This window comes from Pituophis catenifer, unplaced genomic scaffold (assembly GCF_029215685.1).
Source record: "Pituophis catenifer annectens isolate HBS135680 unplaced genomic scaffold, rPitCat1.0.hap2 SCAF_2, whole genome shotgun sequence".
Classification (NCBI taxonomy): domain Eukaryota; kingdom Metazoa; phylum Chordata; class Lepidosauria; order Squamata; family Colubridae; genus Pituophis; species Pituophis catenifer.
This window is the reverse complement of record NW_027256882.1, coordinates 20,713,961-20,786,049: the sequence shown is the minus strand read 5'-3', so window position 1 is coordinate 20,786,049 and position 72,089 is coordinate 20,713,961. Positions and strand designations below refer to the sequence as shown.

The 72,089-nt window shown below is 40.2% G+C and overlaps 3 protein-coding genes across 3 annotated transcripts in view; all 3 read right to left on the bottom strand.

Annotated features, from left to right (window-relative positions):
- Window positions 1-9,809, bottom strand: part of LOC139309986 (vomeronasal type-2 receptor 26-like) — a 39,562-nt gene extending 29,753 nt beyond the window's left edge. Inside the window, exon 1 of the mRNA XM_070934169.1 lies at window positions 9,576-9,809. Within this exon, the coding sequence (XP_070790270.1) occupies window positions 9,576-9,809 (234 nt within the window). The remainder of the gene's footprint in view (window positions 1-9,575) is intronic.
- A 24,805-nt stretch (window positions 9,810-34,614) lies between these two features.
- LOC139309985 (vomeronasal type-2 receptor 26-like) lies at window positions 34,615-47,362 on the bottom strand. The gene is made up of 5 exons (XM_070934168.1): window positions 47,123-47,362; window positions 45,585-46,373; window positions 42,256-42,468; window positions 38,103-38,229; window positions 34,615-35,525 (listed from the first exon to the last, which is right to left on the bottom strand). Exons 1-5 carry the CDS (start codon window positions 47,360-47,362, stop codon window positions 34,615-34,617), a joined length of 2,280 nt encoding a protein of 759 aa, XP_070790269.1.
- A 7,837-nt stretch (window positions 47,363-55,199) lies between these two features.
- Window positions 55,200-65,620, bottom strand: LOC139309984 (vomeronasal type-2 receptor 26-like). The gene is made up of 5 exons (XM_070934166.1): window positions 65,585-65,620; window positions 60,598-61,392; window positions 58,451-58,663; window positions 57,758-57,884; window positions 55,200-56,104 (listed from the first exon to the last, which is right to left on the bottom strand). Exons 1-5 carry the CDS (start codon window positions 65,618-65,620, stop codon window positions 55,200-55,202), a joined length of 2,076 nt encoding a protein of 691 aa, XP_070790267.1.
- Window positions 65,621-72,089: the final 6,469 nt, after the last annotated feature.

Sequence of the window (72,089 nt, the reverse complement as noted above, 5' to 3'; positions counted from 1 at the left end):
AAAACAAATGTAGGTACTGTGATGATAAAAGGGGGTCTACCCTATCTGATAACCAAAGAAAGATGGTTACATAACATTGATTCAAATATGGAAGATTGTATTGAAGCAGATGATGAAAATGTCAATAACAGTGACAATGATGAATGTAAAATAACTCATGATAACAAAAATACACACAATGAGAAGAAACCAAAAATAGGTAAACCAATTCATGATGAGTGTGCTCACATCTTACATAGGAAGTTAGGACATGCAAGCTTTCCCGTAGTACAAAAAATGACTGAACACGCAGAAGGTGTCAAAATAAAAAATTGTGAAAATTATTTGGAATGCTCAGTATGTAAATCCACCAAACTAAAAACCAGTCCCAGACCAAAAAAATCTAACAGATCAACTAACAATATTTTTGATTTGGTACATATGGACTTAGTTGGTCCATTAACTCCATCAATTACCTATAGAAAACGTTACTTCCTAACAATAGTGGATGATTACAGTCGCTATGGTTTTGTTTACACATTAAAGCACAAGGATGAAACCTTTCAGAAATTTAAGGAATTCTACAAACGCATAGAAACACAGCATAATATCAGAATAAAACAAATTATGACAGATAGGGGATGTGAATTCATGTCTAAAGAATTCTCCCAATGGTTAAAGGATAGAGGGATGCTACATTTCACGTCCAATCCATTTTCTGCATTTCAAAATGGGATTGTAGAGAGAAAGAATTCCACACTACAAACCATGATTAGATGCACATTAGAGGATGCTGGTTTAGGCAAACAATTTTGGTCAGAAGCCTTACATTATTCAAATTACACTCAAAATAGAACATGGTCCAGTATTGTGAATAAGACACCATATGAGGTGATGTACAATAGAAAACCCAAATTAGCACACATGCACATATTTGGAGTTACTGCAGACGTACACATACCTAAACAATTGAGGAGAAAGGGAGAAAACGTATCCAGGAGATTAAGATTCATGGGATACGAAACTGGAACCAAAGGGTACAGATTCATTGATAGTAATAACAAATTTATAGTATCCAGAACAGCTGTGTTCCATGAGCAGGCCAATTGGTCTAAATTGCACCTTAATGAAATATTTCCTAATAAAAGCAAAGATAATATATCTTGCGAGGAAGGAACAACAGAAAATCAAAATATTAACAAAAGTAAGAACAAAACCAAAACTTGGACAAATAGTCAGCATAAAATAAAGACAGACACATTAACAAAAAAGGAAGCCAGATATTTGCATGACAACCATAGCAAACCTGAAAGAAATATTAGAAACAATAGAAACCAAATACCAAATAAATACAAAGATTACATAATGCATATGGATGGAGAACAAATAACACCTAATACATATGAGGAAGTATTGAAACTTCCCCGTGAAGAAAGAGAAAAATGGGAACTAGCTATGGAAAAAGAGATGGAAAGTTTACAAGAATTAAATGTATTCACACCTGCGATCGCACCTAAGGATAAAACAATTATAGGTACCAGGTGGATTTATAAAATTAAGAATTTGGAAGGAGGTAATACCTTATACAAGGCCAGACTAGTTGCACAAGGTTATGCACAAAAATATCCAGAAGACTATACTGACACTTATTCACCAACAGTGAGAACAGAGAGTGTCAAAACAGCTCTTGTAGTAGCATCTGCACTCAATCTGGACGTGTTTCAATATGACATACAGACTGCATACTTACACGCAAAATTAGATAAGGAAATATATGTAAGAGCACCACACAGTCAATACACTAATAAGAACGAAATTTGGTTATTAAATAAGAGTCTGTACGGATTGAAGCAATCTGGCAAAAGATGGTACGATTGCTTGGTAAAAGTACTTAAGACCATGGATTTCAACGCCACCACTGCTGATAACTGTTTCTTTGTAAAAAAGAGTAATGATCATATTGAATTTGTATTAATTTATGTGGATGATATTTTATATATTGGAAAGCATAAAGAGAGCAGGGAAATCTTTGTAAATAAGTTAAACGAACATTTCTCATTGAAATCACTAGGTAGAGTGAATAAATACCTTGGTGTACAAATTAACAAAACAAAAAGGGGATTCAAACTTACTCAGAAAGATAAAATTATTGAACTCCTAAACAAATGTAACTTAAATAATGCCAAAACATGTGACACACCTATGCAAACTGATTTTCTTAGAAACACTGATGAATCTTCCCCTGAGTTTAAAGACAACACATTTTACAGATCAGTTATAGGTTCACTCCTTTATATATCTAATTGGACTAGGCCAGATATTGCATTACCTCTCAATTTATTGTCAAGATATGTTAGCAAACCAACCTTGTATCATTGGGAAGCTGTCAAAAGAATTTTAAGATATCTGAAAAGTACATTAGATTTTTGTTTAATATTGGAACCAAATAATGACAAAGAACCAAAAATTACTTGTTATGCTGATGCAGATTGGGCTGGTGATACATCATGCAGAAAGAGTACCTCTGGTTATGTTTTTCTATTGAACGATTGTCCAGTTTACTGGTATACTGGTAAACAAGAACTGGTAGCCACTTCTACCACAGAAGCGGAATATGTTTGCTTGTCTAAAGCTGCAAATAACCTTGTATGGTTCAATGATTTGATCACAGATGTTTGGAAGAAACCTACTTTACCATTTATTATGCATGAAGACAATAAAGCGGCCATTGAAATATCTAGATCCGATGCAATTGGACAAAGGTCCAGGCATATTGATATAAAATTTAAGCACGTGAGACAACTATCTCAAGACGGATTCATCAAAGCAATACATTGTGATACTTCTGAACAATTAGCTGATATATTAACAAAACCCTTACCTTCTAAACAACACAAATATTTAACTTCTAAATTATATGTATTATATTGTCCTGAATCTGAATGTAACTGGTGTTGTATAACGAACCGGCATTTAGAGGGGGATTTGTCAGATGTAAATGCCTTATTCTCTAATGTGTAAATAATGTATATATGGAACATCAGGGGTTAACTTATTCTTTGGACTTTAATGTATTCATAATTTACCACTCCCATTCCTGGCTCCACCCCTTGTATATATAAGGAGCCATCCTCCCCATTTTCCTTGCTTCTATCTTGAATATTCAGCGAATATAGAATGCCTATTATGATTAAAGAGAAATATATTTAAATCTCTAACTTCTATTATCTTTATTGAGTCTGATCCTGAAAATATTGCAACAGTTTCATTCTTACATGAGACGCTTTGCCAAAAAATTCTTTATGTGCTCCTACACCAAAAATTCCTTTTCTGTGAAAATCTGGAGACGCTGCAGAGAAAGACAAGAACTGAAAGCTGTGCCTCCAAAGGCGAAGGATCAGGTCCTCTGCATAGACAATTATTTCATTTACAACACCATCTGGGCTGTGGCATGGGCCTTACATGCAGCCTATGTGTCCAGATCCAAGAGGAGAAAAGTGGGAGGTGATAAGCACTCAGAAACTCCACGGCTGAAAGCTTGGCAGGTATTTCTTCACACACACGCACACACACACACACACACACACACACACACACACAGAGTATATACACACATAGATATACACAGTACATGTGCATGCATGCATACATACCGTATTTCTCAGAGTATAAGACACACCTTAGTTTTTTTGGAGGGAAATAAGAAAAAGGTGGATTGGTGGGTGGATCGGCCTCCTGGAATACCCCCAATCAGCTGTTTCCAGAGGTGAATTTTAGCAACAGGTTCGTTGGTTGTGAGCTTCTGTGCCTTGCTTTTTTTTCTGCCTCTGAAACTTCTGAAACTCTGTTTCAGAAAAAAACTTTTTTTTCTGCCTCTGAAAGCCTCCGAAACAGAGCTTCAGAAAAAAAGGCTTTTTTTCTGAAGCTTCTTTCAGAGGCTTTTTTTCTGAAGGACTATCTGTACTCTGTTCAATCTCCTTTCTTTGGTATTGGTATGTAGATTAACCTCTTCCGATCTGTTGGTTATTGTGTCATTCTCCAGATTTGTTAACATAGTTTGGTTAGAACCTTTACTGATTCTTCTTTTGTTGCTTGCCATATTATTTTAGATAAAAGTCTTTCAGAGGCTTTTTTTCTGAAGCTTTGTTTCTGAGGCTTTTTTTCTGAAGCTTCTTTCAGAGGCTACTTTCAGCCTCTGAAATCTCCGTTTACGAGGCTGGGTGGGGCTACATTCGGAGTATAAGACACACCCAGATTTTTACCCTCTTTTTTGGGGAGAAAAAGGTGTGTCTTATACTCCAAAAAATATGGTACATACATACTTACATACATACATACATACATACATACATACATACATACATACATACTAGGTTACTGTTATGATTCAAATGTTGATAGATTATCTCCTGAATAGTGAAAGTGAAACTTTCATTTCTTTCTTATCAATTAAAGGGATCTTGAAACAGAAGTCTGGATATCCTGTATAAAGATTCCCATTTTCTCTTCCATTCCAGTTTCACCCCTTTCTTGAAAAATCTAAATTTTACAATAAATCCATAGATGGCGTGACACTGGATGAGAAGGGAGACCTCACAGCAGACCTGGACATTGTCAACTGGCTGCAGCACAACAGATCAATTACCAACGTGATGATGGGAAGCCTAGAAAAAAAGGGATCCCTGGTTTTTAAATTTATGGTCAACCCAAAGGGTATGACAGAGATGGACAAAATGAACAAGGTGGGAGAAATCTTCATTTTGGTCTTGGTGAATCTCTTACTAACAGAATTTCTTCCTTCAGACAGAAAATGGTTTTGAAAATCATCTGTAGGAGAGACAGCAAATTCTTTGGTTAGATATCAAGCTGTCTATGAGAAATATATACTCAGCCATTTATGGAAATTATTCACTAGTCTTCTGTGAAGGGAAGTACATTTCAACCAGGATAGGTTTGAGGTCATTTCCCCAAAGGACAAAAATATTAAACTTTACCTTGATTTTAACATATAAATTTAGAACCTAAACTAAAAATGGAAGGGTACAAAATTAATGTAGAAAGAAGAAGAAAAGGGAAGCAGCATGCAAGCAAGCACATTGTTGAGGTCTTTAAAGAGCCCTTGTGGCCCAGTGATTAGAATGCAGTATTGCAGGCTAATTCTGCCTATACCCATGAGTTTGATCCTGACCAGCTCAAGGTTGACTCAGACTTCCATCCTTCTGAGGTTGATAAAATGAGGACCCAGATTGTTGGGAGCAATATGCTGACTCTGTAAACTACTCACAGACTGCTGTAAAGCACAATGGAGCAGTATATAAGTGCTATTGCTTTCTACATGCTTCAAATTTAGCAAAACTAAGCCTTATACTAGGATCTTCAACCCATTTCTCTTTTGTCCTCATTGTGGAAATTTATTTATTTTATTTATTTATTTATTTTATTGAATTTCTATACCGCCCTACTCCCGAAGGACTCAGGGCGGTGCACAGCCATGAGATAAAACACATAGATATACAGAATTTAAAATCGAATAAAATGAATTAAATAAATTTGGCTGAATTAGTACCCATAATTTAAAATACCCATATTTTAAAATACATTAAAAATTTAAAATTTACACTTAAAAGGGAGAAGATTTAGGCGAGGCCTGCTTGATGAAATAAAAGCGTCTTCAGCTCGCGGCAGAAGGTGCGCAGATCCGGAATCCTCCGTATCTCTGGGGGGAGCTCATTCCAGATCGTCGGTGAAATAAAATCACAACTTATTTTCTGGATGCACCTCCTTTTTTTCAGATTCTTCCTTCTTCCAGGTGTGTGGAAAGCTGCCATCCTGGATTCATGAAGGTGGCTCAGGAAGGGAAGCCCATCTGCTGCTACGACTGTCTTCCCTGTACAGAAGGAACCATCTCCACCATGGAAGGTGGGTGGCACCAGAGAAAAAGGAAATATTTCTTATCTGGGAAGACCACATACCACATACCAACATATTCCACAAGGGCATTTTGATAGGATTTTTAGCAATTAATGTCTATCCAATATATATATATTTATTTTTTCCTAGTGAATAATAAGATATGGCCTTAAAGGTTAATTTGGGATCAGAATAGAATAACAGAATTGGAAGGGACCTTGGAGGTCTTCTGGTCCAACTCACTGCTTAGGCAGAAAACCTTACACCACTTCAGAGAAATGGTTATCCAACATCATCTTAAAAACATCCAGTGTTGGAGCATCCACAACTTCTGGAGACAAGTTGTTCCACTGATTAATTGTTCTAACTGTCAGGAAATTTCTCCTAAGTTGCTTCTCTCCTTGATTAGTTTCCACCCATTGCTTCTTGTCCTACCCTCAAGGTGCTTTGGAGAATAGCTTGACTCCCTCTTGTTTGTGGCAGCCCCTGAGATATTGGAACACTGCTATCATGTCTCCCCTAGTCCTTCTTTTCATTAAACTAGACATGCCCAGTTCCTGCAACCGTTCTTCATATGTTTTAGCCTCCAGTCCCCTAATCATCTTTGTTGCTCTTCTCTACACTCTTTCTAGAGTCTCAACATCTTTTTTACATCGTGGCGACCATAACTGAATGCAGTATTCCAAGTGTGGAATACTTGGAAAAAAAAAGATATTGAACAATAATGGGTTATTATTATATGGGAACTCCCTCTCTTATCTTTCATTTTCACCATACCTTTCATGTTCTAAATTTATATTTGCCCCATTTCCCTTAAAAGTGGGATATTCAAGGGCATAATGACATGGATTGTTGCCTGAAAGTTGAGTGAAGAGTTGTGCATAAGGAAACTTTGAGTTAAGGCTGAGCTTTCTTACCCTAGTGGGATGATGCTCTACTAAACGTTAGAAAGAGAAGTGCTTGAGGAAATCCTGAAGTCATCCTGCATTCATCCTGAAGGTGACTTCCATCATACTTTTCAAGGGCTACTGTGCCAAATGAAGTGCTTAGAAGCCTTTTATCAGCATGTCATTCCATTCTAAGCTACAGTATGTTTCCATTTTGACTCACGTATTTCAGTGTGGCAGGGATCACCTTCCCCTCCCCAATCCTTTGCACTTGCCCTTCATGGCTCTGTCCTTAGAGTTCAGATTCATACAGTTGATGGTCAAAATAGTGTGGACTGGACTGGACTGGACTGGACTGGACTGGACTGGACTGGACTAGAATAGAATAGAATAGAATAGAATAGAATAGAATAGAATAGAATAGAATAGAATAGGAAACAGGAAAAGGTTACTGAAAGCTAAGTTGATAAGCAGCAGACAAGGAAAGGAATGTAAATCAAAACAGAGTCACTTGGAAAGAAATCTTCCCCTGGATGTTTCAGCTCCAACAGGAGCAAATTGGTCAAAATTCTGTCTGAAGTTCAAAGAGCCAACGCTCAAATTCCTAAGGTCAAAGTTTCTGGGTCTTTTACCCAAACAGGGTTCACAGGAATCACAGACCAGAGATGGAGATCAGATTGTTTTTTCCAAGGAAAAACATGGCTGCCTCTTAAATCAACCTACAGCCAACAAACTTTAATTAAGATAGTTAATCCTTCTTTTGCAAGAAGCCTCACTGAATGTCTTTGTTCTGTTATCTGCTCTAATCAGTTGAAGGGTTTGGCGTCCATACCTCATTAACTGACTGCTTCAGCTTTTTTTTTAAAGGTGCCTATATTTGATTATACTCAGATGATTCCTGGTTTTGTGCCTGCTAAGGCTGACATGTCACTCATTCAGTGTCAGAATTAGAGTCTGGAGCCATGACATGCTGTTTTTTTCCAGATGCTTGATTGCATGCCAGGTATAGTGGTAGTGTTGTTCTCTCTGGTTCTACAATAAAATGAGAAAGTCTGTCTCTTCTATGTTTCTCTTGGGTACCTTAGTCCAGTGGTCCCCAACCTTTTTATCGCCGCGGCCCGCTGAGCGCGCGCAGGGGTGGGGGCACGGCCCAGGAGCTTTTGCGCACGGCCCATTGCGCACGGCCCAGGAGCCTTTGCGCTGCAGCGTTCATGTCCCCCGGCCACTGCGCGGCCCGGTGCCAGGTACTCCACGGCCCGGCACCGGTCCGCGGACCGGGGGTTGGGGACCACTGCCTTAGTCCATTGATATGCTACTGAAAATCTGAAGTCTTTTTTTTAAACAGATGCACTATTGGCAGCTTCCTAGCTTGCTTGTTGCCTTCTAGATGGAGTTAATAGAAGTGTCAGGGTTCCAAGTAACACACCCAACGGAATCAAAACTCCAAGGCAGGCATATTCCTCAAAGTATAGATTTATTAGGCATGTCAAATTGGCACATCTGGGGAAACCTAACTCTAAATCCCCCTCCCTGGATTTCCCCCTAGTTTAAAAGTTTTCCTTCCCCTGCCCATGCATTTTTTTTTAATTTGATTTATATGCTGCCCTTCTCCGGAGACTCAGGGCGGCTTACAATGCATTAAGCAACAGCCTTCATACTTTTGTATATTTATACAAAGTCAGCTTATTGCCCCCACAAACTGGGTCCTCATTTAACCTACCTTAGAAAGGATGGAAGGCTGAGTCAACCTTGAGCCTGGTAAGATTCGAACCTGTAGTAATTGCAGGCAGCTGTGTTAATAACAGGGTGCTTTAAACCACTGTACTACCAAGGCTACCAATTCATCACACAGTCCAATCAGGTCACAGTCCAAGAGTCAGTTGGTCTCAGATCCCACCTCCTGGTACCTGGTGGGAAAGTCCTTGGTTCTCAGAGGAAAGAATTTTATTTTGGCTGCAATCCCCTAGCTATCTCTACCTCCCCCTTCCTGTTCCCACAGCTTGACTCATCTCCACTGTGGCAGCCCTGAAGGGCCAGGGGAAAATGATTCCAGGGCTGACAGGAGGGAGCATACATTTTTGGAAGGATTTTCTCATCATTCTTCAAAATGAATGCCCAGAGGGAAGCAACTGTTCCTTACTATGGAGGCATGAGTGAGAGGGGCAAAAAAGTAGAGGAAACTACAAAAAGGGATAATCACAGACCAGACAGTACAATTGCAGCTCCAGGATTAAATCTGGAAATGCATTTTTAAAAACAGCCTTCATCAACAAATTGTCTATACATGGTAGACAAAAGGCTGGTTTAATCACAGAAATAGATGTCCTTTCAGACCAACCAGACTTGGAAAGAACCATTGAGGACATGTCCAATCTTTTCTCATTTCAGGAAGCCCAATTAAGCTTCCTCAACAACAGGTAGCCAAGACAACATCTGAAGAGAGGATTTTAGCATTATACAAAAGGACAAGCTTTAAAGTAGATGTTACTCTTGCCTTTTTTCAGACACAGAAGAATGCAGGAAATGTCCAGCAGATCAACATCCAAACAACAACCGAACTCAATGTATCCCTAAAATTAAGACTTTCCTATCCTATCAAGAAAAATTGGGGTTCATCCTGATTTCAATTGCCCTGTTTCTGTCTTTAATCACATGCTTTGTCTTGGGAACCTTCATTAAATTCCAAGAAACTCCCATAGTCAAAGCCAACAATTGGGACCTCTCTTATATCCTTCTTGTTTGTCTCCTGCTTTCCTTCTTCACCCCCTTCTTGTTCATTGGTCAGCCAAGGAGAGTCACCTGCCTTCTTCGACAAATGGCCTTCAGCATCATCTTCTCTGCTGCCATTTCTACTGTCTTGGCCAAAACCATCACAGTGGTGTTGGCCTTCTGGGCCACAAAACCAGGGAGTAAAGTGCAGAATTTCCTGGGAAAGATTTTTGCCAACTCCATTATCCTTTCTTGCTCTGGTCCCCAAATTGTTGTCTGCAGCATCTGGTTGGGCAGTTCTCCCCCATTCCTTGAGTCCGACATGTCCTCACAATCTGCAGAGATCATCCTGCAATGTAATGAAGGCTCTGTTGCCATGTTCTACCTTGCCCTTGGCTACATGGGCTTCCTGGCTCTCATCTGCTTCACGGTGGCTTTCCTGGCCAGGAATCTTCCTGGGGCCTTCAATGAAGCCAAGCTGATCACCTTCAGTATGCTGGTCTTCTGCAGTGTCTGGGTGTCCTTTTTGCCCACCTACCTGAGCACCAAAGGGAAGTACATGGTGGCTGTGCAGGTCTTCTCCATCTTGGCCTCCAATGCAGGACTTCTAGGCTGCATCTTCATCCCCAAGTGTTTCATTATTTTCTTCAGACCAGATCTCAATACAAAAGAATATTTGATGTCAAAATAAAATAGAAATATGACTTTCGGATAGGTATGTTCCAAAATAACAGTTAATAATTATGACAAACAACCTTTGACTCTTTAATGAGGTACTTCCTCCCCCATCCCCCCAAAAAAAAACCACCAGCAAGTCCATGTTTTTCAAGGCAAGGTAGAAAAAGAGCAATGAAGTCTCTAGAAAAGTATGTGAATAAATAATAACGCTTCTCAACACCTCTGAGCCAGGTTGCAAGACACAAATGAATTGAGTCCCAACTTAGTGCTTTGCCTGTCCATTCAGCAGACTATGAATAAAACACTGAATAAATGTGAATAAAACTCTGTCCAGTCATCTCTAATTCCACTTTGGTCAACTTTGATTTAAAGGATACCCCATCTTGAAAGTCCTGCACTCCATTAAAATGGTTCAAATGTAAGTGGAAACAGCCTGGTCCAAGGTGCTTTGTACTTGCAACTTAATCAGAGTGTGATCTCACCATATTCAACATGGATGTGGAAATCCTTTTCAACTCTGGATTACGACACCTGCTTTGGGATAAAAAAGAGGTCTAATGTATGACTGTTTGCATGAGTCTGGCCTGATATTCCCTGAGAGAAGCCCATGATTATGTCTGGGCAGATGGGCAGAGCTTCCTGCCGCCGCCATTACCGGTTCGCTTGAACCGGGGCAAACCGGGAGCAACCCACAACTGATATTGATACACACACCTGGCTCTCAGGAGATGTATTGGTAGCGGTAGCAGTCAGATAAGAGGCAGTGAGCAGAACAAGAGGTTGAGAAGGGACCATCCCTGGATTTTGAGGTTGTAAAAACCATGGGAGGAAAATTATTTTATTAGACTTGAAAGAAACTGTTAATTTAGTTTTATATTACAGTGAAGGTGAGTTAATTTATCTGGTCATGTTTTCCATCTGGTCTCCTTGGTAAGATGAGTCAACAGGTCTTATGATTAAACCCACCCTTATCCAAGATTCTTTCCAGGAATCAGCCTCGAGTCTTCTACCCCAAGTGAACTTGAGGTAGAAAGTACATCAAAATATTAGTTACCATTCCAGGAAAGTATGAAGTCATGTGCGATGGGTCGGACACGACTTCACAACTAACAATATTCCAGGAAAGAGTATTTAATACATTAATGCTAATAAATTAATAAAAAGCACCAGATCCAATTTTTTTTTTTACTATTTGTTCATTAAAATTTGTTTCTATGTGTGAATCTATTTCTAAACGACCCTGAATTTTAAGTCATTGAGTCACAGGTTTCCAAGTTGACACATAATGTTTGTATAATAAATGTCATATTTACATAATAAATATAAGTTTAAAGTTGGTTGGTTCAGTTTTGCAAGCAAAGCAGAGCAGAGCAGAGCAGAGCAAAGAAGAGCCTCCCAGGTGAATTGCACTTGATGCCACTCATATTGACCAAAAAGCATACTCAGGATCTTGTTGGATTTGATGGGAACCACAGTAAAGATTAATACAAATAATAGGAAATTACTTTTTTTACTGCCCAGTTTTCATTGTCTACATACAGGGATTAATGGCTCAACTCTGTTTGGGATTCACAATTTTCTACAGAATTTTCAAAAAATTCCCCTAGGGAAAAAAGTCTAATTAAATCCATATTATGATGATACCTTTCATACCAATGCTAAAAGTTGGTTTATTATGTCTGGATTTTCTAAAACTATTTTTTTTAAAGATTTGGAGCCAAACAAATCAATCTCACAGGCCCATCTTCAAAGTTTGAAGCCACATCTGTGAATTCTCCCTTTGGGCACTTTCCCGTTCAGGGAAGGGTTCACAGAAGTGACGGTTCTTCGTCTTGAAATTATCTAAATCATAGTGATTTATTTGTTTGTCTTTATGCTAAGTACCTAGAGACATTCTACAAACTTTCAGGAAGTTTAACACAAACATGTCAGAAAATGTTTTGGGATTCACACCTATCTCCATACATTTCAGAAAATTCCCCTGAGGAAAAAAAGTCTAACTAAATCCATATTAAGAGGACAACCTTTACGCCTAAAATGCTAAAAGTGTCTACAGATCTTGTTTTTTCCAAAAGTATTTTTTTGAAAAGGTTTGAGGCCAATTGCTCCAGTCTAACAGCCCATCTTCAAAGTTTGAAACCACATCTTTGGGCACTTTCCTGTTCAGGGAAGGGATTCAGGGAAGTGATGGTTCTTTGACTTGAAATTATCTAAATCATAGTGATTTATTTGTTTGCCTTTATGTTAAGTACCTAGAGACATTGTACAAACTTTCAGAAAATGTAACACAAACATGTCAGAAAATGTTTTGATAGCAATATCACACTCAAAAACAAGGTTGGGTGGAGTCTACGGCAGAAATGCTGGGTGCATAAGTGGCTCTGGAGACAGAAAAGGAATATGGGGCTGGGTCTTTATTGATGTCCTTTGTCTGGACTCTGAGTGTATCCAAAGCTTCTGTCTTGGAAGAGATTTTGGTTTCTTCTTCTTCTTCCTCTTCATCTCATTCATTGTTAAAATGCAGGTGCCACAGAGAAGGCTCAGTCAGTAGCACAAGGCATGTTGCTGCTCCTTCTATTTGTATTATTTGTGTGGCCACGAGGAGCCTGTGGGATGCACAAAGTCAATTGCCTCCTGACTCTGCATCAGAGCAAAGTGGACCAAGATAATCATTACAAGCTAGGAGATTTCTTCATTAGTGGCATAATCTCTACAATGAGTGCTGTAATTCATTCATTAAGCTTCAATAGAAGTCCTTTAATAAAATTCTATGGGTAAGTCAACCTTTATTGGGGATTTTACCAGAAAAGTACAATAAAGAAAATGTATATTTGATATTTCAGGTAATACTGCAGCTAGGATTGTATTTGCAAAAAATTGGAAAAATGAAGAGATTCCTATGGATAAGAATGTGATTAGGAAAATATTAGAATGTGCAGAAATGAATAGGTTAACACTCGAAATTAAAAAGAAGGAACAATTTGATTATTATAACATATGGGAATTATTTTATCAATGGTTAGAGAATAAATATGAAAAGCAGAAAAAAGCAGAGGAGTGAAATAGAGAAAATGTTTTAATAAAGTTAATAAGTTAAGAGGAAGACTGTTATAGTATTAGGTATTGTATATATTAATATTAGTATTAAGTTAAGAAGAGATAAAATAATAAAAATGACTGTAAATTGTTATTGTATAAAATATTTGCACAAAATATTTGTACCCAGATGACACACTGTTTAATGGAAGATAATGTTTGAATCAAAATAAAATAAATAATTTGGGTAAAAAAATCTATGGGTAAGTCAACCTTTCTGCACAGCATTAGAGCCACTCCATTTCCAAAGCTTGTCTACAGTTCCAGCCTTCTAAAAACACAAATCGCTCTCCTTGTTCTGCTTTTTTGTTTGTAGAATTTCTGATTCTATTTTGGAGTCCCTATTGTATAAAGAAGCAGATGAAGCTCATTTCAAGATACCCAATATCAGAACCCATCAAGATAATTTCTAACGTGCCTTTTCATCCTATGAACAGAGGTTGTGTGTGGACACAAAAGAACAAGAATGATGTCTTCTTCCACTTGCCCCTAAGCAGAGCTGGAGTCTAGGGCATGCCTGGTCCCAGCACAGAGGAACAATAAGTTTTATATCTGCATCATAGAGCAGATAATTCTACCACTGTTTTTCCACACCAAAATTTACTACTGCTATGAAATAGTCACACTTAAGAACTGTGAATTTCGGAAAAGTCCATGAATATTCAAATGTCTCTGATTGTCACTCAAGAATTCATGCCAGGAAACTAAACATCATTTCTAAAATGAAAATATTATATCTATTTTATTGATTGGTTGGTACATATGTTCATTTATTTATAAATTTCAAGGTCAATATTAAACAGGGTATTTTATAATTAACAAGAACTAAAAAAAAACTTTTTTTTTTCCTGAAGACAGGAAAAGAATCATAAAAAGCCCAAGAAACAAACAAACAAACTTGACCATCCATTCAGTAGAAAAAATATTCATAATATCGAAAATAAACAACTACTAATAATAAATGGTATCTTGTAGAAACGGGTGAATATCACCCATTTCATGAAGACCACTTTTTTTAAAAAAAAATGATTTATATGCCGCCCTTCTCCGGAGACTCAGGGCGGCTTACAATGCGTTAAGCAATAGCCTTCATACTTTTGTATATTTTTATACAAAGTCAGCTTATTGCCCCCAGAAATTGGTTCCTCAATTTACCTACCTTAGAAAGGATGGAAGGCTGAGTCAACCTTGAGCCTGGCAAGATTCGAACTTACTAATTGCAGACAGCTGGAGTTAAATTACAATGCATTAGTCTGCTGAGCTATCCAGGCACTTGATCATATACTGGATAAATTGCTATAAAAGACCAATTAAATTCATCTTAGTGTAATCAACAGTAAATGTGCCTTTTAAAACTTTATAATCCAAAAATTCCTATTGTTCTTATTCTTTTTCTATGACATTATTTCAGAGTATTGCAAACTGTTGAAGAATAATTGTGATTCAGTGGAAAAAAAATTATAATTATGGAAGAAAAGTTCAATGTAATTCTCATTGATATGTTTTTACCTTCAGAAAATCAGCCAAAGATTATTGGAAATTTCTACCCTATGTTTTTACCACTGAGGACATCAACCACAATGACAGTCTCTTCCCTAACCTCACCCTGGGTTATAATACCTATGAAAACTTCTACAAGGCAGAAATGACTTCAGATCCTTTGCTGGACCTGCTTTCAGACGGGGAGGCCAATGTCCCCAACTACAGGTGTGGAAGGCAGAGAAAGACAGTGGCTGTTCTGGCAGAGGCTGAGACTGGCATCTCCATCCAGATTTCAAACATGTTGGGCACCTACAAAATCCCTCAGGTGTGTCTTTCTTGGGGAAACAGTTTTCATTCATTTCAATCAGAGGTCCTCTGCCACAAATGAAAGCAGACTTTTATTATGGAAATGGTAAGAATTACATTGTGTTTGTTAAATTTCAGCTACCACCATCTTCCATTTCTTTCAGATCAGTTACAGTTTTGCTTCCAAAATTCTGGGGGATAAAACTCAGTTTCCTTTCTTCTACTCAATGTTGCCTGCTGAAGGAGTCCAGTACCTAGGAATGGTCAAGCTCCTCCTGTATTTCAGGTGGACTTTGGTTGGTCTCATTGCTCCAGAAACTGAGCAGGGAGAAGGATTCATGAGGACAATGTCTTCGTTGATGTTAAGGAACAGCATTTGTGCAGTTATATATCAAAGCTTTCCACTTCATAGTTATGGTGTAGTTGGAAAATTTGACCAATATTACAAGTGGAGGAAAGTCAATGTCTTTGTTTATGGTTCAGATATGAATTCATTCTTGTTTGGAATTATGATTGTACAAGAAGCACTTAAATGTTTTCAGGAACATGTTGAAGACAAAGTCTGGATCACTACAGCTCACTGGGATCTCGGCCCTGATTTGATGTTTGATCAATTCTCCTTTAAATACCTCAGGGCCATTTTTTCCTTTATGATACAGAAAATGAAATGGACAAACTATGCTGCTTCTCTTCCCATTGTCCAATCCATAGCTAATTTTTTGAAGAAAACATTTGCGTGTTCAACCACTAAGGATGCCTTTTCAGTGAAAGTCTGGAGACGGTGCAGACAGAGAGAAGATCTGGAGCCTCTCAGGAAAGAGGATGTTGATCTGATCCAGGCTCTGAACAGCTACATCATTGACAGCACCATTTGGGCTGTAGGAAAGGCCTTAAATTCAGCTTTGCTCTCCAGATCCAGAAGATCAATGAGAAAGGAGGATATGAAGTTGGACACTCCAATGCTGAAGGCTTGGCAGGTATTTCTCTTCCATTAGTCATGCTCAACTTGCAGATGGGCATCAATTTTGTAAGTGGATGCCTTGGTTATTTGTTCTGAATAACAAATTATTCTGAAACTCAAATCCTGCCTAATTCTATTTTTATTTCCTCTGATCCTTGTATTTGCCATATTTTCCCTTTTTACTTTTTAAAAAAGTGAATGCTTTGTTATCTTGGTTGCTCAGCCATTCTTTTATCTCATTTATTGAACTATCTTCTAATGACAGTATTTATGGCCCAAATATTATACTTTGTCCATGTTTTTTTTTCCTTTGACACTTCATACAAAGAGCACAGTTGTGTCACAGAGAACCTTATTCAGAATCAGAATAGACCTTGGAGATCTTCTTACTCCAGCCCCCTGCTCAAGTAAGTGATCATTTCAGACAACTGATTGTCCAGTCTCTTCTTAAAAACCTCCAGTGATGAAGTACCCACAAGGTCTGAAGGCAAGCTTTTTCACTGGTTAATTGTCCTCACTGTCAGCAAGTTTCCCTTTAATTCCAGGTTCCTTCTCTCCTTGATTAGTTTCCATCCATTGTTTCTTGTCCTGTCCTCTGGTGCATTTGAAAATAAATTGATCCCATCTTTTTGTGGCAACCTCCCAAATACTGGAATACTGCTATCATGTCCCCACTTGCTCAATAGTCGTAACTGTGAGAGGGATCTTGGGAGTCCTAGTGGACAACCATTTAGATATGAGCCAGCAGAGTGCAGCAGCTGCTAAAAAAGCCAAGACAGTTCTGGGCTGCATCAACAGAGGGATAGAATCAAGATCACGTGAAGTGTTAATACCACTTTATAATGCCTTGGTGAGGCCACACTTGGAATACTGCATCCAGTTTTGGATGCCATGATGTAAAAAAGATGTGGAGACTCTAGAAAGAATGCAGAGAAGAGCAACAAAGATGATTAGGGGACTGGAGGCTAAAACATTGGAAGAACGGTTGCAGGAACTGGATATGTCTAGTTTAATGAAAAGAAGAACTAGGGGAGACATGATAGCAGTGTTCCAGTATCTCAGGGGTTGCCACAAAGAAGAGGGAGTCAAACTATTCTTCAAAGCACCTGAGGGTAGAACAAGAAGCAATGGGTGGAAACTAATCAAGGAGAGAAGCAGTCTAGAACTAAGGAGAAATTTCCTGACAGAACAATTAATAAGTGGAACAACTTGCCTGCAGAAATTGTGAATGCTCTAACACTGGAAATTTTTAAGAAGATAACCATTTGTCTGAAGTAGTATAGGGTTTCCTGCCTGGGCAGGGGGTTGGACTAGAAGACCTCCAAGGTCCCTTCCAACTCTGTTATTCTATTCTATTCTATTCTATTCTATTCTATTCTATTCTATTCTATTCTATTCTATTCTATTCTATTCTATTCTATTCTATTCTCAAGATTAGCTAAACCCAAATCCTGCAACTGTTCTGCATATGTTTTAGTCTCCTTGCCTTTAATCATCTTAGTTGCTCTTCTTTGCACTTTTTCCAAAGTTTCAACATCTTTTTTTGTAATGTGGTGACCAAAACTGGAATCCGTACTCCAGGTGTGGTCTTATTAAGGATTTGTGAAGTGTCCCAAAGGTGCTTTTTCAAGAGGCAACTGGACTTTCTGGTTTTTGTTTGAAGACGTTTTGCTTTTCACCCAAGAAGCTTCTTCAGCTCTGGATTTATAAAGTGGTACTTCATGTGATTTTGATTCTATGCCTCTGTTTATATAACCAAGGATTGTATTAGCTTTTTTGGCTACTGCTGCACACTGCTGACTCATGTTTAAGTGATCATTCACTCCAAGATACCTCCCACAATTACTGTTTTTGAGCCAGGTTTTGCCTAATCTATATTTGCACCTTTGATTTTTCCTGCCCTGCTTTGATCCACATTAAATTTCATTTTGTTGAATAGGGGCCATTGTTCAAGTCTGTCAAGTTCTTTTTGGATCCTGAACTTGTCTTCTAGGGTGTTGGTTATTCCTACCACCTTAGTGTCATCTGCAAATTTGATGAGTTCCGCTTGTATTCCCTCATCTAAGTCATTTATGACAATATTGAAGAGTACTGGGCTGTAGACATGAACTTGTGGTACCCCACTGCTTACTTCTCTCCATGTAGATGATAGTCCTTAATGGTAAGGACTACTTATTGAGTACAGTTTATCAGCCACAAACCATCTGGTAGAAATGCTGTCTATTCCACATGATAGACACACATATCCCGCATGTTATACCACATGTCCATCCCTCCTGATGCAATGAGACAGTGTCTAACTGTTCCATCCCATTGACCTCTCTTCCATTCAAGGCCTCCCTTTGCCCAGAATTTTCTCCATTCCTTGGCTACCATCAGCATTATTCTTTTGCCAAAATTCTCATACCTCAGTAGCATGAGAGAGGCCAAACAATGGAGAGACCCAGCAAGGGACGGAATATGGCCAACTTTCTCTGCACTGGGGAGATAAGGAGGCTGAAGCTTTTTTGTTAATAGTATGCTAATTAAAATTGGACATTAATGAGAAAACCAGTAGCCAAATATTAAGCAGCTAGCTGGAGGGAAATGAACCTAAGCAATATTTGTTGATGCTGACCCTCAGGCCACTACCCCATGAGCCCCCAGACCCCATGGTCATAGGGGGCCAGACCCATTATGAGGTGCAGCAAATCCTCAATTTGACGTGGCACTGGAGTCAACTCCAATATTTAATCAAGTAGAAGGGTTACCCCTTATCAGAGGCATCTTGGGTAGAGTCGAAACATCCAGGCTGATCGCCTTATAGCCAAATTTCATGCAGAAAATCCAAACAAGCCAGGTGGGGGGTTACATCTCTAAACTCTGCATCTGTACTCAAATTGTTTTGCTTTGTGCAGGTCGCCCTCGGGAAGTGAGGGGAGCCAAATGTCAACTTGCAAAGCTTTCAAGTTGCCATGAGCAGGAGGGAGGGAGAATTGATAGAGCTGATTGACTAACTGAAGTTACATTCCATACATGCCTCCTGACTGCAATCAGAGGGAGGGTGTTAAATTTCACAGCCAGCCAAAGTGGTTAATTGGAGAATGTGATTTATGACATGGCCAGGGAGGAGGGGAGAGACAGGGTCATAGGGGAACGTGAATCCATGTGGGATTAGTCCTAACTGCATCCAACTAATGCCAAAATGGTGCTCCTAATAAATGACTGTATTTCTTTTGAAGTTTGGCTCATGGCTCATGAATTAATTAGGGCATCTTTCGGAAACTTCACAGCTAGACAATTCAAATAAAAAAAGAAAAACTCTTAACTATCTATGTGAATTTAATCTTTTTCTCAGCTGACGGGGAGAAAGCAATGAGAAATGGGGGCAGCTTGAAGGAATAATTTACTTTGTACATTGGCCCATGGTAGAAAAGAACAGCAATAGAAAAAAAAATAAGACTTGGGCCACAAGAAAAAAGGCAGACAAGAGAATAACAGAATATCAGAGTTGGAAGGAACATAGGAGGCCTTCAAAACCAACCACCCGCTCAAGCGAGAGATCCTGTACCATTCTACCCAAATGGCTGCCCAATCTCTTCTTAAAAAATCTCCAGTAACGGAGCATCCACAACTTCTAGAGGCAAGCCGTTCCACTGATTAATAGTTGCCACTTTCATGAAATTTCTTCTTAGTTCTAAGTTGGATGGATTTCTTCTTGATACGTTTCCATCTGTTAATTCTTTTCCTGCCCTCCGGTACATTGAAAAATTAGTTGACCCCCTTCTTCTCCTTGACAGTCCTTCAAAGATTGGAGAACTGCTATCATGTCACCCTCTATCCTAATTGATACTCTCCTAACCAAGTTAAAAACTGAAATAGAATCTTATTCTTGAACACAGAGAGAAAAATATTCAGATTCCTTCCATTATAAACCAAGAAGTCTTTTCAAAGAATGTTTGAACTTCTTTCTAAACTCTTCTTTTCTTTTCCTTTCCTTTCTAGCTTCACCCTTTTCTTCAAAGTTCTCAGTTTCAGAATAATTCCATAGATGGAGTATATTTGGATGAGAAAGGAGATTTGGCAGCTGATCTGGACGTTGTGAACTGGGTTCTTTTCCTCAACAAATCTTTCAAGAGTCTGAAATCTGGGAGTCTAGAAAAACTGACATCCAAGGATTTGAAAGTTACCATTGACCAGAAGAGTATCATACAGGTGGAAATACTAAACAACATGAAACTAATATTTATTTTATTCCACTGAAGACAGCAAAAACAGGATTACAGTTTTGGTGTGGGTGGCAGTTTTCCTTCAAAGTCTTTAAGATTTTATGTGAGCTGATGAAGTTGTCAAGACTGTAAACCTATTATCAGCTATTCAGGAGGTTTCAAAATGTATACCCTTCAATTTTCATAGAAAATATTAACTGAGTCGATGAAAAGGGAGGTACAATCAGTCAGGCTTGCAAATAATGTGGTTTACTTAGCCAAAACAAGGAATCCACCCAACATTTCCTGGATAAATTTAATATCTAAATTTAAAATTAAAGTCTAAATTTGTAGTAAACATGAAACATTTCAAGGGAAGAGAAAGAGAGAAGGAATATCCTATTTAATATGATGAACCTCGCATTTCCTATTGACATCGTATTAGTAAAACCAAAATCTTGAACTGGAGATGCCCAAACTATTTTTGCTTTGCTGTGTTTCTAAAGCTAAGTTCATTTTCTGGGTATTTTCCCCCCTCTCTCTTCAGACTCTTCCTCCTTCCAGGTGTGTTGAAAGATGTCATCCTGGATCCATGAAGGTGCCTCAGGAAGGGAGGCCCATCTGCTGCTACAACTGTCATCCTTGTGCAGAAGGAACCATCTCCACCTTAGAAGGTTGGTGACATCATAGAAAAGGGAGAGATTTTTGATAACAGTGCAGACTGTTTTCAAAACATGGAGTCTGGATAGACATTTTGAAGTCTGGCTTTTAAAAACTATATATAGAAAGAACTTCATTTAGCCAAGCATAATTAGATACACAAGGATTTTTTTTTCCAGTACAGGTGCACTGAGTGTACTTGTAAAGTGACAGAGAAAATAGTAATAATACCAAGCAAAGGGGAAATAAAGACGACAATAAAAGGGATAATAATGCTACTACAGATATAGTCAAAGGTTTAATGGATATACACATTTGACAGAACTATGAGAATTAGGTGTTCAGCAGAGAAATGGCATGAGGGATAAATACTGCCCCTATGTCTAGTTTTCTTGGCATACAATACCCTATAGAGTTGTTTAGAGGGAAGGAGTCTTCGGGGTCTTCAGATAGGTACTTTCTCAGCTATCCTCCATGCAATAAACACACATACATTTTCAGCCAGCTTACACATGAAGACCAGCAGCAGAGTTTATTAGAGAAATATCTTTCTTCTGAAAAATATTAGAGCTGCAAGGGGCCACTGCAGCCTTGAGTATAACCTGTTATTCCTTCTTGTGCCAGAGCTAGTCTAGTATAGAGAGTCCCAATGTCCATCTGTTCAGAAGTCATTGGGGAAGGGTTCTAGAGCACTTTTGATGTTGACTTTGAAATGTGGCTTTTTTCAATATGGGATGGAAAGGACACAAGGATACAACCTCTAAAAACTGCTCATCCTGGGAAGGCATGGCAGAGATTCCTTTTTACTTCTAGTACTTATTATTTTTGTCACAGTTCTTAAAATTCCTAACCAATGTGCATACTAGCTATCCCCATGCACATTCATCCACATCATCATTTGTCTCACTCCAACTATGCATCTGATGGAAGAGCATGCCTTATGTTTCTTGCTAATGTTAATTTTGCCCTTTTCAGAGGCTGAAAAATGCACCAAATGTCCAGCTGATCAGCATCCAAACCTCAACAAAGACAAATGTATACCTAAGATTGAAACGTTCCTATCCTATCATGAAAATTTGGGGATCATCCTAGCTTCTCTTGCCTTGCTTCTGTCTTTGGTAACAGGATTAGTCTTGGGAATCTTCATTAAATTCCGAGAAACTCCCATAGTCAAAGCCAACAATCGGGATCTCTCCTACATCCTCCTCACCTCCCTCCTGCTCTCTTTCTTGACCTCCTTCCTATTCAATGGTCGGCCAAGGAGAGCCACTTGCCTGTTGCAACAAGCAGCATTCAGCAACATCTTCTCAGTTGCCACTTCTACTGTCTTGGCCAAAACAGTCACAGTGGTGATTGCATTTTTGGCCACAAAACCAGGGAATAAAGTACAGAGGATGCTGGGGAAGAGCCTGGCCAACTCCATCATCCTTTCTTGTTCTGGTGTCCAAGTTGTCCTCTGCAGCATCTGGTTGGGCACTTCTCCCCCATTCCTTGAGTCGGACATGTCTTCACAATCTGCAGAGATCATCCTGCAATGTAATGAAGGCTCTGTTGCCATGTTCTATCTTGCCCTTGGCTACATGGCCTTCCTGGCTCTCATCTGCTTCGTGGTGGCTTTCCTGGCCAGGAATCTACCTGGGGCCTTCAACGAAGCCAGGCTCATCACCTTCAGCATGCTGGTCTTCTGCAGCGTCTGGATATCTTTTGTCCCCACCTATCTCAGCACCAAGGGGAAGTATATGGTGGCCGTGCAGGTCTTCTCCATCTTGGCTTCCAGTGTTGGCTTGCTATGCTGCATCTTCATCCCCAAGTGTTTCATTATTTTTATAAGACCTGATCTGAATACAAAAGAACATTTGATGTCGAAATAAAATAGAAATATTAACTTTTGGTATGTCTTTCCCCAAAAAGCTATGATTATTATTTGCTACACTGATCTTCCTTTAAAAGCACATAATCACACAGAAACCACAGTAATGTAATGATTGCTAGAGTAATCATACATTGAAATAATCTTCCATAGGATTTTTCTAATTGTTTATCCATCAATCCCCAGAGAAAACATTCTGGCTTCAATTGAATATTTATCTTTAAAATCCTCTGTATCAATGTTTGTATTTGAATCCAATTTTGTAAGCTTTTTTCACTTGTCCAGTATGCCTTATTTAATGTCTCTCCATGTTCTTTACATTTCAAACTCTACAAAGTTTCCCCCCAAAAAGCATCTACGTAATCTCTGGGAGTGTTTTATTTGAGCCGGTTTGAGAACTAACATTAGGAGCACCCCAGGCAATTTTTCTTTCCTTGTGTTGCCACTGTTCCACCCCCACCAAGATTCCTGAGAAATCGAAAGATTTAATTGTTGAATTGGAATTCCAAATTCCCCCCTCTCTATCCCTCAGCTCCAGTGTGGCAACATTGAAGGCTCACAATGGCCTCAGTCAGGTCACTTCAGTTAGCATATGTTTGTGTTTAGTTTAGTTTAGTTTAATGCGATTTATATGCCGCCCTATCTCCAATGGACTCAGGGCAGCTCACAACAATAAAATACACAATAACATTGATACAATATAAAATTAAAAAGTCCGAATTAACAATTTATAATCAATTTAAAACTATTTAAAAAAAAAAACCCTCATCAGTCCAGGCTATGAAATAACCAGGTCTTCAAATCATGGCGAAATGAGCAAAGGTCAGGGGCCATCCAGAGCTCCAAAGGAAGTTGTGCTTGTGTTGTGTCCTGTTGGCTGCTGGCCCCTCCAGCAACCAAATCAGAAGAGGAGAAGGAGGTGTGGGAGTCAGTGTCAGTGTCAGGGCAACCTGAGAGCTCTGAGGGGGAAGAGGGAATGGAGCTGTCAGAGAGAGAGAGGTGGAGCCTGGGCCATCCATCAGCCCTCAAATGGAGAGTCAACAGCAGAGGTGGTATTCAGCAGGTTCTGACCAGTTCTGGAGAACCAGTAGTGGAAATTTTGAGTAGTTCAGAGAACTGATAAATACCATGTCAGATGTAAATGCCTTATTCTCTAATGTGTAAATAATGTATATATGGAACATCAGGGGTTAACTTATTCTTTGGACTTTAATGTATTCATAATTTACCACTCCCATTCCTGGCTCCACCCCTTGTATATATAAGGAGCCATCCTCCCCATTTTCCTTGCTTCTATCTTGAATATTCAGCGAATATAGAATGCCTATTATGATTAAAGAGAAATATATTTAAATCTCTAACTTCTATTATCTTTATTGAGTCTGATCCTGAAAATATTGCAACAAGCTGGTAGCAGAGGATGGTTAATTGACTCAATAAGTAATTAAAAATGTCCAAGAAAGATAGGCCCAACACCAGGGCCTACAGCAAAGAAATAGAAACTGATCAAGAGATGATCAACGAATCCACTAATGCGATTTCGAGAGAACCCGAAGAATACACCACTGAAGAAGAAGAACTGATGAGTGAAAATAACGACCAGGAAGAAATTGAGATAGAAAATAACGAACTCAGGTCAGAGATATTAAAGATACTAAAAAACCAAAAGAACGATGAAAGCCTCATCGCGGACCTCCAGGAGATGCTGAGGAACAGCGGAGCAGCGAGAGAGAAAAACGTCATTAAAGAAAAACCCAAAGATCAAAAAACTGTGAGTGAAATGACTACTGAGAAAATAGTTGTAAAAAAGAAAAGATGTGACCTCGCGCGAAATTTTGAATGGCAGCCATCTTGGTTTCAACGAACTTCAAAAGAGAGTGAAGCAGAGCCAATCAAAACGCTCAGTTCAAAATTTCTGGCGCGAAAAACGCTATCAGACGAAGAAAGTGAAAAAGAAGTCTCAAACTCTTCAGATGAACCAAAATCAGAAAGTGAAGACGATTTAACAAAGTCTCAAGTAAAGTCAGCAATGAAAACGCTTTTTGCTGCTTTTGGGCCAAGATTGAAAATTTCCAAGACATCAACGAAGAAGCAAGAAATCAAACCGACAACTCAAGACCTGCACGCTCCCATCCTGACTTCGAAAACGACGACACCCGAGCCCAGAGAGCCATGCCGATTCCGTCCTACACCGCAGACAGAATCGAGTGCCAGCGCACACAAGAGAAAGAGAAGAACCGTCGCCATCACCAAAGCCCCAAAAACCGAGCCAGAGACCGACTCATCTGAAGAGGAGCGGATCGAGAGAGCTGAAATGGAGAGAACCTTCCACAACGGCGCCAAAGAAGAAATGAGCAACGCGCATGTGCAAAACTACGTAGACGGCCCCGAAAGACTTGAACTGGCCAGAGAACCGCGCAGACTCGTTACAAGCATCCCAATGCCGTTCTGTAATTTCCTGCACTTGAGAGACCACGGACTGCCTCAGGTTGTAAGTAATGGACAAAATAATGTGGGGAACTTACCCAGTGACTTCCCAAAACTTAGAGTTGATGGCATTAATTTACAAGAGTGGTACCAACAGCTTCAGGTTATTTACATGAAAGAAAATTTACTATTCTTTATAACTAGTCCTCCAAGAAGACCTTGGACTTTAAAAATAGATTGTTTACATCATAGAGCATTTTTCATAATAATTTCTAGCGTGTCTCCTGCAATGTATCATAGCATCAAACCAAACCTAACTGTATCAGAAATAATTCAATGCATGTTTAATCTATTTCACAGCGATAGCGTAGCCACAACCACAAGAATGTCTAAGGATTTCTTTTCTTCTAGAGTGAAACCAGGGGTTTCTATAAGTGAGCATTTGATAAATCTAAACAAAATAAGAGCTGAGCTGCAATTGAGGGGGGAAGTGATTTCAGATCAAACAATGAAAAGTGTTATTATCAATTCACTTGATCCATCATGGGATAGCTTTATGTCACACTTAGATACCATTAATTTGGGATATTTATCAATAGAAAGTCTATCTAACAAATTGATAGCAGAAGACAATTCAAGAAAAAATCGTTCCAGTAACCAAACAGAACACAAATCTTTTAGGAAAGTAGTCTTTCAAGATAAATATAATGAGGCCTTTAGATGCCACAATTGTGGATCCAGGGAACACAGTAGAAGAGACTGTCCCAAAGTCCCAAGGGAGAGACATAGGCCAGAATATAGGAGCAAATACAATTACAGACAATCTTCCACAGATAGACACAAATATAGAAGTCCACCAAATTACAGAGAAAGTAGAGGGGGTAGAGAAAATTCAAAAGAGAGAAAATCTGGGTCACTAAATGGGCTAAATAAACAAGACAGCACCAGAACACAACAAGATGAGAACAATAATTGGCTTATTGATTCTGGTGCAACAAATCACACCACTAACAACAAAAGTATATTATCTTCATTTACAGAAGATAAGTTTGTGATAAAGGTAGCTAATCAAGAAAAGGTTCAAGTATTAGGCAGAGGAAATGTGACCTTGCCTGGTTTAGGGAAAATAGAGGGGGTATTATTAATCCCAGAAATACCTCACAACATACTGAGTGCTATAAAACTAAGCAGAGAATCTGACATCAATATAGTTTTCTCAAAGGGGAAAGCAACTATAGAAAAGAACAAAACAAATGTAGGTACTGTGATGATAAAAGGGGGTCTACCCTATCTGATAACCAAAGAAAGATGGTTACATAACATTGATTCAAATATGGAAGATTGTATTGAAGCAGATGATGAAAATGTCAGTAACAGTGACAATGATGAATGTAAAATAACTCATGATAACAAAAATACACACAATGAGAAGAAACCAAAAATAGGTAAACCAATTCATGATGAGTGTGCTCACATCTTACATAGGAAGTTAGGACATGCAAGCTTTCCCGTAGTACAAAAAATGACTGAACACGCAGAAGGTGTCAAAATAAAAAATTGTGAAAATTATTTGGAATGCTCAGTATGTAAATCCACCAAACTAAAAACCAGTCCCAGACCAAAAAAATCTAACAGATCAACTAACAATATTTTTGATTTGGTACATATGGACTTAGTTGGTCCATTAACTCCATCAATTACCTATAGAAAACGTTACTTCCTAACAATAGTGGATGATTACAGTCGCTATGGTTTTGTTTACACATTAAAGCACAAGGATGAAACCTTTCAGAAATTTAAGGAATTCTACAAACGCATAGAAACACAGCATAATATCAGAATAAAACAAATTATGACAGATAGGGGATGTGAATTCATGTCTAAAGAATTCTCCCAATGGTTAAAGGATAGAGGGATGCTACATTTCACGTCCAATCCATTTTCTGCATTTCAAAATGGGATTGCAGAGAGAAAGAATTCCACACTACAAACCATGATTAGATGCACATTAGAGGATGCTGGTTTAGGCAAACAATTTTGGTCAGAAGCCTTACATTATTCAAATTACACTCAAAATAGAACATGGTCCAGTATTGTGAATAAGACACCATATGAGGTGATGTACAATAGAAAACCCAAATTAGCACACATGCACATATTTGGAGTTACTGCAGACGTACACATACCTAAACAATTGAGGAGAAAGGGAGAAAACGTATCCAGGAGATTAAGATTCATGGGATACGAAACTGGAACCAAAGGGTACAGATTCATTGATAATAATAACAAATTTATAGTATCCAGAACAGCTGTGTTCCATGAGCAGGCCAATTGGTCTAAATTGCACCTTAATGAAATATTTCCTAATAAAAGCAAAGATAATATATCTTGCGAGGAAGGAACAACAGAAAATCAAAATATTAACAAAAGTAAGAACAAAACCAAAACTTGGACAAATAGTCAGCATAAAATAAAGACAGACACATTAACAAAAAAGGAAGCCAGATATTTGCATGACAACCATAGCAAACCTGAAAGAAATATTAGAAACAATAGAAACCAAATACCAAATAAATACAAAGATTACATAATGCATATGGATGGAGAACAAATAACACCTAATACATATGAGGAAGTATTGAAACTTCCCCGTGAAGAAAGAGAAAAATGGGAACTAGCTATGGAAAAAGAGATGGAAAGTTTACAAGGATTAAATGTATTCACACCTGCGATCGCACCTAAGGATAAAACAATTATAGGTACCAGGTGGATTTATAAAATTAAGAATTTAGAAGGAGGTAATACCTTATACAAGGCCAGACTAGTTGCACAAGGTTATGCACAAAAATATCCAGAAGACTATACTGACACTTATTCACCAACAGTGAGAACAGAGAGTGTCAAAACAGCTCTTGTAGTAGCATCTGCACTCAATCTGGACGTGTTTCAATATGACATACAGACTGCATACTTACACGCAAAATTAGATAAGGAAATATATGTAAGAGCACCACACAGTCAATACACTAATAAGAACGAAATTTGGTTATTAAATAAGAGTCTGTACGGATTGAAGCAATCTGGCAAAAGATGGTACGATTGTTTGGTAAAAGTACTTAAGACCATGGATTTCAACGCCACCACTGCTGATAACTGTTTCTTTGTAAAAAAGAGTAATGATCATATTGAATTTGTATTAATTTATGTGGATGATATTTTATATATTGGAAAGCATAAAGAGAGCAGGGAAATCTTTGTAAATAAGTTAAACGAACATTTCTCATTGAAATCATTAGGTAGAGTGAATAAATACCTTGGTGTACAAATTAACAAAACTAAAAGGGGATTCAAACTTACTCAGAAAGATAAAATCATTGAACTCCTAAACAAATGTAACTTAAATAATGCCAAAACATGTGACACACCTATGCAAACTGATTTTCTTAGAAACACTGATGAATCTTCCCCTGAGTTTAAAGACAACACATTTTACAGATCAGTTATAGGTTCACTCCTTTATATATCTAATTGGACTAGGCCAGATATTGCATTACCTCTCAATTTATTGTCAAGATATGTTAGCAAACCAACCTTGTATCATTGGGAAGCTGTCAAAAGAATTTTAAGATATCTGAAAAGTACATTAGATTTTTGTTTAATATTGGAACCAAATAATGACAAAGAACCAAAAATTACTTGTTATGCTGATGCAGATTGGGCTGGTGATACATCATGCAGAAAGAGTACCTCTGGTTATGTTTTTCTATTGAACGATTGTCCAGTTTACTGGTATACTGGTAAACAAGAACTGGTAGCCACTTCTACCACAGAAGCGGAATATGTTTGCTTGTCTAAAGCTGCAAATAACCTTGTATGGTTCAATGATTTGATCACAGATGTTTGGAAGAAACCTACTTTACCATTTATTATGCATGAAGACAATAAAGCGGCCATTGAAATATCTAGATCCGATGCAATTGGACAAAGGTCCAGGCATATTGATATAAAATTTAAGCACGTGAGACAACTATCTCAAGACGGATTCATCAAAGCAATACATTGTGATACTTCTGAACAATTAGCTGATATATTAACAAAACCCTTACCTTCTAAACAACACAAATATTTAACTTCTAAATTATATGTATTATATTGTCCTGAATCTGAATGTAACTGGTGTTGTATAACGAACCGGCATTTAGAGGGGGATTTGTCAGATGTAAATGCCTTATTCTCTAATGTGTAAATAATGTATATATGGAACATCAGGGGTTAACTTATTCTTTGGACTTTAATGTATTCATAATTTACCACTCCCATTCCTGGCTCCACCCCTTGTATATATAAGGAGCCATCCTCCCCATTTTCCTTGCTTCTATCTTGAATATTCAGCGAATATAGAATGCCTATTATGATTAAAGAGAAATATATTTAAATCTCTAACTTCTATTATCTTTATTGAGTCTGATCCTGAAAATATTGCAACATACCACCTCTAACTGGCCCCACCCCCATCTATTCTCTTCCTCCCGAGTCCCAGCTGATCAGGAGGAAATGGGGATTTTGCAGTATCCTTCTCCTGGAGTGGGGAGGGAATGGAGATTTTACAGTATCCTTCCCCTGCCACACCCACCAGGCCATGCCCACAGAACCGGTAGTAAAATTTTTTGAATCCCACCACAGGTCTGGAGGTGGCTAATGAAGAAGAAGAGGAACATCTGGGTCCAGTGCCTGATGCGTGGCTGCACAGAAGGCAGAGAACGGGATAACAGTGGAAAGCCATGGGCCAATCCTTAGGAAGGAAGAGCCAACGCTGCTAACGAGGCCACACCCTAGCTCTGGGGATAAAAGGCAGGAGGTGGAGATCTATTTATTTATTTATTTATTTATTTATTTATTTATTTATTTATTTATTTATTATATTTCTATACCGCCTTTCTCCCATAGGACTCAAGGCGGTGTACAGTCAAGAAAAATATAGATACACAAACATCATAAAATTGCTAATTAAATTTATTATTATAACATAGTTTGGCCCAATTAAATAGAACCTAAAATTAGATAACATTTTAAAAACATTCACATGTTCATATGTTTAGCCCCGCCTGTTGGAACATCAGGGTCTTGAGGGCACGGCAGAAAGCACGGAGATCAGGGATATTTCGTTATCTCAGGGGGCAGTTCATTCCAAAGGGTTGGAGCCCTCACAGAGAAGGCCCTCCCCCTGGGAGTCGCCAGTCGCCATAATTTGACTGATGGTACCCTGAGTAGTCCCTCCCTGTGAGAACGAACTGGTCGGTGGGAGGCTTTTGGTGGCAAAAGACAGTCTCGTAGGTACCCAGGTCCTAAGCCATGGAGCGCTTTAAAGGTGATAACTAACACCTTGAATCGCACCCAGAAGACCACTGGGAGCCAGTGCAGCTCACGTAGGAGAGGTGTTACATGGGCGCAACGAGCTGCACCCATAATCACCTGCGCGGCTACATTCTGGACCAGTTGGAGCCTTTGGGTGCTTTTCAAGGGGAGCCCCATGTAGAGAGCATTACAGTAGTCCATACGGGAGGTGACTAGGGCATGAGTGACCGTGTGCAAGGCATCCTGATCCAGAAAGGGATGCAACTGGCAGATCAGGCGAACCTGATAAAAGACACCCCTGGCCACGGCCGTCAAATGATCTTCTAAAGATAGCCGTGAATCCAGGGGGACACCCAAGTTCTGGGCCCTCTCTGTGGGGAGCAAGATCTCATCCCCAATTGTCAGTGATGGTACCAGCTGACTATACCGGGACGCTGGAAGCTACAGCCACTCGGTCTTGGAGATGAATAAGTATGGCAGACAACTATTCATCTTCCGGCCGGCCAGACTTGTTAGCCTGCGAGAACATTTTGCTAAGGCTGCCAGCATTCCTAATAAAGGAATCTTTTGAGTTCACGTCAGAGGGTTTGTCTTGTTTGGGAAGCTGGGTCAGAACAGCTTGTGTGTGGGGGAAAAGGGAGGGAAAGCAGGACATTGGTATGGTTGATGAAATTGAGAAACTTGCCTTGAAACATCACCCTTTCCCATTCTTTCACCAGAGAATAAAAATGACCCTCATTTTCCAGCAGCAGAGACACACACACGCTCAGAAGGCACTGCAGATTCCAAGAAAAATTCTGATAAATTTCAGACAGGATTCAGAAGTGCAGGCTATCAGTGGCTGACTGGCAGGGAGATGAATAGTTGTCTGCCACACCTATTCATCTATGCCCCTGACTTTTATCCCCAGAGCTAGGGTGGGGCTTTGCTAGCAGCAGTGGCTGTTCTATCCCTAGGACCGGCCCTTAGATTCCTCCTCTTCTCTGCCTTCTGAGCATCCGTGCATCAGGCACTGGACCCAGCTGTTCCTCCTCTTCTTCATCAGCCACCTCCAAACCTGGAGGCTGTTGACTCTCCATCTGAGGGCTGATGGATGGCCCAGGCTCCACCTCTGTCTCTATCTCTGACAGCTGCCTTCTCTCTTCCCCCTCAGAGCTCTCAGATTGCCTTGATGCTTCCCACAACTCCCCCAATGTCTTCTCATCTGATTTGGCTGCTGGAGGGGACGGCAGCCGACCGGCCACAACAGGACTCCTCAAAAAACAATTATTCCCCTCAATCCTCTCTTTACAAAACTAATGAAGGCTATTGCTGAGCACATTGTAAGCCGCCCTGAGTCTTCGGAGAAGGGCGGCATATAAATCAAATTAAAAAAATAAATAAAAAAAATTAAAAAAAAATTAGTCACTCTTTCAATTATTATCATGCCAATGTCAACAGGCAACCCTAAAGAGAAGGGAGGAAGCCAGAAGGACACCCACCTATGTTACTCAAGCTGAGCTTTTCCAATAAACTAAAGAGACACAGAGATCTTGGTCAGTTGCTGCCTAAGAACATCCACCTGTGCTCTGTTCCTGACATTTCTCCATAAACAGAGTAGGTTGATAATTTACTAAAGGGGGCAGGCAAAGCAGACACATGGTAGAAACTGAAAATGCTCAGATATTTTGGAATCATGTGTGAGTGGATTGGCCTTAATTCCTCGAGAAGAGGGGTGACTTATCCAGCAATTTCAGTAGACGGACACCAGTCGAAATAGTGTGATTGCAAGATAGTCATTGTTGCAAAAAGGATCCAACTACTGAGATGACCTCCTGGCTTGCAAAGGTTCTACTCCATCCCACTCCAGAGTCAAAGGACATTTGATAAATTGGACATAGTAGAAGCACCCCGAAAGTCATCTTGATAAGCAGCTGGGTCTTTTGGAAGCATTCTGGGAGTTTCAGAATGAGTGGCAAAAGAAAGAAATTTTCAATGAAATTATAGCTCAAGCCACAGTGCCAGATCATGATGGATGGCCACTGATTGATGATTGGACAGTATATGTAGAAATAACATCATCTGCTACAAACTAGAAGTCCGTGAAGTTAGCTCCAGAATCAAACATTTTCAAAATAGGTTTCCCTGGTATCTGCAATGGCACTGAAACCTCTCGATGTTTTCATGGAGTGGGAGATGGTCTTTGGGCTTTGTTTGCCAGAACTTGTCCTCAGTTTAGTAGCCAACCTAAACTTAAACCGTTTCCCAAAGTGATTTTTTGGCAGGGTAGTTTGCTGCCATATGTCCCTGACCACCACAATACAACAAAGCCTCCCATCTGCCTTAGTGCCTTCTGAGCATCTGTCAGACTACGTCACGCACCCCCAATCTGCCTGGGTTCCTCAATGGAAGGGTTTTTTTTTTCCCCAGTACTAAACATTGGCTGATATGCTGCAGGCATGACAGCAGGTTTGGTACTATGGACTCTGGCCTTTAGGTGCCAATCTATCTTCAAGCACAACTGAATTAATTCTTGCACTGTTCCCAGACATTCAGTTTCTGCTGACTTGTGAAAAATCTCATCTGTCAACCAACCCTTCCTGAAATTGGTCATTCAGGGCAACTTCATTCTGCAAAATGTGTTTTTTTTTTTAAGGAGGCGCATGGAAAGGAGTCATATGAAGTTAGTGCAAGGCTCAAGAGCAGGGTCAGGGTTGTCAGCCAGTCCAAGGATCTAAGGTTCAAGAGTGAAATTCATGCACAGGGATTACACTTAAGCTGAAGAGAAGGAGGGGGGGAGAGAGGGAGAGAGGATGAGAGAGAGAGATTGCTGCAACCATTGTTACTTACTGGAGTATTGACTCCGTTGCTAGGCAATTAACTTGACAGAACCTCCCTTCTACTCTCCTTTCTCCTGGGCCATGATAAATCAACACATGACAAGTCAAAGGGGAAAAAAACATAGGGGACAAAGGGCAACCTTGTCTTGCTCCTTTCTGAATATTATATAGTTTAGTTAGATCCCCATTAACCATAATTTGAATTTTCTGAGACATACTATACCTTGAATTAAATTCTTGTGAAAGTCACTATCTTCTAGACCTTAAGTGAAAAGGTCAGTATAAATTATCAAAAGCTTTCTCTGCATATAAGAAGATTAACACAGCTTGTTTTTCATTACATTGTGTGTAAATATTCTATTACTTCAAATACAATTCTCATATTGTCTTTTGTCTTTTATGTAACAATAGGCATTGGTCTTCATGAATAAACTCTTAAAAACATATTTATCTCTCAGCCAAAATTAATGTAAACAATTGATAATGACTGAAATCTGTTATATGGTCTAAATGAAGGATGAATGCATGATGCTCCTATAGAGAATTCATCTACTACTGGAAAGATCTCTAATTTCTTTAGGCCAGAGATCAGTCAGGAACTCCAACTTTTCTCAACTTCTTCCTGGGTTGCAATCATAATGACAATCTCAATGATGTTCAGGCACTTTCTGCTTCTATTATATAATTTGTACATAAAGCATTTCTTTTTTTCTTACTTCAAATCAGAGGTGGGTTTCAGCAGGTTCTGACCAGTTCTGGAGAATTGGTAGCAGAAATTTTGAGTTGTTCGGAGAACTGGTAGTAAAAATTGTGACTGGTCCTGCCCCCATCTATTCTCTGCCTCCTAAGTCCCAGCTGATTGGGAGGAAATGGAGATTTTACAGTATCCTTCCCCTGCCACACCCACCAAGCCATGCCATGCCTATCAAGCCATGCCCACAGAACTGGTATTAAAAATTTTTGAAACCCACCACTGCTTCAAATGCCATTTTTTAAAAAGCATATCAACAAAATTCCAATTGCACAAATATCATGTTTCAAAAAGCAGGATGTGGCATCTCAGGCCTCAGTAGACTAAGGGCATTAGACAGATATGCTGCCTTGAGAATTCAGAAAAGCTAAGTGGACATTTTGGAATTTTAAGAGTAAAAGATTGGGGTCATTATCTTCCAAACACCCTTTAATTATTTCAAGCAAAATCATTGGCCCTCTTATGTTTGGAGAGGAGCTTGGATCATCTTCTTGGTGTGGAATGATGCAAACTATTGAGACAAAAAATTCCTCTGTCTCACATTTCTACATTTCTTCTGGTTGTAAGTTGCTCCTTTGTATTCAGGGCTGGTCTCAGGATAATAATGTAGCACTTGGGGATGAAGATACAAGCCAGCAATCCAGCACTGGAGGCCAAGATAGAGAAGACCTGAACAGCCACCATGTATTTCCCTTTGGTGCTCAGGTAAGTGGGTACAAAACTCACCCAGACACTGCAAAAGACCAGCATGCTGAAAGTGATCAACTTGGCTTCATTGAAGGCCCCAGGGAGATTCCTGGCCAGGAAAGCAACTGTGAAGCAAATGGCAGCCAAGATACCCATGTAGCTGAGAGTAATGTAGAACATGACAACAGCTCCTTCATTGCATTGCAGAATGACCTCTCCAGACTGGGAGTGGAGGTCAGAGTCAGGGAATGGGGGAGAAAACCCCAGCCAGATGGAGCAGATGATAATTTGCACAGTAGAACAAGAAAGGATGATGGAATTGGCCAAGCTCTTCCCCAACCATCTCTTCACTTGGTTTCCTGGTTTTGTAGCTAGGAAAGCCAACACCACTGTGATTGTTTTGGCCAAAAGAGAGGAAACGGCAACTGAGAAGACAATGCTGAACACTGCTTGTCGAAGAAGGCAGGTGGCTTTCCTTGGTTGACCAATGAAGAGAAGAGGAGATAAGAAGCAAAGCAGGAGGGAGACCAGGAGGATATAAGAGAGGTCCCGGTTGTTGGCTTTCACAATGGGAGTTTCTCGGTATTTAATGAATATAATTAAAATAAAGTTTGTGGTTAAGAACAAGAATAGGGCAAAAGACACTAGGATGATGCCCAGATATTCTTCATAAGAAAGGAAGATTATAATTTTGGAGATACATTGGACTCGTTCTTTGTTTGGATGTTGATCAGGTGGACACTTGGTGCATTTTTCTGTATCTGAGAATACCAAAAGGTTTAATTTTTTTTAACAATATCTCCATTCACATTTTAAGAATTAACTTCTTCGAACAACAGCTAGTACCAGAAACATTTTCCCAAATGCATGTTTTAACATTCATCAGAATATAGTTAATAAGAATATCATTTTCTATGGATAGATTGTCTATGGAAATGAAGGAGAGGGAAGAAACCGAGTACTATCAAATTTGGAATAGATGGTATTCCTGGCTCGAGAGTAAATGTAAAACTTAAGATATAAGTTGTAAAAAGTATAATATACAGAATGCAAAATTTATAAGAAATATATGATATTGATTTGTGAGTAGATATTGATATTATAATTTAAATAAGGATATAACATACGATAGTGATGCATATAAACAGAATCTTTGTAAATATAATTATTATGAAATATATTGATACCGATATGGAAAAGCTGTTTCCATAAGTGTATAAGTGTAAATATGTGTTTTGTGTTTTAAATGTTGGAAAATTCAATAAATACTATTTTTTTAAAAAAAGAATACCATTTTCTAATATATAAATATATAGCTAAGATCTATGGAATTTGGGCAAATATCAGGAACTGAAAGATTTCACGTTTAATGTGCAGAATCTCCATAGGAATTTACAGGATTAGAGTTTAAGAATGAATCAATTAATCTTTCTAGTTATACTTCCTGAATCCTGCAAGATGGCAACTCTTAATATATTGAAATCAGAAGATAGCAATAGCAATAGCAATAGCACTTAGACTTATAAACTGCTTCACAGTGCTTTACAGCCCTCTCTAAGTGGTTTACAGAGTCAGCATATTTATTGCCCCTAACAATTTGGGTCCTCATTTTACCGACCTTGGAAGGATGGAAGACTAAGTCAACCTTGAGCCTGGTGAGATTTTGATCTGCCAAATTGCAGGCAGCCGGCAGCCAGCAGCCAGCTGAAGTAGCCTGCAGTACTGCACTCTAACCACTGTGCCACTGCGGCTCTTATATAGCTATCTTGGTGCATATATCTGTTTTAGGAGCCTTGGTGGTGCAGCAGACTAAAGTGCTGTTAAGTAGCACTTAGCTGCCAGCTGCCTGCAATTACTGCGAGTTCAAATCTCACCAGGCTCAAGGTTGACTCAGATTTCCATCCTTTTGAGGTAGGTAAAATGAGGAGCCGGATTGTGGGGGCAATAAGATGACTTTGTATAAAAAAGAACACCACTTGGGGGGAGGGGCAAAAGCCCTACTAAGCAGGTATATACAAAAGTATGAAGGCTATTGCTTAATGCATTGTAAGCTGCCCTGAGTCTCCGGAGAAGGGCGGCATATAAATCAAACCAATAAATATCTTGTGAAATCTAACAACCTAGCAGAGAAAGCTACTCCAGCAAATAATCTGGAACGGCTAATGGAAGCATTGGTAATATGGATGGAATGAGAGCTCCCTATAACTTAATTCAACACCAAATTGTGGATCAATGATACCTCCCCCCAGTGAGCCCATAATGAATGTACTGCAATAATCCTTCCAATAATTATCCTAACATAATTTCTCAAGTGATGTTCCCAGAAGTCAAAATATAGAAAGAAACTATAACTGGCTGACAAACCGCACTCAGTGTGTACTACTTAATATTCCGGTATTTGAGGGGCTGCCACAAAGAAGAGGGGTCCACCTAGTTTCCAAAGCGTGCAAAGGCAAGACAAGACTCAAGGAAAGAAATAACCTAGGACTAAGAAGAAATTTCCTAACAGTGAGAACAATTAATCAGTGGATTGGCTTGCCTTCAGAAATTGTAGGTACTCCATCACTGGAGACCTTTAAAAAGAGACTGGACAGCCGTTTGTCTGAAATGGTATAAGGTCTCCTGTTTGAGCAGAGGGTTGGACTAGAAGACTTCCAAGATCCCTTCCAACTCTGTTATTCTGTTCTGTTCTGTTCATCAGATAAACACAAATTTTAAAAATTGGCAGTAGTAAAGCTTGCCCAATCTGCCAAACCCTACTATCTCTAACTAGCTCCTCTTTCAAGTTATTTTTGCTATTCCTCCAGTGGTGGAATTCAAATAATTTAACAACTGGTTCTCTGCCCTAATGACCAGCTGGGTAGGTGTGGCTCGGTAGTCATGTGACCATGTGAGCGTGGCCAACTCAACGTCACTCACTTTGATGGGCGCTTTGCCTTAGCTGTTACAATGTAATAAGGGTTAACCAGAGAGGCAGTTTCTGTAAGCAGGGCAATAAAGATTAGGCTAGAATCAACACCAGAATGTTTTCTTCCTGCCTTCCTTACAGGATTAGCTCTGTAAAGTGGAAAAAAACAAAATAAGATTTCTTCCAACAATCGGTTCTCTGAACTGCTTAGAAAGTTAACAACCGGTTCTCCCGAATAGGTGCGAACTGGCTGAATCCCATCAACGTATTCCTCCCCTTAGATAATAAATTGACCATTAGAAGATGAACAAGAAAACAAACAGTTGAGCTTCAATCAAGCTTTATCTTTTTAACTGCACTTTCATGAAAATGCTGCGGAAGAATCCAGTTCCACAGATCCTGTCCTTTTCTTTTCTTTGATGTTACCCACCTTCCTGAGTGGAGATGGTCCCCTCTGGACAAGGAACGCAGTCATAGCAGCAAACTGGTTCCCCTTCTCGCTTCCGCTTGACAAATCCAGGATGACAATTTTCCACACACTGGGACTGAGGCAGAGACTAAGCAGAAAAGCCAAAGAAAATGCATTAGCACTTACCATCCATGGAAAATAAAGGTTAAAATGAATATTAGCCAAAGACTCTCTGTTATTCAGTTAGTTAAATGAAATGAGTTCTTTAATTTCAACTGGAATAACACAAGGGCTATCAATAGATTCAAACTCAATGTAATTCGCTCTAATTTTGATTGTAGGAAATAGGACTTCTGCAATAGAGTAGTTAATATCTGGAACACTCTACCTGATCCTGTTGTTAGTCTCTCTAATCCCCATACCTTTTACCTTAAACTGTCTACCGGGGACCTTTCATGTTTTTTAAGAGGTCCCTAAGGGGGTATGCATAAGCACACCAGCGTGCCTACCATCCCTGTCCTACTGTTCCCATTTGTATGTACTCATTTTATGTGTTTATGGCTATGTTTTGCTTATTTATTTCCTTTTATTTGTGCCAATTTTTTTTTCATGTGTCCATGTCTATGTCTATGGTGTTACTTGTTTCCTTGTACTTAATGACAAATAAATAAATAATAAATAGATAAATCTGAACTCTCTAATTAGTTCCAAATAGTGGCAGGAGATTCAACTAGTGACAGATTCTTCATTTGGTTCTTCCCTTTTGCTTTTGGAATATCTCATTGAAATAAAGGACTTTTCTACTTAGTAAAATTAGGAGGGATGGGGTTAAGAAGAGATTTAAGCATTAAGTGACAACCAGTGTTTTTTTTTTTCTTCTTCTCATGGCTGTATTAAAAAATTCCTCCATTCTTCATATATCCATGTATTAGTGTTAAATTTGGTAGAATCAAATTTATTCTAAAAGATTTACTAAAGTTTTACTTTATTAGATTTATGAAAATAGAGTCAAACTGGGATGAAGAAAGAAGCTTATTACTGTGCAAAGGTTTCTTTAAGACTACTTAAAACATTGCAACTGGTGCAGAGTGCAGCCGCGCAGGTGGTTATGGGAGCGACATGGTGTTTCCATGTAACACCTCTCCTGCGCGAGCTGCACTGGCTCCCGGTGGTCTTCCGGGTGCACGTCAAGGTTTTGGTTACCACCTTTAGAGCACTCCATGGCTTAGGACCTGGATACTTATAGGACCACCTGCTGCCACCAATAGCCTCTCACCGGCCAGTACGCTCTCATAGAGAGGGGCTCCTCAGGGTGCTGGCGGCCAAACAGTGTCGGCTGGCGGCCCCCAGGAGGAGAGCCTTCTCTGTGGGGGCACCTGTTATTTGGAATGAGTTCCCCCCAGAGATACGGAGGATCCCGGATTTATGCACCTTCCACCGCGCCCTCAAGACCTTTTTATTGCAACAGGCTGGCCTGGCCTAACTTTCCCTTTTAAATGGTATATGAGAAATTTTAAATTTGTTTTAAATATGAGGATGTTTTTTAATTCATCTTGGGCCAAATAGTTTAATACGTTTTTATACTGTTTTAAATTTTATAATCTGTGTGTTTTATCTTTTTGGCTGTTCGCTGCTCTGAGTCCTTCGGGAGTAGGGCGGTATATAAATCTAATAAAATAAATAAATAAAAATAAATAAAATAAAGCTTTAAAAGTGGTTTAAAATAGTATCCCGGTTAAGATACATAGGAAAAGGTTCTTACAATTAGAGGTGTCAACCTTAAAATAGAGGGACTTTGTTTATTTGCATATTTTACTTTCATTTATATGGCTGCCCTCTTAGTTATATGAGACTAAAATCAAGTGCCTAGTATCTAAAGTGTAATTAGAGGTAAGGTCATGAGAACATGTCCCTCAAAATGTCTAGCATCCTTTGCTGCAAGAGATGAACATGAATATTAGCCCTTCATTGGAAAAAGTTATTTCTAAGGCTCAGCTAGGTATCCAAAACAAGGTCCTTTCTGTTGAAGAACTACAATGAGGTGATACCAACTGGCATGGAAAGACAGATTCACATTTATAATTAGGTAAATTTGGAACCTCATTTCTGCTCAGCAAGACTTAATGTAGGAAGCAATCATGATAAACAGTATCATTCAAGGGTTATTAGATGAAACACCCTCTTACAAGCCAAATCTAAGTAACATTTCCTTTCAAATTGTCCATTGGACATTGTCCAATATTAGGAAGGGCTTTTCTTTCAATCAAAGTCATATTTCAGTGCTCCAGTTTTCTGGATCAAGGTATTATCTCACATTAGACCAGTCATTATGATTTCAGTTGAACTGAATGCCTTGAACTTCTTTCCAATGACCAGAAGATCTATTGCTCTCTCCAACTGGAGTGAAAGGAAACCATGGATAATTATGGCCACATCTGACCTGCTTAAAATTTTTACTGACTATGGAACCTTCCCTTTCAAGGGACACTTTGCCCAGCCAAGACAATCTGAATCCCAAGGCATATACCGAAGGAGATATCTTGTTTCCACTTCATTTGATTCAGTCCAATCCCAAATTCAGGAACTCTTTAACAGAATTACCTTCTCCTTTGCTATTTTAGAACAAGGAACAAGCAAAATTGAATATATCAGTACCACAATCATCAGCACTTGAGGGCCTCACTCATCAGTTTCATAGAAATACAGGTAGTCCTCAACTTACGACCACAATTGAGCCCAAAATTTATGTTGCTAAGTGAGAAATTTGTTAATTGAGAAGTTTTGCCCCATTTTACAACTTTTTGTCAGCTTTGAAAGCCATATTATTTTATTTTATTTTATTATTTTTATTTTTATTTATTTTTATATGCCGCCCTTCTCCGGAGACTCAGAGACTCATTTTTAAAAATACAATACTTTACATATATACATACAAGGTTATTGCAACTAACGTACACAAATCTGCACCTATACCACTAATACAATCCATTTCATTTCCCTCTCTTTTCTTTCACCCAATTATACCATAAATTCCAACATTTGTAATAATCAGAATCTTTTTGGTTCCTAAGTAATTTCGTTAACCGGTCTGCCTCTGCGCATTCTGTAATTTTATTTTATTGTATTTTTATTTTATTTTTTTATTTATTTTTATATGCCGCCCTTCTCCGGAGACTCAGGCCCGCTTACAATGCGTTAAGCAATAGCCTTCATACTTTTGTATATTTTATACAAAGTCAGCTTATTGCCCCCATAAACCGGGTCCTCATTTTACCCACCTTAGAAAGGATGGAAGTCTGAGTCGACCTTGAGCCTGGTGAGAATTGAACTCACAGTAATTGCAGGCAGCTGGATGTTAAATGCTGCCTTAGTAGGAGGCATTAGCCTCCTACGCCACTCAGGCTCCTGATATTAACCCCGGAAGCTTCCATGCTGCCACTTTCTTGTGCTTGGGAAAGTGGGGGGGGGATTTAGTAGAGGGGTTTTAGTTAGACATAATAGCATTCTTCTTTTCGGTCAAGGTCAGGGTGTTCCTGCATCTGGAGGAGGAGCGGTTGCAGTGGTGGCTCAAGTTGGGACGGATGGTGATTGGGCCATGTGATGGACTGATGGGTGCAGGGGCTAGATTTGGGGGTTTGATTTATGGAGGGAAGATCCAGAACTCTCAGATTTGGGTTTTCCCAGGTCTGCCAATATACCTATTCCAATAAATGGAAGACTTGAGGTGATGCTTGTCTTGGAGTTTTTAATTGGAGTTGGGTTGTTCTGGAACGCTGACACTTTTTCACCACATTTGTTAGGTTTTTCAGGGCCATCATAACTTTGAATGATCACCAAATGAACTTCTTGTAAGTCAAAGGACTACTTGTACCAGATTGTATAGGACAAAAAAAAAAAAAAAAAAAACAAACCATGATCTGTGTCCCAAAAAATTGTCACCCAACATCCTATGTTGGACAGTGCAGAATCAGCTTTTGTACAATCTCCCATATTTTAGCATGGAAAGGACGCCTGCTTTTCAAGCAGCCTTTATAAAAAAAAAACCTGTGAGATTTCTACTCCCCACATTCAATTCTCAGTGAAGGTCAACTACCTTGTTGATTAGGCTGAGCCAACTTGAAATGTGTGCTCAGGCTTTGGATAAATAGAGAATGGACACCGATATTTCTCCCACCTTGTTGAGAAGCTTTAGGAATGACAGAGTATCTTTATTGACTGTAAATCTCTGCCTTTCAAAACTCCCCAGTTGCTCATCAACAGGATCCAACCAGGGAATAAACACCCAGTTTATGACATTCAGATCTGCTGTTACATCTCCATTTTGGTCAAAGTACAATTTCCGATGGGAAATATTGTAAAATTCATTCTTCTCCAGAAATGGATGGAACTAGAACAGAAACATCCAGGAATTTTAAAGGCAGAACATTTAGGGTTTTTTTAAAAAAGAAATCCCAGGTGGCCTTTTCACTTCTGAAGCTTTCATCTACAGTTGTCAAAGTTACAAATATAGTAAGTTGGGAAAACAAGTGTTACCACTTTCAAAAGTGAAAAAGGTTCAGATAAATTGGTCAACCATATATTGAGATAGATAGATAGATAGATAGATAGATAGATAGATAGATAGATAGATAGATAGATCTACATCTATATATAGACAAAATATTGTCCAAATTTGCCAATTAAAGGGAAGATTTTAGAACACATCAGATGTAAATTGAACAAAGAAACAAACAGTGAGATTATTCATAAATGAATAATCCTACCAACATATTTGTATTTTTTTTGTCATTCTATTTCTTAAAGGTTTACCAAAATGGTCTGAAAAAAAAATATCTAAATCGAATTTAAGAGAGAGACTCATGCAAAGTTCTACACTTGGAAGAAGTAAAATGAGATGCAAGAAAAGTAGGATGAGGGATGCCAAACACGGCAAGAATACTTGTGAGAATAAATTCAAAATAGTAGTTGATTGCAAGCTGAATGTGAATCAGCAGTTGATGTGCATGGAAAGAAGGAAATACACCCATAAAAAAATCTCGGGAAGTGAAGGAAAGAGATCCCTACTCAGATACTAATATCCTAAATACAGGAATTTATTTAAAAATGTATACATTGTTTTACAATGAGCAGTTTTAACATCAATATATTAGTCATAATTCCCACTCTTTTCTTTCTTTCTTTCTTTCTTTCTTTCTTTCTTTCTTTCTTTCTTTCTTTCTTTCTTTCTTTCTTTCTTTCTTTCTTTCTTTCCTTCCTGCCTTTCTTTCTTTCTTTCTCTCTCTCTTCTTTTCTCTCTCCCTCCTTTCTTTTTCTTTCTTTCCTTCCTTCCTTCCTTCCTTCCTTCCTTCCTTCCTTCCTTCCTTCCTTCCTTCCTTCCTTCCTTCCTTTATCAGATTTGTTTGCCACACATCACGCCTTGAGGTAATTCTAACCATTATATATTAAAGCCAATAAAACATATATAATAAATGTTTCTAATCACAATAAAAATTACAATTAAAAGGATGAGGAGGAAGGGAGCAAGATGCACACTATGAGAGATGGAAACATCTCTTAAGCCATCAACCACTTCCAGTATGACACACCCTCACGAGGACTGCAAACCATCTGGCAGAACCAGGTCCTCAGGCCATTATGACATGTCGGAAAGGTAGATGCTGATCTCACCTCAGTGGGATGGATGTGTCAAATCATTGGATTCCTTTTGAAACTTGGCTCGAGACTCATGATTTAATTAGGGCATCTGTTGGAATCTTCACAGCATGTTCCAAAGAGCAGGAGCCATGGGAGAAAATGACCTTTTCCTGGACCCCACCAGCCAAAATTCCAAGACTGATGGGGCCCACAGAATGCCCCTTCTGATGGCATGGGTGAACTGGGTCAGTCCCATTGGCGTGAGATGCTTCTTCAGACATCCTGGACCATGCCATGCAGGGCTTTAAAAGTGATAACTAATACCTTGAATTTCCCCCAGAAGCAAACCAGTAGCTAGTGCAGCTTGCAGAGTGGTGATGTGACTAGGGATATACTAGGGACATCAAGAATTGCCTACCCTGCTGCCTTCTGCACCAGTTGCAGCGTCCGAATGCTCTTTAAGGGTAGCCCCATGTAGAGTGAATTGCAATACCCCAAACAAGAGATGACTAGGGCTTGAGTGACTGAGCACAGGGACTCTTGATCCAGAAAAGTGTGCAACTGGCACACAACACACAAACTTGTGCAAAGTCAATCATAGCTGTGACTGCCACCTGCTCTATGAATAGGAGTTGAAAATTCAGGAGAACCCCAAAGTTGTAGACCAGATCTTTCAGGGATAGTGCAACCCCATCTAGAATTAAAGATGTTAAATTTCCAGATTGAGCCAGGCTAAGATTCGATATTGGGATAAAACTCAAATATTAGAAATCCAAATCTTTGGTCAAGGCAGAAGGGCCTCTTCCGTGCCAAGGTGCTGAATTGACAAACGGTATTTGACGTAGGTACAGCATTGTAAAAGGGCAAACTGACCCTAAACAGATACATCCTGTTGTTTACTGTTTATTACACCTCAAATGTCATGTATATCCTAGAGAAGAAAAACTGCTTCCCTTACTGTCCTCTTTACTGCTCTTGAGGCGCCTTTGAGCCCCTTATCTCCTCTTTTATTATGTCTTGTTTTATTGTTTTTGTTTGTTTTATTTGATTTGTATACCGCCCTACTCCCGAAGGACTCAGGGCGGTGAACAGCCAAACAATAAAATAACATAGATACAAAAAATTTAAAAACCAGATAAAATCGAATTAAATCATTTTGGCCCAGACAAATTAAAACACCCCAATAATTTAAAAACAGATTAAAATTTACATATTTAAAAAGGGAAGAGATTAGGCCAAGCCCGCCTGATGGAATAAAAAGGCCTTCACAGCGCGGCGGAAGGTGCGCAGATCCAGGATCCTCCGTATCTCTGGGGGGAGCCCATTCCAGATGGTAGGTGCCCCCACAGAGAAGGCTCTCCCCCTAGGGGTCGCCAGCCGACATTGTTTGGCCGACGGCACCCGGAGGAGTCCCTCACTATGAGAGCGTACTGGCCTCTCTATGTCTTGAGCTCCGGAGCTGAAAGCCTGAGCCTGTGGGAACCAGGCTGTTATGTCTTTCTTAGAGATAGATTAAAGGGTAACTTCTACGTGTGAAATGTTGCACTCTTCGTAATAACTTTGTCTTTATACTGTATAAATATCTGGTTGAAATCAGCCATCACTGTTCAGACCCTTCGCTGTCTTTGGACTGTTTGAACCTTGCGCAAATAAACTCTTTCCTGCACTGAAGAGCTTGTTCTAGTCCGTCAAGATCTGTGCAGCAGAAGCCATTTGGTTTTGCCAAAGTTCAGCCAAAACATTTTGTCCCCCCATCCCCACAATATTATTCCTTGTGTGATTAAGTTAGCCTTTTGTAGCACAAGGAGATTGAGAAAGTTCCTCTACCTCTCCTTAGGAGTTTCATTGATCTTGGTAGGGACTCCATACCTGCCACGGCTGCAGTCTTGGAGTCCCCAAACTCTCTTCACCCTTCTTGCTTCTCCTCCTGGATCTGGAAGAATATGCAGCTTTCAAAGCATAAGCCAAAGTCTTGATAACACTGTGCAAATGGAGATGAAAAGGGATCCATGTCTTCCTCCATTCCTCTTCAGGCTTCAATGGGGTTTTCTGGGTGCATCTTTTCCGACCTTTGACAGAAAAAGTGTGCTTTGAAAAAGAACAGTGGAAATACTGCTCTTCCAATTGCACATAGAGTTTGGTTTCAAAAGGATCATCTTTCGGCCTTGTTTTCTCCTGAAAAGCAAAGCTCCAAATACTATGGACATATTTGTAAAGGCTTTCCCATCCCAATACCAACTGTTCGATGCTTTCTAATAGCCAGACTTTCCCTTCAACAGGTCCTGGAACACCTTCAAATGTTAACTGCAAAGTATGGATTCTGTCCCAAACATTAACCGTTTCTATGTAGTTTACAAAGACATTGACTTGTCTCCACTTAGAGACGGCATCCATGAGTGGTGTTGTATGTCCAGTTGCCGAGAATTGTTGTGATATAACAACACAAATTCCATTCCTGACAAGCATAGGGGTAAAAGTCCTCATGAAACTCTCTCCCTCCTCTGTATCTGAAGTAAAGAGCCCAATCAAGGTCCATCTGAAATGGAGGAGCAGTTGGACAATTGCTGGATACTGGATCCCTTTTGGGGGAAGAATCCGGTGGAAAAAAGGGAAATCGATTTTATCATTCAGAGCCTCTGAAACAATTCCATCACTGATCTGAAAAAGCAATGAAGAACACTAAGATACAAGATATAAATAAAAATAAAATAAAAAACAACTTATGTTAAAAAGAATAAGAATAAAGAATGCAAATCACATTTCTGTTATGCTCCACCAGTTTACCACAATACGAGCCACATATGCATATCTAAACTGAACTTTATTGTCCAAATAAATTCTCTATTTTTAAAAATTCTGACAGGATATATACACGTGTGTGTGTATATACAGTATATGTACTGTATATATGTATACATACATATCTCTCTATCTCTCTACCTCTACCTCTACCTCTACCTCTACCTCTACCTCCCTCCCTCCCTACCTACCTATCTATCTATTTTTTTTTAAATTTGATTTATATGCCGCCCTTCTCCGGAGACTCAGGGCGGCTTACAATGCGTTAAGTAATAGCCTTCATACTTTTGTATATTTATAAAAAGTCAGCTTGTTGCCCCCACAAACTGGATCCTCAGTTTACCTACCTTAGAAAGGATGGAAGGCTGAGTCAACCTTGAGCCTGGCGAGATTCGATCTTACTTTAATTGCAGACAGCTGGTGTTAAATTACAGAGCTCTGCCTGTTGAGCTATCTATCTATCTATCTATCTATCTATCTATCTATCTATCTATCATCTATCTATCTATCATCTATCTAATCTCTCTCTCTCTGTGTGTGTAGTGGATTTATCCCTCATCTACCATAGTCCAACTCACTTTGTCAGATACAGAAACAGCCAAACCAACCTGTGGGACTTTGTAGGGACCTATTAATGTTGACATCTGAATGGCAGTTTCCCTCTTAGCTCCATCAACCACAGCCAAAAGGTTTTCTTTCCTTCCACAGCTGTAGTTGGGAACATTGGCTTGTCCAGTAGAGAGCATGTCCAGCAAGGCTTCTGAAGTGGCAAGGGTGTTGACATAGTTGTCATGGATGTTGTAGCCAAGTGTGAGATTTCCCAGAAACTGGGGAGTCTTGTTGACCATTTGAATGGCAAAAATCAGGATTAGCTGTTTAAAATAACTTGTCTTACTGTAAAAAAATATCCATGTTATTACCATCATCACCAACAGAAACAACAAAATTATTTTTTTTTCAATTTGCCTCCACAAGTCTACTGGGTCATAAGCCAATACAGATTGAAAGCCCAAGGCAAATGATAGCCACCCATCAGCAGGCAAATTTTTATGAGCATTGAGAAGATGGGATGGAGATAGTCAAATACACCGTTATTTGTAGAAGTCCTAATTTTCATTTGCCCCGTAACTTGTATTCAAAATTCAATCATCAAAGTATAACCTAACAGATGACTCTCACTCTGTCAAAGACCTAGGAGTACTCATCTCAAATGATCCAAGTGCCAGAGCTCACTGTAACAGCATTGCCAAAAAAGCATTAAGAGTTGTTAACCTAATCTTGCATAGCCTCTTATCTGGTAATATTGTACTGCAAACTAGGGCATACAAAAATTTTGCCAGACCACTTCTTGAATACAGCTCATCTGTCCGGAACCTGCACTGCATATCAGACATTAATACAATGAAACGAGTCCAGAGATATTTCACGAGAAGAGTCCTCCACTCCTCTGCTCGCAACAAAATACCTTATGCCACCAGACTTGAAATTTTGGGCTTAGACAACTTAGAACTTCACCGTCTTCGGTCAAAGTGTAGTACATAAAATCATCTGCTACAATGTCCTACCTGTCAATGAATACTTCAGTTTCAACCAAAACAATACAAGAGCACACAATAGATACTAACTCATGGTAAACAGAAAATATGACTTCAGTAACAGAGTGTCAATGCCTGGAATGTACCACCTGACTCTGTGGTTTCATCCCCAAACCCCCAAAACTTTAATCTTAGACTGTCTACTGTTGACCTCACCCCATTCCTAAGAGGTCTGTAAGGGGCGTGCATAAGGGTACCAGCGTGCCTACTGTCCCTGACCTAATGTTCCCTTTTATTCGTATCCATTTCATATATTCATAATTATGTTTACACTTGTATCTGTTATCAAATACATGCTTGATGAAATACATACATACATAATACATAAAATAACCATATAAGCTTAACTATATAAACACCATTGTAAAAAGAAGAGAATGTTCCATTAGTGACTCAGAAAAGCAATTGTGAAAAGAAGTCATTCTTCTAAGGATCAGGCACTGAATATCAATGACTTTAAATATGGAAATGTGTCGGGCAGAGACATCTACAACCCTTTCAATCATAGCTTTAAGCCAAACTCAGTATCCAAGTGATGAACATGGCATTAGACAGGAATGCATAAATAATCTAGACTTGTTTCAGGTTTTATTTGCCACATGGTTGGATCTGAGTCAACAGAGGAAAGCAAATGAACTGCAAATGGTGGGAATGCAATTCCATCACGCTGAATAACTTACGAGCGAGTCTCACTAAAAGGAGCTGTGTTGAAAGGCAACATTCTAGGTGATGATGTTGTTTCGGTGGTGACTATACCAATGAAATGGTCTCCTGGCATGTAATAGTTCCATGGTTTTTCCCCATCCTGGTTCTCAAAATTAAGTGGGCATTTCATTCTAAGCTTCACAGAAACTGCCTGAGACACCAGTAGCATCAGGAGCAGAAGATCCATAATTTATAGGACTGAATCAATCCCCTTCCTATTTCTAAACAAGAACAAGAATTAGATGAATTCAAAGCACTCTCGCTTCCCTGATTCTGCAGAGACAAACCAACCTTCACCTGGAAAAGAGAGAAAGGCACATTCAAGAGCACAATCTCTGCCTGTCCCAAAACACAGACTGTGACCTGTGGCATTTATCCTTTTCTGATGCAAGATCCCTTTCTTGTTGTTTCAGTCTGATGTTAACATCAAAGGCAGTCACTGTGGCAGAAGAGGTCTCAAAGACCAGGATGGTGATCATTACAGTGAGAAACAGCTTCTCCTTTGGGGATCCTGAAGTTCTTCTAAGATTCCAAGTGCAGAGGGTCAACTGGAGAATAGCGTGTAAGTGAAAAATCACAAATACACCTCTGAGGGTATTGTGGTCCTTCCTGTCATAACATGTCCAGAAAGTGATGCTGGAGGAAAACAGTTCAACATTGAGGTAATTTCATTTCATTTCATTTATTGGATTTGCATACCACCCTACTCCCGAAGGACTCAGGGCGGTGAACAGCCACAGAATAAAACACATAAATACAAAATTTAAAAACAAAATAAAACCAAATTAAACAATTTGGCCGAGACAAATTAAAAACACCCAATAATTTTAAAAACAAATTAAAATTTACATTTTAAAGGGGAAAGATTTAGGCCAGGCTGGCTTGATGGAATGAAAAAGTCTTGAGAGCGCGACGGAAGGTGCGCAGATCCGGGATCCTCTGTATCTCCAGGGGGAGCTCATTCCAGATAGTAGGTGCCCCCACAGAGAAGGCTTTCCCCCTGGGGGCCACCAGTTGACATTGTTTGGCCGACGGCACCCGGAGGAGCCCCTCTCTATGAGAGTGTACCGGCCGGTGGGAGGCTATTGGTGGTAGCAGGCGGTCCCGTAAATAACCAGGTCCTAAGCCATGGAGCACTCTAAAGGTGATAACCAAAACCTTGAAGCGCACCCGGAAGACCACCGGGAGCCAGTGCAGCTCGCGCAGGAGAGGTGTTACATGGGAACGCCATGTCGCTCCCATAACCACCCGCATGGCCACACTCTGTACCATTTGGAGCCTCCGAGGGCTGCTCAAGGGGAGCCCCATGTAGAAAGCGTTGCAATAGTTGAGGCTGGAGGTGACGAGGGCATGAGTGACTGTGCATAAGGAGTCCCGATCTAGAAAGTGATGCAACTGACGAATCAAGCGGACCTGATGAAAAATCCTCCCAGTCACGGCCGTCAAATGCTCTTCTAAAGACAGCCGTGAATCCAGGAGGATGCCCAAGTTGTGAGCCCTCTCCATGGGGGCCAGCGATTCGCCCCCAATAGTCAGTGATGGCGCCAACTGACTATATCGGGACGTCGGAAACCACAGCCACTCGGTCTTGGATGGGTTGAACCTGAGCCTGTTTCTCCCCATCCAGATCTGCACGGCCTCCAGGCACCGGGACATCACTTCAAGGGCATCGTTGGGGTGGTCCCAACGATTGACTTCTGGTGTCCTTCATTGTGGTTGTCCCATCCTCAAAGATTGCTGAGGACGGTCACTCAGATGGTCACACTATGGAGTTTGGTTACATTCTGTGTTGATGACACAACTCTAATCCTGCCTGTCTTCTGATGCAAAGGAGGCAAACGGTACAGTATCTTTCAAGGTCTTTTTATGATTTTCTTTTCTATAAGATCTCCATTTTTCAATCATAAATTGGAACTGATTTTAAAATTCTTTGTGCCTGAAATGAAATTTTGTTTCCCATTAGTTTTTATCCAATATTGAATAAGAACCAAGTAAGAGGCAGGTGTTGTGGCTCCGTTGCCTGAGCCTGGGCTATCGACAGATGCAGACTCTGAGAGTGAGGGAGAGGAGTTGGCAAGGCCTCCCTCTCCAGGACCCTCCTCTCTGGCAATGCCTCCGGAGGACACCGAAGGCCAAACGATAGGCTCAGAGCCAAGCACGTCCCCGCAGCCACAGGTGGACAGCAACGAGGAAGATAAGTGCTGGCTGGACCCTTGACAGAGGCGCAGGGAGAAGTGTGCACAGCAGTGGAGAAGGCGTGCCAGAGATTAGCTGAGTCACTGGACCACACCCCACAGGGTATAAATGTGGGTGTGGTGGCTGGTTCAGTTTGTGATGAGCAAAAACTGGAAATACTCCATGATCTCTGCGTTACTGGACTTTGCCTACTTTATCGGACTGCATTTGGATGAATCCTTGTATTGTTGGCACTCTGCCTGTTTTATCGGAATGCTTGCAGTCTAATCTTTGTTTTGTGTGAGTAAAGTCTGAATTGGCAGCTAGCCACTGGGTTGCTGCCAGCTTTATCTTCAAAGAGTTTTGTCGTGTGGCTTATTAACTCCGGGCCGTCTCTGGGTGTGTGTGTGTGTGGTATGGGGACAGAACAGCAGGAAAGTGACAGCCTGTGAACCATATCATTCGGTAGAACGTAGAATAATGGGGTTTGAATGGACTTTGGAGGTCTTCTGGTCCTTACCCATAGCAAGAGATCCTATACCCATGATTGTGAACCTACGACACGCGTGCCACAGGTGGCACGCAGCACCCACTCTGTGGGCATGCGAGCCAACTCCCCAGTTCAGGTCTGCTGTGCATGTGTGCGTGCCTCTCGCCAGCCAGCTGGTCATAGGATCTCTGCTGCACATGTGCAGGGGCAGGATGTGTGCAGGGGTCTGCGTGCGTATGTGCGAGGGATGGGCCTCGTGCGGGGGGCTGCATGTGCATGCGTGGGGCGGAGTGCATGCACGAGGGCTGTGAGCATTGCATTTTGGGGGTTCGGGTGCGTGCATGCGCATTCACACATGCACGTGCTTTGAGCACTCGATCCGGAAAAGATTAGCCATCACTGTCCTATACCATTCCAGACTTTCTTGATGGGATGGATAGATGTAATCAGAGAAAGAACAACAGAACTGGAACTGAATGATAGATTTGGAAGAGATGCCAGAGGTCCTCCAGTCTAACACCCTCCTAAGCAGGAGACCCTATACCAAAGATGGCGAACCTTTTTGTTGTCGCGGGCCGAAAATGCGCCTGTGCGCCCGCACCCATAATGCAATGCACACGTTACATCCCCCTGTGTGCCCTGCCCCTCCGCACATATATATGTGACCCCCCATGCTCCCCCAAATCTTGTGCATGTATGTACAACCCCCCGCACCCTGTTTTGGGCCTAGTAGGCCTCCCTGCAGCCTCCTGGGACCAAAAATGGGCCGTGGGGGCACCCCACCCCCCACCCCATCCCCCACTCCCCTCCTGCCCCTGGGCATGCTCATGTGTCCCTGTGCATGCACACACAAACCCCCATTCCCCCACACATGAGCACATGTCCCCTTATTGCGCCCCACCCTTCACGCATGTGCAGCAGAGACCCGAAAATCAGCTGGCTGATGGGAGGCAGGCATGCATGTGTGGTGGAGCTGAACTGGAGCAATGGCTTGCTTGCCCACAGAGAGGGCTCTGCGTGCCACCTGTGGCACATGGGTCATAGGTTCACCATCACAACTTATACCATTTCAGACAAATGGCTGTCCAATCTATTCTTAAAAACCTCCAGTGAAAACCCTCTATGAAGCACCCACAACTTTGGGAGGCACGCCGTTCCACTGGTTAATTGTTCTCACTGTCAAGAAGTTTCTCCTTAATGAATCATCTGCAAAAATCAAGCAAGTTCTGAGAGCACAAAGGAGCCCTAGTTTCTTCTTATTTCTAGGTAGCTTCTCTCCTTGATTAGTTTCCATCCATTACTTCTTGTCCTGCCTTCAGCTGCTTTAGAGAATAAGTTGAATTTGTTTTTTCTTGCCTAAATGTAGAACATTACTTTTCTCACCATTGAATTTCATTTTATTAGATAGGGCCCAGTTTTCAAGTTTGTCGAGACCCTTCTGCATCTTGAACCAATCTTCTGGAGTGTTGGTTGTTTCTGCCAGCTTGATGTCATCAGCATATTTGATGAATTCCACCCCACATGCCCTCATCTAAATAATTGATGAATATGTTGTGCTGGTCGTAAGACAGAGCCTTGGGGTACCCACTGCATACTTCCTTTCATGTAAATGCACGTCTGTTAAGGACCTTTTGAGTATGGTTGGTCAGCCAGTTATGAATCCATCTGGTGGTGATGCTGTCGAACCCACATATTTCTTTCTTATCAAGTAGTAGATTGTGGTCTACTTTATCAAATGCCTTACTGAAGTCCAAGTAAATTATATCAACAGCATTTCTCTGGTCCACTATTTTTGTCACTTTGTCAAATAATGCAATAAGATTTGTTTGGCATGATCTGTTTTTGACAAATCCACTTCAAGTTATGACTTTGTTTTCCTTTAGGTGGTTGCAGATTCATTGCTTATCTTTTCCAGAATCTTCCCAGGTATTGATATCAGGCTGATAGGTCTATAGTTTTCTGGATCCATTTCCCCCCCCCCTTTTTTTTTTTGAAGATGAGAACTACATCAACCTCTTTCCAGTCATTTGATAGTTCCCCAGTACTCCAGGATCTTTGAAAGATATTTCAGTGGTTCTGAGATCACATCAGTTCTTTCAAAGGTTTATTTAGTTGGAAAATTTATATTGTTGCCTACTTGCTCACAGGAGACTCAAAGAAATAAAAACAATATAAAAGAAATAAAAATAATAATAATAAAAATTAATTCAACTATCAACATAATAATTTTAAATTGGGGTATTTTAAATTTTTGGGGTTTTAAATCGGCCAAATCTATTTAATTATTTTAATTTTTAATCATTGTTGTGTCTTGTGTTTTTAAATTGACTGTACACCACCCTGAGTCCTTCGGGAGAAGAGCAGTATAGAAATAAAATTATTATTATTATTATTATTATTATTATTATTATTATTATTATTATTATTATTATTATTATTATTATTATTATTATTTAAATAATATCCCCCTACCATCCCAGTGGTAATACATGCTCGTACCAGCCATTTAACGAGCCCCATCCCCCTATTGATTAGAAAAAAGATATAAATAAGCTTTAATAGAGATAGATAAAATATGTTATAACTAGAATATTAGATGAGTGGGAAATTTTTGTAATGGACTTGGCGAGAATGAAGATAGAAGAGACAATAGAAAAGAAGTTTTTGGAGTTAACTGTCAGGTTTCAATATCATCTTCAAATAAAATAAATTGTATTTCCAAACAGATAGTCTTTGAAGAAATCTTTCATTTTATTAAGCATGACAATCTGGCCCCGATTGTGGTGTAGTCAGCTCTGGCTTACTGACCCCAAACCCTCCCTTTCCGTTCCCCAAATCTCTGCGTCTCATTGGCTTTCTTCCAAATCACTCTCCTCATATCTACTACCTAAGCTCCCAGGAATGGCCCCCCCTCCCTCTCATCTCCTAGGGGATATTATCTTCAAGGAAAATAAGTAGGTGAAGTGTCAAGCGTCCTCTTGCCAGCTGGCCCCTTCTTATGTCAGCACTAGAGTAAATGCAGGTTGAAGTGCTGACATCAACACCAAGATGTCACATGGAAGAAATGAATGATGTACTAAATGTGTATTGAATACATGGTTACATAAATAAATAAATAAATAAATAAATAAATAAATAAATAAATAAATAAATACAGGATGAAACCCAGCTCTACTTCCACCCCCTACTTTGGAGAAGAATGCATAGGGACAAAGAGACTATGTTCAAACAGACTTAGATTAATGTTTTTATCCCACCTTGGATTCTTTCTTCCCTGGTTGCATGGCAATTTTAATTATGAATTCATTTCTTTTACTGTTTGACCTTTATTGTGGATTTTAATTGGACTGGTTTTACACTCTTCATATTTTCATTTCCTTTATCTTAATTATCAAACAGATAGTCTAGTGGCTAAGTTGCTGGCCTAGAAACTAGCAGACTGTGAGTTTTAAAGCTGCCTTAGGCATGAAAACTGGCTGGATGAGTTTGAGCTGCCAATTCTTTCAGCCCAAAATGAGAAAGAGGAAAGATGTAAAAATATGTTCACCACCCTGCATTACTTATAAACTAATAAAGAGCATAAAAATCTAATAAATAAACAAAAAAATTGTCATTATTATTGATTTTAAATAACCTTATTGTCTAACAGAAAGGAAGCACACAAATCCAATAACTGCAATAAATAATAAAATGTTATCAGTCTAAGAAACAGTTTCACTATCAGTTCCCTACTTTTATCATTAAACGTTCCTTAGTGTTTAGATCTGGTCTCAGGATGATAATGTAGCACTTGGGAAAGAAGATGCAGCATAGCAGTCCAGCCCCAGAGGCCAAAATGGAGAAAACTTGCACAGCCACCATGTATTTCCCTTTGGTGCTCAGGTAGGTCGGCACAAAGGAGACCCAGACGCTGCAGAAGACCAGCATGCTGAAGGTGATCAGCTTGGCTTCATTGAATGCCCCAGGTAGGTTCCTGGCTAGAAAAGCTACTGTGAAGCAAATGGCAGCAAGGAAACCCATGTAGCCGAGGATGGCATAAAACATGGTGACAGAGCCTTCATTGCATTGAAGGATGATCTCTCCAGGCTGGGAGTGCAGGTCAGAGTCAGGGAAAGGGGGAGCAACTGCTAGCCACAGGGCACAGATGAACATTTGAACACCAGAACAAGAAAGGATGATGGAGTTAGCCAAGCTCTTCCCCAACCATCTTCTCATCCTATTCCCTGGTTTTGAGGCTAGAAAGGCCAGCACAACTGTGATTGTCTTGGCTAACACAGAAGACACGGCTACTGAAAAGACAATGCTAAACACCGTTTGTCGGAGAAGGCAGGTGGTTCTCCTGGATTGTCCAATGAAAAGAAAGGAAGACAAGAAGCAGAGCAGGAGGGAGACCAGGAGGATGTAGGAGAGGTCCCGATTGTTGGCTTTGACAATGGGAGTTTCTCGATATTTAAGAAACACGATTAAAACAAAGCCTGTGGTTAGGAACAATAGTAGAGCAAAGGAGACCAGGATGATGCCCAGATGCTCTTTATAAGAAAGGAAGGTTATTCTTTTGGGGATACATTGGACTTGATTCTGAGTTGGATATTGATCATTTGGGCACTTTGTGCATTTTTCAGTATCTGGAAAAAAACCAGAAAGTAATATTTCTTTTACAATCTCTCCTCTCACATTTTTTTTTCAAAAAAAGTCTTCTTTGGATGATATTTGATACTGAGAAGCAGGAGAGTCATAGTAAATGGTAAATATATATGAACACTTGTCTGGCTATCTCCTAAAACCTAAATGCCTGATAGAATCCATGATGGTGGTTATGCTGAATGTGGGACTGATGAACTAAGCTATCAGAAATATTTGTGTTTTATCTATTAATCCATAACAAGGACTGTTAGAGCACTGGAGAGGAAATAAGTAGGTTTTATCCACAATCATGGTAAATTTAGCTTATATCTTTACTTTTGCACTGACATCTTCTCAATAGAATTAATGATGAGTCATTTGTTTGCTTGTTTTTTTTTTTTTTTTTTGGAACCCAACCACTCTCTCTCTCCACAGTCCTCCAACTAAGATCATTCGGCTTATGTGGCTCTATTTGTCAACCCTGAACCTGACCTGACCGAAGCCATTTTGAAGCTTCAGTGTTGCCTCACTGAAGCTGAGGGATAGGTAGGGGTGGAATTGAGATAGTTGGGGTAAAATAGCAAAATATTGTCTCCTGGAAACCAAGGACCTTCTTACAGGTGGCCAGAGAGAGGGAAGTTACCAGGCAACTGGACGGCACCTTGATTGGACCATGTAACTGATTGTTTGGGAAAGGGGGAAAACTTTTACTTTTAATTAGGTGAAAACCACAGGAACCTCCAGAGTTGGTTTTCACCAGAACTGTGCCAATATGATCTATCCAATAAAACTATTCTTTGAGGAATCTACCTGTCTCGGAGTTTTGCTTGCTATGGATCAGTGGTGGGTTGCCCCCGGTTCGCACCGGTTCTATAGAACCAGTAGTAAAACTGGCGGGAGGCTCCACCCACCGACCCCGACATCATCAAAATGCTTCTGTGCATGCATAGAAGAGCACACACATGAGCAAAGCAAGCCCCGCTGCGAACAGGTAGTAAAGGTAAGTAGAACCCACCCCTGCTATGGATGTATTACTTGGAACCCTGACATTATTATCTTAATAAAGATTAAGACTGATTAATTGACATATTAATCTTTTAGACTATAAATTAAGGTTGATTTGGGTGATCAAAAGCCATTAGCTTGAAGACATTTATTTATTTTATTTATTTAGTTTGTCAAACATTTACGAGAACAGATATAAGTATAAACATGGATATGAACACAGGAAATAAGTACAAATAAATGGGGACAGTAAGACAGGGAAAGCAGGCATGCTGGTGCGCTTATGCACACCCCCTTACAGATCTCTTAGGAATGCTGTGAGGCCCACAGTAGACAGTCTAAGGTTAAAGCTATGGGGGTTTGAGGAAGTAATGATGGAGTCAGGTACAGCATTCCAGATATTGACCACTATTGCTGAAGTTGTATTTTCTGCAATTGAGTTTGATTTCAAATATTCCTAAGAAAACTTCAAGACTTCAGATATTCCTAAGGAAACATATAAAGACGCTTGCAAAGTGACAAGAGAGATTTTTGTGGTAGAAGTAACCTTTCCCAATCCACCATGTCCTCCTAACATGTGCTCTTTTAACATGCACATTGATCAAAATGCTTTGGATGAATCCAATACCTTTTGTTCTGGTATCACCCACCTTCTTGCAGTGAGATGGTCCCCTCTGGACAAGGAACACAGTCAAAGCAACAAACTGACTTTCCTTCCTGAACCCGTTTGAAAAATCCAGGAGGACAGTTGTCCGTACATCTGGACTGAGGAAGAGACTAACCAGAAAACAAAACAAAACAAAAAAAAATGTGTTAGGACTAATCTATGGAAAATGGATGTAAACCTGAACATTAGCCAAATAATCTATGGGCTTCGCTTACATAAATAAGTAATCACTAATTCTAGTTCAAACAATTGCAGGATATGCAACTACTAGTAGATTCTTCATTTAGTTATTGCCCTTTGCTCCTGGTGTATAACATTGCAATAAAGAACTTTTCTACTGAATATTTTTTTGAAACTTTCTTTAACAGTAACAGAGTTGGAAAGGACCTTGGAGGTCATCTAGTCCAACTCCCTGCTCACGCAGAAGACCTGTACTAGGGATTCGAACTGCCAAACTGCCGACCTTCCTGATCAACAAGCTCAGTGTCCCAAGCCATCTAAGACAACTGACAGGGATCTAGTCCCTACATTCAGTGAAGGTCATCCACATTGGTGACTACTTTTAATCCATATGAAATGTTATTTATTTATTTATATTTCATATTTCTTAACTGCCCATCTCTCTTGGCTTCTAAGACTTTAAGAAACAAAGGGAGGAAGCCCATATTTAACCCGCCTTGTTGAGCAACTTTAGTCGTGAAACGGCATCTTGGTTGATAACAAATCTTTGTCTTTCCAAAGTGCCCAGTTGCTGTTTGACGGGATCCTCCAAGGGGAGAACCACCCAGCTGATAATACTTAGATCTGCTGCTACATCTCTGTTTTGGTCCAAGTAGAGTTTCCGTTGGGAAAGATTGCAAAACTCATCATTCTTCAGAAATGGGTGGAACTAGAATGGAAACATAGTGCAATTTTAAAGCAGAACCTTGGTTTTTTTTTTTTTTTTTTATCCCACATGGTCTTTTCATATTTGAATCTTTCTTCTAGTGTGCTTTAATTTGCAGATATCCTTAGATGGAAGTTACCACCTTAGATGGGTGTTACCACTATCTTTAAAAACAAAGGTTCAGTAAAATTTGTCAACAAGACATAGGAGCCTTGGTGGTGCAGCGGACTAAAGTGCTGTTAAGTAGCAGTTAGTTGCCAGCTGCCTGCAATTACTGCAAGTTCAAATCTCACCAGGCTCAAGGTTGACTCAGCCTTCCATCCTTCCGAGGTAGGTAAAATGAGGACCCGGACTGTGGGGACAATAAGCTGACTTTGTATAAAAAAGAACACCGCTTAGGGGGAGCCGAAAGCCCTACTAAGCAGGTATATACAAAAGTATGACGGCTATTGCTTAACGCATTGTAAGCCGCCCTGAGTTTCCGGAGAAGGGCGGTGTTGTGTAGTGGGGGAAGTTAAGGACTGAGGCGACATGCGAGACCGTGATTATAACTCTTTATTAAACAACACGTCTTAACATCCAAACGTAGGAACAAGCAACTACAGCCTGACAGCTCTTTTATATGTGGCTGTCAGGAGCCTTAACCAATCAGGGAGCACGGAACTCCCATGCTCCAGCCAGCTGCTAACTAACCAATTAGGAACAGGCATTTCAGTTGCTAGGGAAACACGCTGACATAACAGGTGGCATATAAATCGAACCAATAAATAAATTAGTTATAGGGAATAGTCTACAGCCATGATGGTGAACCTATGGCACGTGTGCCACAGGTGGCACACAGAGCCCTTTCTGTGGGCACGCGAGTCGTTGCCCCAGCTCAGCTCCACCATGCAGGCGTGCGTACCTCCCCCTGGCCAGCTGGTTTTCAGTCTTTGCCGTGCATGCCCTGGGGCAGGATACATGTGGGAGACATGAGTGCATGGGCGGGGGGCGAGGGTGATGCATGCATGAGCAGGAGAGGCTCGCACATGTGGGGCGGGGGGCATGTATGAGATCACACATGCATGCATGGGAGCAAGGGAAGTACAGGGGTCACACACACATATGTGGGGTGGGGTGCACATGGAGGGTGCACACACTCATGCACAGGGGGAGCGCACAGGAGGTTATGCACACATTGCATTATTAGCATTATTATTATATGACAAAAACGTTAGCCATCACTGGTCTAGAGCAATTAACAAAAAACTGAATCAAAAAAAGAAAGAAATTATTCATAACATCATTATAAGCAACAGTTTGATTACCAGAAAGCATGGATTTCAAAGTCAAGAAGGAGGTTGTCTAATATTTTCCCACAGAGACCAGACAGAGTACACCATTTCTTGAGCTGATTCTACTTTATTGTCAGTCTACATTATCATAATCTAAAAGTCTGAAAGCTCTAATCCCACATTAACCCTTCTGATGGTTTGAAAAGTTAGCGAGGATCCTTTCTGAGTTTCTTTCTCAGTTTCTCCTTCATTGATTGTCTTAATACAAAGGCCAGGCAACCATTTGGGATTCCTGCAAAGAAGTCTAGATGATCTAACAGTCTCCTTCAAATTTATGAAGCTAAGTTTCTGCAATGTAGTAACATAGAGGATTCTCATATCTTAAAATATGTGCATGTTACTACAGTTACTACATGTTACTACATTGTATGAATCTTTTATGTTACTCTATGTTACTACATTGCAGAATCTTTTTAAAATTAACAGTATGTAACATCAAAATGTCAAGTTGCCTGCTCTTTGGAACACTATGGCCTCAAATGATTAGATTGGTCAAACCTATTAAACTTTTGTAGCACAAGAAGGTTGAAAAGGTTTTCCTCCTCCTTTGGATTCCTTCTGTAAAGGAACTCAGCTTGAAGGTTCCTTGTTGGGACCCCATACCTGCCATGGCTCAAGCCTTGGACTCACCAACCTCTCTTTGCTCTCCTTCCTTCTCCTCCTGGATCTGGAGGAATATGCAACATTCAAGGTATGGGCCAGAGTCTTAATGAGACTGTAAACATGGGGATCATTTTTGATCCGGATTCTGTCCTTTTTCTCTTGGATCTCCAGTGGTGCTTTCTGGGTGCATCTTTTCCGGCCTTTGGCAGAAAAGACATGTTTTGAAAAAAAACAGTGAAAAGACCTGTCTTCAAAATGGGGTTCCACAAAGAGATTGTATTCAAACACATCATCTTTTGGTCTTTTTTTCTCCTGAAAAGCAAAGGTCCAGATACTATGGATGTATTTGAGAAACAGGTGGTTTTTCAATAGATATACTCCCAAGCCTGTCATAATCCAGACTTTCCCTTCAATGACTTCTGGCAAATGCATCAGTGCTAAATGGAAAGGAAGAATTCTGTCCCAAATGGAAACATATTCTATGAAGTGAACAAAGACATTGACTTGTCTCCATGCGGAGACGACATCAATAAGCGATGCTATATGTGCTCTCATTGGGAATCGTTGGGATATAACAACACAAATTCCATTCCTGACAAGCAAAGGAGTGAAAGTCCTCATGAAATTCTCTCCATTCTCTGTGTCTGAAGCAAAGAGACCAATCAAGGTCCATCTGAAATGCAGGAGCACTTGGATAATTCCTAGGTAGTGGAATCCTTCTTTGGGGAGCATCCGATGGAAAAAAGGAAATTGACTTTTATCACTCAGAACCCCTGAATCAGTTACAAAACTGATCTGAAAAAGCAGTGAAGAATGCTGTATTACATTAGCTTATTGTTCATTAGTCATTAGGCCATATGGAGATACAATATAAAACAGAATATTAACAAGATCATATATAAAAATGAAATAAAAAGCCATTAAGTAAAAATAAGAAGAAGAAGAAAGAAGAAAAATTAAGTTTCTGTATCACATCTGCAATTTACCACAATAGCCCAATGGTATGATTTCAAGTGAACTGAAATGAAGGACTGCATTATACAGTACATATTTTTTTTTCAATTTTTACTGCACAGAAAATAATTTATTTTAATATAAGGGTCCCAATAGGTTGTTTGTCTAATGTGCACTACAGATCCAAGAATACTGATATCCTTTTTTCTATATACAATCAGTGGTGGGATCCTTCCGGTTTAACAACCGGTTTGGTGGTGAAAAATCACCTTCCGCATTAGTGCTAGGGAATCAAAGCTGAGGTGTGGCAATCCGTTCTGCCATGTTAATCAGCTGTGAAGATAAAGATAAGTAAAGCACAAGGGCGGGCCCAGCTGATTGTCTGAGCGAACTGGTTCGCTCCCAGCTGATCGTTGGAGCTACCGGTTCACCTAAACCGGTCTGAACCGGTAGAATCCCACCCCTGTATACAATTGACATTCAAATAATATATATGTTACATCTTCTGCCTCTGGAGCTTTATACATATGTTTGTTCATTATAAGGGACTTCATTAATTCTTCCATATTTAATCATTGTGTTCTGCTGTTCAAATCTTGCTTAAGAAAATGCCACTTATAATACTTATAGGCATTTCTGCATTTAAGTATGTGGGCAATTTGGAAGGTGTATTTGTACCAGATTATTCATTTCAATGTGCCAGTTCTACTGAGGATGGTTATATGTTTCTCTCCAGGATATCCCAGATTTTTTATGCAACAATCTTTCTAGCAATAGCACTTAGACTTATATACTGCCTCATAGTGCTTTACAGCCCTCTATCAGGCCTGGAAGCCATCTTTCGCATTGGATCTTCAGGCCTGCCACATTTACTATTGTGGGAAACTGGGAGGGGGATTATATGGAGCCAGGGTGATATATAGGCATAATAACATTCCTTTCTCAGAGAATCAAGGACATCTTGCCCTGTATCTGGAGGGTTGGAACTGGGAGGCATCTCCAGTTGTGATGGTGCTTGATTGGACCATGTGATGGACATGTGGGTGCTGGGCACAGGGATTTGGATTTTCCTTTGGGTGGGAAAAACCTGGAAGCTTTCAGATTTGGTTTTTCCCAGATGTGCCAATATGACAACTCTAATAAAATGGAACTTTGAGGAACTTCAGGCCTCAGACTCTTCTTTCGTTGGGCGTGTTACAGAGTCATCATATTTCCCCCAATGATTTGGGTCCTCATTTTACTGACCTCGGAAGGATGGAAGGCTGAGTGAACCTTGAGCAGGTGAGAATCGAACTGCCAAACTGCTAGCAGCCGGCAGCCAGCAGAAGTAGCCTGCAGTACAACATTTTAACCACTGTGCCACTGCTCTTATACTAGGCTCTTCTGAGCTTATTCCATAGTTCTAGAAGAAACAGGGAGACCATGGCTCCTAAAATAATTTGTCAGTTGTCGAATCCAAAAAGTCTTTAACTGAATTTTTGTCTTTTCTAACAGACCCAATTTTGGAAAACTCTTAGTTTGGCTCATTTTAATTTCACACCAATTATTTTAGCTAACTTTTGCTAATTCTAGACAAAGAACAATTTTATAAATTCCCAATTCAGCTGTGAGAGCAGCAGCCAACATGTTTTTTATCCACCCGCAAGGTACTTCTCTGATGATCTGATTGTGTTTGTTCTTATAGTGATAGATTTTAAGTACCAAACTTCAGCTTCATGTAAATGCATGGAGGGTAACTTTGGCATTATGTACTAGAATAAATTTGGCAAGGAAGCTGGTTAGCTACATAGCATACAATCACTACGCTTTGCTGTAAGTGAGCCTCTTTTATGAAAAGGGAGCCATGATCCAGTCTCAGAGAAAACAATTTCTAGGTAATAAAAGGTGGTAAGTTACTCTAAAGGTCACCATTGAATAGCCATCTATGGCTATGATAACATTTTCCAAAGATCATTACTTTTTCATTTGATTTATTAATAATCAGAGAAATATTATGTCAGTAGGAGCCAAGCCCTCTTAACAGCCTACAGAATTTGCAAGCATGATAATTGTATTGGTGCAAATATAATATATATGTATCATCTTAGGCATGTGTACTACTACAGGATCTTTTATTAGACCTGGTAATTAATGGTTGCTAATGTCTAGACTAAATAACAAATGTTGCAAGTATGCATCCTTATCTTACCCTTGGCAAGGACCATGTTGTGGCTCCAAACCCTATTTTCAAACAAGAGCTTGATTCAGTAGTGGGTTTCAAATCCCGGCGCTACCGGTTTGCTATCAGGAGCACGCAGGTGCGCTTGCTTGCTTCGCTAGTATGAGCGCAGTAGTTCTGCACATGTGCAGAAGATTCTGTACATTCGCAGAGCAATTCTGATGATCTCTGGGTGAGTGAGCCGCTACCGGTTTGCCTGAACCGGGGCAAACCGGTAGCAACCCACCACTGGCTTGATTGTAGAAAAGGCTTCGATCAGGGTCAATTGTCTGGGTTCCATTTTAAGGGCAAATCCATTTCCTCCATAATATTTCTCTGTTTACTGTGTCAAATGCTTCACCAAGGTTTGCAAGTGACATATTTTCTACTTAGATGATTTAAGGCAAAAACAATTCTAAATTATGGACCAACCCTATTTTAAGCCTGCTTATTCTTCAGCAAGGAATACACTTTTCATCTACCCACTCTCAACTCTATTTAAGAGGAACCTAGCATACATTATAGTGACAATATCTATTAGACTAATGGACCTTTAATTGCTAGGATCCTTTTTATTTCTTTTTTCTTTTTAAATACACTAGCTACTACTGACATTTTTCACACAACTACTTATGGCAGGCATTATTTATAACCGTGAAGATACCTATCAATAGAGGAGCCATCTAGTTTGGATGTTGTTTGAATAGTTTAGCTGATAGAAAGGGGGACTTGATTGTGCTTCAAGGCTTTCATGATAAATTTGATCATGAATATGTTAAAAAATAGTTGGCGTGTTGGCTAATATGCTATTTTTTATAATAAAGTGATTAATTAATGTTAGTGGTGCTAATGAATCCGTAAGACAATTATAACTAAGGATACTATTTCACAAATCTGAGATTTGGTCATCTTTGAAAGTATTATTAGTTTGGGTCTGTGTACAAAATATGAGTTTCCCATCATTGCTGCACCTTCCTCTTATACAGAAGCCTTTGATTGGACATAGAGCCTCTCCTCACCTTCAGACGTCTGGTGTAGAAATGCCCAAATTAATGGAGATGGTGACATGAGAGGATATGCCTACCTGATCCTTGCCACCTCACCAGTGTGAATCCCAATCTGTTCTGCCCCAGCTACGGACCCCAAAGAATGCAGCACACACAAAGCCTGTACAAACCTTAGTTTACTAAATTAAATCAGTCTTTTTCAAACAAAGACTGTTAATTAACTTTCTTAACAGCCTACAAGAATCCAAAGAATAAATAATCATAATCTTACTATGGTTGGCAGAAAGCCCAGAAGCAATTTGCAGAGAACTAAGATCGAGACATGAAGGAGAGTGAACGAAGTTGTTCCCTGCAAATTGCCTCAGTCGTCATCCTTCCTTAAAAAGGCTAAGGGAGTGGCCAATTAGGCCCAAGGCTTACTCTTGAGGAGACCTCCTCCTGAGGAGCCACTCTTGCCTTTTGGCAGTTCTGCATGCCCGTGCATCGAGAAGAGGCTCCTCCTCTTCGTCCTCTTCACTTAAGGGAGCTTCTGGAGGTTCTGAAGGCCCTGGCTGAATCCCCACCTCTGGCATCACATCTTCTCCAGCCTCCTCATTGTCCAACTCGAGTGCCAGCTGCACAGGCTGCTGGTGCAGCACCGCACCAGCCTCTTTGCTGTCAGAATCAGCTACTAACTGTATAGGCCGCTGACACAATCCCTAGTCATGACACTTAAAATAGCCTTAGTGAAAAGCAGCTCTTGAATTCAATGGAGAATATAGAGTTGGAGCTATTGCTCATGTACTAGTATCCCATTAATTTTAGCAAATAGAGAAACACAGAAACAAACCTGCAGGACTTTGTAGGGGCCTCCTAATGTTGACATTTGAATGGAGATGTCCCTGGCAGCTGCATCAAGAAGAGCCAAAAGGTTGACCATCCTTCCACAGCTGTAGTTTGGAACATTGCCTTCTCCAGTGGAGAGCATGTCCAGCAAGGCATCTGAAGTGCCAAGTATGCTCAAATAATTGTCATAGATGTTGTAGCCAAGTGTGAGGTTGTACGGGAGCTGGGGATTCTTGTTTATCACTTGAATGGCAAAAATGAAGCGCAGTATTCTTGACTGATCAAAAAGTAAACTAGTGTAAAAATGTTTATGTTATTGCCATTATTATCAACATGAACAATAAAATACCTTTTCTAATTTAATTCTCTTTGCCTTTACAAACTTACTTTGTATTAAATGAATACTGATCCAAAACCAGGTATATACTAGTCACCCATCACCATTTAATATTTGTGAGTGTTGAGAAGATGGGATAGAGATATACCTCCATCAGCATTAAGAATCACAAACACATGATAACATGTAGCAATACTAATTTTCATCAACCCAGTAACCAGGTAGCAAAATAATTAATTATTAAAGTGGAACCATCATAAGAAGAAGAGGATGTTTCACAGGTGACTGAGAAAAGCCATTCGAAAAGCAAGTCATCCTCTATTCCTATAAGGATCAGGCCTCAAATATCAATGAACCTTTCTAAAAATATGGAAATAGTCTTGGCAGAAGTAACTACAACCTTTTCAATATCCACTGTAAATAATATCAGTGTTGAAGTGATGAATTCTGGGAGGAAAGGGGAGAGAAAAATAATCTGGACTTCTTTCAGGATTTTTTCCCCCTTCCCTATCTTTGTATTTCAGTCTCTTCCACAAAATAAGACAAAATAGAGAAGCCATGGAAATCAAAATGATTCATGAAATGAGACAGGACCTACAATTTAGGAATAAGTGAAATCCGAAGAAAACGAGAGTGTTAGAATTGCAAAAAAGAGGGAAGAAACTTTGATCACGCTGAATGACTTACAAGGGAGATTGACTAGAAGGAGCCATGTTGAAAGGCAATGTTATATGTGATATTGTTGTTGCAGAGGTGACAATACTAATGAGATGATCTCCTGGGTGGTAATAGCTCCATGGATGTTGTCTATTCTGGTTCTCCAAATTCAGTGGGCACTTCATTCTCAGCTTCCCAGAGACTGGAAGGAACACTAGCAGCATCATAAGTAGAAGCAGGAGGTTCATAATTGATATGATGAATCAATCCACTTCACATTTTTAAATCAGAACAAAAGGAAGAATTAAGAGAATTCAAAGCACTCTCACAAGACGGTGGCTTTCAAGAGTCATATAGAGATAAACTAAGCTTTACCAAGGAAAGAAAGGTACATTCAAGAGCATAGTTCCTGCCCGTCCCAAAACCTGCATTTTATTATTTTCTGATGCAAGATCCTTTCCATGTTGCCTCAATCTGATGTTTACATCATAGATAATTGCTGGAGAAGCAGCTGAAGATATATGAAAAACTGGGATGCTCATAATTATAGTGAGAAACAACTTTTCCTCTGGGGATTGTGAACTTCTTTGGGTTTCCATTTGCAGAATGATAGCTGGAGAAAATCATGTTAGTAAAAAATCCCAAACCATCCCTGGGGACATTGTCCTCTTGTGGCTATGGTTCTTCCTGTCAGGACATGTCTAGCAAGCATTGCCGGAGAAAACATCAAAACAAAACAAAATGGTTTCTGGTGTCCTTCAATGTGATCTCCTGTCTCCAAAGACTGCTGGGGAAGATCAACAATAGTTATGGAGTATAGTGCCACTCTAGATTCATGACACTTAACTTTAGTGTTGCCTGACTTCTAACACCAAGAAAGCAATTAGTACCCTTGAACACTGGATATTTTTGTGATTTTCTTTTATGTTGGATCTTCGTATATTTTAATTTTTTTAAATTGCTTCTGCTTTCCATCTGTTCTACAAATACCCGCTTTTGAATGAGAGGTGATTAAGAGACAGGAAAGTGAAAGCTTATGGAATGTATCATTGGGTAAATAGGAACAAAAAGTTATAGAATAGATCAGGGGTGGGCAACTGTGGCCCTTTTACAACCTGTGGACTTCAACTCCCAGAATTCCTGAAACAGCCAAGCTGAACCGGAATTCTGGGAGTTGAAGTTCACAGGTTGTAAAAGGGCCACAGTTGCCCACCCCTGGAATACATAGACATTTTTTTCTTCATATTCTCTGCATATTCCTTCTGCATCAATGTAAGACAGTGACATCTTTGACAAATTGAAATTTCTTGATTTATTAAATAAACAGTGGGCTGTGAGGTCTGCAGCTGAGATGGCAGTGGTAGCCACACTGTGTTGAATTGTATGTTTCTTGCCCCGTACACATCAAACATTGTATGGAGATACCTTATTTATTTTATTTTATTTTATTTTATTTTATTAGATTTCTATACCGCCCTTCTCCCGAAGGACTCAGGGCGGTGAACAGCCAAAATATAAAACACAGAAATATAAAATTTAAAATAGATTAAAACAGATTAAACAATTTGGCTCAATTTTAAAAATATCCCATAATTAAACAAATTAAAATTAGTGTTTAAAATTTAAATTTAAAAATTTTAAAAGGGAGAAGATTTAGGCCAGGCCAGCTTGATGAAATAAAAATGTTTTCAGCGCGCGGCGGAAGGTGCGCAGATCCGGGATCCTCCGTATCTCCTGGGGGAGCTCGTTCCAGATCGTAGGTGCCCCCACAGAGAAGGCTCTCCCCCTGGGGGCCGCCAGTCGACATTGTTTGGCCGACGGCACCCGGAGGAGCCCCTCTCTATGGGAGCGTACTGCCCGGTGGGAGGCTATTGGTGGTAGCAGGCGGTCCCGTAGATAACCAGGTCCTAAGCCATGGAGCGCTTTAAAGGTGGTAACCAGAACCTTGAAGTGCACTCGGAAGACCACTGGGAGCCAGTGCAGCTCGCGCAGGAGAGGTGTAACATGGGAGCTCCATGTTGCTCCCATAACCACCCGCGCGGCCGCACTCTGCGCCAGTTGGAGCCTCTGAGTGCACCTCAAGGGGAGCCCCATGTAGAGAGCGTTACAATAGTCCAGACGAGAGGTGACAAGGGCATGAGTGACCGTGTGTAGGGAGTCCCGATCTAGAAAGGGACGCAACTGGTGAATCAGGCGAACCTGATGAAAAATCCTCCCGGTCACGGCCGTCAAGTGCTCTTCTAGAGACAGCCGTGAATCCAGGAGGACGCCCAAGTTGCAAGCCCTTTCCGTGGAGGCCAATGATTCGCCCCCAATAGTCAGCGATGGCACCAGCTGACTATATTGGGACGTCGGAAACCACAGCCACTCAGTCTTGGATGGGTTGAGCCTGAGCCTGTTCCTCCCCATCCAGATCCGTACGGCCTCCAGGCACCGGGACATCACTTCAAGGGCATCGTTGGGGTGGTCCAGGGTGGAGATGTACAGCTGGGTGTCGTCAGCGTACTGGTGGTACTTCACCCCAAAACCACGGATGATCTCGCCCAGCGGCTTTACATAAATGTTGAACAAAAGGGGCGAGAGGACCGATCCCTGCGGCACCCCACATATGAGGGGCCTCGGGGTCGATCTCTGCCCCCCTGTCAACACAGACTGCGACCGGTCGGAGAGAAAGGAGGAGAACCACCGTAATACGGTGCCTCCCACCCCCAACTCTTCCAACCGGTGCAGCGTGATACCATGGTCGATGGTATCAAAAGCCGCTGAGAGATCTAACAGGACCAAGACAGAGGAGCAACCCCTGTCCCGAGGTCCAGTGTGTTTCCCCCCCTGTGCGTAGGGCCAGAAATTAGCTGGGTCAGGTCCATGGCCGTCATGGAAGCCATGAACTCCCGAGCCACCTCAGATGCCTCACCCGCGGACGGCAGGTTGAAATCCCCCATGACCATAAGTCTGGGGGTATCAACCGCCACCGCAGCGATAACATTGAGTAGCTCGGGCAGGGCTGCAGCCACGTGGCAGGGAGCCAGGTACGTGATCAACAAGCCCATCTGAACCCCATGACCCCACTTCACAAGGAGGGACTCACAACCGGCTGTCTGAGGAACAGTGGTCTCCCTCGGCCTAAGGCCTTCTCTAATAATAACCGCTACTCCCCCGCCCCTCCCCTGAGGCCTCGGCTGATGGAATGCGTGGAAGCCTGGTGGGCACATTTCTACCAGAGGGACCCCTACCTCCAGGCCCAACCAGGTCTCCGTAATCCCTCCGTAATTATGGACCTTCTTTGTTTTGTAGATGTTCTCAATGTCGTTGTGGCCTTTTGGATAAAAGGTTAAAAAACAAATATTATTGTTAACCAAGTTCAACATTCCTACATTCAATTCAACTACTACCAGATTCTTTTTTTTAAGACATACTATTAGTGTAATTTCATTTTTCTTTGTATGAGCTGTATTGGGCCTTCCCATGTCTTCCTATCTGTTCTTTCTTTTCTTTTTATTAAATAGTGAAATACAAACAAATACAACTTCAATCAAGAAAAAATACAATACTTGAGTGACTGTCTGAAATGTCCCCTGATTTAGGAAAGAGCACAATTAGTACAACAGATGGAGCTCTTCAAAGGATTTCCTGGCCACAACTGCCATCTCTTTCTCAATAGGAATTGAACATTCAAAAATACCAACAGATTGCCCAGTAGCCTTGCATGTGAAAATGCCACCCCGTCAGGAAATCAGAAAGTCAGAAATAGAATCTCCACAGATCTGGAAGTCATAAATGTCCACTGCTAGGTGTCTCAGTAATTTATCTCAGCCTTAACCCTGACTCAAATCTTTCTAGATAATCTTACAGCAATCTCATTAGTTGAGCAGCTTCTTAAAAACCTTGTCCCCAAAGAGAAGATTGGAGACCAGCTGATAGTCGTTGGAAACCATTCAAGGTAACCTCTTGAGGTGTCTGTGGAGATTCTCAGTCATCCAGGTCATAACTGTCCCAAAAGTGCTTTTTCAAGAGGCAACTGGACTTTCTTGTTTTTCTTTGAAGACATTTTGCTTCTCATCCAAGAAGGTTCTTCAGCTCTGACTGGATGGTGGGGAACGGAAGGATTTATACTCCTTGCATACAGCTGGTCATTTGCATTCTTTTAGAGAGTCATTGAGGCCACTTGGAAGTTTAACTGTGTCCTCAGGGTCACCTGAGTGGTGCAAATGGGTGTGGAGCCTTGGAACTGCTGAAAGGACTGTGTTGTAGACTGGAGATAGATGATGTTGTATCCCTCCCCCTCTGTTGAGAGAGGGCTGCTCAGTTTTGACATAGATCAGAGGTCAGCAACCCACGGCTCTGGAGCCGCATGTGGCTCTTTCATTCCTCTGCTGTGGCTCCGTTGCTAAAAATATGCGTCACAATCGCCAATATGCGACACCCACCAGCACGCAATTTATTGAGCTTTTCAACCCCCAGTAGGCCATGGATAAATCCAAGAAAATAAAAGTTTCAGAAGAAAACAAAATGTTTAATTCAGCTATATATGCTATTTTTGTGGCTGCTCAGGAAATAGTCAGACACGGGAGTTTTGTGGCTCACGGTGTCTTCTTTTCTGTGGGAAACAGGTCCAAATGGCTCTTTGAGTGTTTAAGGTTGCAGACCCCTGACATTGATGGCCACTTTGACCCATTTTCCAAACCAGCAGTCCTCTCTGTCCAAAATGTGGACTTTGCTTACACTCTTCAAAAGAGTTTATTTTATATGCAGATGGATGCTGAATCTACTCTTGATGAGTTTGTTCGCCTATGTTGAACTTCTATCTTGAAGTGGTGGCATGCTACTACTTCTCCCAAGGCAAAAGGCACCAACTCCACTATCATGGAGACTAGTGTTATAGCATGGACTTACCTGTAAGTCAACCTCCTGCAAGTTTTAGAACCCAGGAGGGGCCCACATTCAATATATTTGATTAAATAGGCAGCAAAGAGAACCTTGTCCACACAGAAAGTGTCAAGGAACAAAGTAAAAACTTTTGTCTACCCTTTAACTTTCTCCCCATTGACCCAATGGGGTCCACAGACTGTCATTTTCAGCTCTCATTTTAAAAAAAGATATTTCCAAATGGAAATAAAATTTCACTTCCGGGGCAACTGAAGTGAAACAACCGAAGAAGCTTCTTGGATGAGAAGTGAAATGTTTTCTAGAAAAAGAAAAAAGAAAGAAAGAAAGTTCAGTTGTCTTTTGAAAAGCACCTTTGGGACAACCAAGATCTGGAAGATTGAAAATCTCCCTACACTTCAGGGACTAACCATTTTAAAACCAGTCGCGATTTAGGATTTATATATGGAGATCTAGTAGAATAGAAAAATCACAAACAGGCTCAGCACTTCAGATCAGGAGGATTTAAGGTTACTGATTGCTTTCTTGTCATTAAAAGACAGGCAGCACTAGAGTTAACTGTCATCAATCCAGAGGGACACCAAACTCCATAACTCTGAGTGACCTTCCCCAGCAGTCTCTGGAGGAAAAA

Excerpts from the sequence above, each read along its gene's own strand:
- LOC139309985 (XM_070934168.1), bottom strand. The coding sequence starts at position 47,362 with ATGGTCAACAAGACTCCCCAGTTTCTGGGAAATCTCACACTTGGCTAC. Across the intron at positions 46,374-47,122 it reads GTCCCTACAAAGTCCCACAG|ATCAGTGATGGAATTGTTTC; the intron begins GTTGGTTTGGCT and ends TTGCTTTTTCAG. Across the intron at positions 42,469-45,584 it reads CAAGACTGCAGCCGTGGCAG|TTCCATCCATTTCTGGAGAA; the intron begins GTATGGAGTCCC and ends TTTCTGTTCTAG.
- LOC139309984 (XM_070934166.1), bottom strand. The coding sequence starts at position 65,620 with ATGTCAACATTAGGAGGCCCCTACAAAGTCCTGCAG. Across the intron at positions 61,393-65,584 it reads GCCCCTACAAAGTCCTGCAG|ATCAGTTTTGTAACTGATTC; the intron begins GTTTGTTTCTGT and ends CTGCTTTTTCAG. Across the intron at positions 57,885-58,450 it reads GACTAAAGTTGCTCAACAAG|TCTCTTCCTCAGTCCAGATG; the intron begins GCGGGTTAAATA and ends TTTTCTGGTTAG.